Source organism: Dryobates pubescens, chromosome Z, assembly GCF_014839835.1.
Source record: "Dryobates pubescens isolate bDryPub1 chromosome Z, bDryPub1.pri, whole genome shotgun sequence".
In the NCBI taxonomy this organism is placed as follows: domain Eukaryota; kingdom Metazoa; phylum Chordata; class Aves; order Piciformes; family Picidae; genus Dryobates; species Dryobates pubescens.
In genome coordinates, this window is record NC_071657.1 from 90,956,793 (window position 1) to 91,028,881 (window position 72,089).

Consider the following 72,089-nt stretch of genomic DNA (forward strand, 5'->3'; position numbering starts at 1 on the left):
AGGGCCTTGCAGGTCCTAGTGGATGGAAGAATGACTATGAGCCAGCAATGTGCTCTTGTGGCCAAGGCTAATGCCATTCTGGGGTGTATTAGAGGGGGTGTGGTTAGCAGGTCAAGAGAGTTTCTCCCTCCCTCTACTCCATCCTGGTGAGGCTGCATCTGGAATAGTGTGTCCAGTTCTGGGCCCCTCACCTCAGGAAGGACAGGGAACTGCTTGAAAGAGGCCAGCACAGAGCCACAAAAAGGATTAAGGGAGTGAAACATCTTCCTTATGAGGACAGACTGAGGGAGCTGGGGCTCTTTATCTTGGAGAAGAGGAGAATAAGGGGTGACTCATTAATGTTTATAAATATGTAAAGGGTGAGTGCCAAGAGGATGGAGCCAGGCTCTTCTCAGTCATGCCCAATGACAGGACAAGGGGCAATGGGTGGAAGTTGAGGCATAGGAAGTTCCATGGAACCATGAGGAAAAGGCTTTTCACTGTGAGGTAGAACACTGGAACAGCCTGTGGTTGTGGACTCCCCCTCTGGAGATACTCAAGACCTGTCTGGATGTGTTCCTGTGTGATCTGGTATAGGTGATCCCGCTCTGGCAGAAGGGTTGGACTAGATGATTTCTCAAGGTCCCTTCTAGCCCCCAACATTCTGTGATTCTGTGATGTAGTTTAATCCTCCCTGCAGTAAAGGGGGGCACCCTAATTAGATCAAGTTACTCAGAGCACCATGAATGTCAGAGCACCATCTTGAATGTCTCCAGGGATGGGGCCTCCACCACCAACCTGGGCAGTCTCTTCCAGTGTTCCACCACCCTCATAGTGAAGAACTTCTTCCTGATGTCCAGTCTAAATCTACATTGCTCTAGTTTCAAACCACTGCCCCTCGTCCTAGTGCTACAGACCTTTGTAAATAGTCCCTCCCCAGCTTTCTTGTAGGCCCTGTTCATGTTTTGAGTCCAAACTCTCTCATCACAATAAATTGTGGCCAGAGCGTTCCAATGTCTAGAAACAGGACAAGGAGAGGACAGCAGAAAGCTGAGTCACAGAGGGCTTTTGGATAAAGACTAGGCCTTTGGACAATCATTCTTGCCACCCTAGTATCTTGGACAACCACAGCTAGGAGAGAGGAACAGCAGTACATCTGCACATTGTGGAAGTCTTACTGGGAGGTGATGGTACACAACAAACATGCTGTTGAGGCTGGCACAGCTCCATGCTTTGAGTGGTGTTCATCTTAGGCAAATGTGACCCTGAAGTCAAGGAAAGTAACTGCTCCAGGCTGTTCAGGGCAGGAGTATCATACTGCAGGCTTTTCTCAGGAAATTCAGTAGACACTTGATCGTGTTCCATGGTGCTGTGCAGTTCTGCTCATGGTAAATACTTTCTCTGAGGGCTCATCCTAGAAGAAGCTAGCTCTTCAGATAATGTGGACTTAATCTACACCCCAAGGCTGAGCTTTGTCTACCTGATAGTTCATGTTTCTGGTGCTTTTGATGGCTGGCCCAGTCTGTCTTTCATTTTCAGCATGTAGGAGGGCTATCAAAGATGCCTTCAGCAGCACCTGCTTTTCAGCTGATACATTTAAGAGAAAGCAAACCCTTTTTCTCCCATGACTGCTTGAGGATAAAAGCAAAATGCCCAGCCCTACGACAAGTTATTCCATTTTAGATATGATGCACATATTTCTGGATGCTTCTTTTTGTGAAACTCTTCCATTTGGCATTAGAATGACATAGGCCTGGGGGAGCCAAATTTCCTCTTAATATGAGTAGGAACTTTGACTTGTAGGTAAAGGGAGTTGTGAAGAAAAAATATTAAAAGATAAAATTAAGATGAAACTTTTCTGATGTAAGTTGTAGGAAAAGTTTACCAACCGTCTGAGCTGAATTGCCTTCAGCCTCCACAGCACAAAGCAAGAAAAAGGACATGATCCACAAGGAAAGGACATAATCATGCATTTCTCACATTCCTGCTTACAAAAGTTTTATTATACAACAGATACATGTTGAAGTACAAGGCATTACAGTGCATGCTGAACTGAGAGTATGAAGGTCACTTATGTGAAAAATTCATGGTAAATGTTTATTGATAAGCTGCAGATGGCCACAGAAAAGAGTGAAATGCTTTATGTGCTACGAGCATAAACCAGAGTTTCCAATCCAGTGACAGCATTAACTCTTTTGAAGCCCCTCAGGGTCAATCTTGTAAGTGTGTCCTCATATGCCCAGGAGTCAGGTGTCTCCATCTGGCTCTTCTCCCGAAACAGTTTTATATTGTTCTACTGACTGCAATGCATATATCTCCCTGCTCAAATCTCCATGGAAGAAGAACTGAGTCAAGAGACTTCAAGATAAATCTGGTAAAATTTTGAGTGAGACCAAGTGAAAGGAAAGCATTTGAAAATGAGGATTTTACAGGATGTTAGGGAAGAAGTTTGGGCAAAGTATAAAAATTTGGCAAGGCAGAGAAAAATGAATACTTGTTTGAGGATTAAGTCAGTACAAATAAAGGTAAAATTACATTCTTAAAAATGTAATATGTAAACTACAAGCAAAGACTTGTGGGTTACAAGTACTAGGCAGGGGAAAAGAAGGGAAGTCATCTATGTAGGGTTCCTAGAGGGCCACACTGTTCCTGATACAGGCCAGGATTGCTATTGGCCTTTTTGGCCACTGGGGCACACTGCTGGCTCATGTTCAGCCTACTATCAAGCAGTACTCCCAGGTCTCTTTCTGCCTGGCTGCTCTCCAACCACTCTGACCCCAGCCTGTAGCTCTGGATGGGGTTGTTGTGGCAAATGTGTAGAACCCAGCACTTAGATGTGTTAAATCTCATGCCACTGGACTCTGCCCATCTGTCCAGCCTGTCAAGGTCCCTCTGCAGACCTCTTCCACCCTCTAACAGATCAACACCTGCCCCCAGCTTGGTATCATCTGCAAACTTACTGATAATGGACTCAATCCCCTCACCCACATCATCAATAAAGGTATTGAACAGGATGGGGCCCAGCACTGATCCCTGGTGGTAACATCACTAGAGACTGGCCACCAGCTGGATGTGGCACCGTTCACCACCACTCTCTGGGCTCAGCCCTCCAGCCAGTTCCTAACCCAGAGCAGAGTGCTGCTGTCCAAGCCATGGGCTGACAGCTTGGCCAGGAGTTTGCTGTGGGGGACAGTGTCAAAGGCCTTGCTGAAGTCCAGGTAGACCACATCCACAGCCTGCCCCACATCCACCAGGCAGTCACCTGATCATAGAAGGAGATCAGGTTGGTCAGGCAGGACCTGCCCTTCCTAAATCCATGCTGGCTGGGCCTGATCCCTTGGCTATCCTGTAAGTGCTGTGTGATTGCACTCAGGATGACCTGTTCCATAATCTTGCCTGGCATTGAGGTCAGGCTGACAGGCCTGGAATTCCCTGGTTCTTTCTGGGTGTTCTTGTGGATGGGCATCACATTGGCCAGTTTCCAGTCATCTGGGACCTCTCCAGAGAGCCAGGACTGGTGAAAAATGATGGAGAGTGGCTTGGCCAGCTCATCTGCCAGCTCTCTCAGCACCCTAGGATGGATCCCATCCGGTCCCATGGACTCGTGGGGATCCAAGTGGCTAAGGAGGTCTCTAACTACTTCCTCCTGGATTACAGGGGAACTCTACTGCTCCCTGCCTCCATCTGCCTGCTCAGGAGGCCAGTTGTCTGGAAGACAACCTGTCCTGCTATTAAAATTTGAGTCAAAGAAGGTGTTGAGAACCTCTGCCTTTTCCTCATCTTTTGTTACCATATTTCCATCTGTGTCCACCAAGGAGTGGAGGTTGTCCTTGCCCCTCCTCTTGCCATTAATATATTATTGAAGGATTTTTCCGTTGTCCTTCACAGCAGAGGCCAGTCTAAGCTCTAAATGGGCTTTTGCCTCTCTAATTTTTTCCTACATGACCTAGCAACATCCTTACACATTTCATGGATTACCTCTCCTTCCTTCCAAAGATGATACACCCTCTTCTTTTCCCTTAATTCACTCAGAAGTTCATTGCCCATCCAGGCTGGCCGTCTGCCCCGGCGGCTCATCTTCCGGCACATTGGCACAGCCTGTTCCTGCACCTTCAAGAGTTCTTCCTGGAAGTATGTCCAGCCCTCCTGGACCCCTTTGTTTTTAAGGGCTGTTTCCCAAGGTACCTTCTGAGTTAGTTCCTTGAGTACCCTGAAGTCTGTCCTCTGGATGTCCAGAGTGGAGGTTTTGTTGCTGCCCCTCTTAGCTTGACTGCATATTGAAAACTCAATTATTTCATGGTCACTGGACCCCACACAGCCTCCAACGACCACATCTCCCAACAGCCCTTCCCTATTGGTAAAAAGGAGCTCAAGCAAAGCCTTACCCCTGCTAGGCTCACGCAGTAGCTCAGATAAGAATTCATCCTCCATACACTCTAGGAACCTTCTCAACTGCCTCCTGTCTGCTGTATTAAGCTGCCAGCAGATATTAGGCAGGTTAAAATTGCCCATAAGAACAAGGTCTGGTGATCTTGAGACAGCCTTTAGCTTCCTATAGAATAATTCATCAACCTCTTCATCCTGGTTGGGTGGTCTATAAGACACTCCAACCAGGATGTCTGCCTTGTTGGTCTTCCCTCTAATTCTAACCCACAGGCACTCAACCTGATTATTCTTGATCTCTAGTTCCATGGCATCTAGTTTCTTCCTGATGCTGAACTCCAGTGTTGAAAAGGCTTTTTATTCTATCCCAATGAGGATCTACTCAAATTCTGCCCAAGAGACAGAAGCTCTTGTTCTCTTCTGGCTGAAACTCAATTTTGGGATTTTAACATCACCATCCATGATATTGTGGTTTTGTCTGTGGATGACCAGATTTGGCACTGCTAGACAGAGATGATCAAACCCTGAGGATCAGAAGATGTGGGCTTTAACACATTAGAGGAGGGTAGCAGAGCTGTCCCTTCTTGTGAATCAGGGCACCACAAATCTGAACAAGTGTTGCTTTTCAACCAGATTGGTTATTAATGCCTGGTGATAGATAATTGAGTGTGCAGTTTGCATTTCTCCTCCCTTTCTTTAGTTATTTGGTTTTAATAAATGGAGGCTTACTCACCATCAGCCCTTTGGTGCTTGTCTGTTCATTCCTGTCTTCCAGATGGTAAGAAACCCTTCACAACGGTTGTATTTCACTCACTTTGGGGAGTTCTCTTTTTCCTACAATGAAATGGAATATATAGGAGATATGCACAGGGCTTTTACGGTGCCTCAGAAGTGGATCCTCAAGTTTGTTCACCCTTTCTGTAATAAAACAAATTTTATTTTACTTTAGTAGCAGTGGTGCTTGTGCTGTCATTGCCTCCCACTTAAACATAGCAATTCTTGGTCGGGCACAGCATCAGATTGCAGTGGGGTTAGCATGTGGTAGGAAGAATGATGCTGGGAGGCCTGAAGGAGGGAAGGCATTGCTCTAATTTGAAATCACTGAATTGGCAGCTTTGTCTTAGATCAGCTTACCCAGACTCAAAGCATATCTCTATAATCTATATAACTGAAATTAACCACTATTGATATGAGGCAATTACATTCCACAATCAGCAGTGACCTTCTGCTAATCAGTCCCTATTTGACACTGTCCCTAAGTTTAAGAGCATTACTTTCAAGCTTTGAGAACAGGTTTTTAAACCCATCTTTGGGACTTCCTGAGTCCCAGCTAACTTGTGGGCAGCTAAGTGTGTTGGGCAACTTTTACTTGAATATATTTTGTCATGACGTGGTTTTGCAGAGCAGGCTGAGCCTGGCATGAACTCACCTGGCTCCTGGGCACGCTCAGGAGAGAAGAGTAAGGTAAGAAGCCTCATTGTGTGTCCTGTTCCTGTGTTCAATGAGATGACTCATCTCCCACAATCTCTAACATGGCCTCCACAGTCCTGATGTAAAAGTAGGCAGAAAGAGACTAGAAGAGGCAAGTAGTAGGGACACCTATTTCTGGAAAAGTGCATAATCAGCCATCAGACCAATTCTTGTTCATAGGTCATGAAGGATGACAGAAATAAGAAACCACCTTGTTCATGTCTTCATTTAACAATGACTTGCGGAAACAGCACAGGAAACAGCTATTGAATGGCAACAGCAGATGCCAAGTCAGGTTACTGTGCTGTATGAACAGGTGAAACCCAATAGCTATCTTCAGAAGGTGATAAAAGTGTCCTAAAGAAAGGACGTGTAGAAGACAAATGAGTGGCTCTCCTTCTCACCCCACATCCTTTCCCAAATGCCTTTATAAACAGACCTTCCTGAAGAGTGACATTTGGAAATTAAGATGCCTGGTAACTTAGAACCTTTTGGGTTTGACAAATTGCTAAACTTATCTAAAGCACAGAATGATAGAATTGTTCAGGTTGGAAGGGACCTCAAGGATCATCTAGTCCCAATCCCCCTGCCATGGGCAGGGACACCTCACGCTAGATCAGGCTGCTCAGAGACACATCCAGCTTGGCCTTAAAAGCCTCCAGGGATAGGGCTTTCACAACCTCCCTGGGCAACCTGTTCCAGTATCTCACCACCCCCGTGGTGAATGCCCAAAAACTCCACATTTAGGCAGTCATACAGGGACAAAGTTGATTCAGGCCCCATCTGTTCCTGTCCACGTTGCCCCACATTTTCTTTTAATGGATTTTGAGACTGGTAACTCTTCTCAAGACACTTTTGGATTGAACTTAACTTCACATTTGCTAATACTCACATTTCTTTTCTTTTAAAATCCTGTGACAATCTGTGATTTTTGAGTCTTCTTTATGTGGCCTTAGAGTCTGTGTGAAAGATTTTTTGTTGCATCTTGCTTTCCGATTCTCATCAATGGTGTTCCTTAACATTAGTTGTATTTGTTGAGGGCTTAGCTCAGCAACATCTGCTGTACATTCCACTAAAGACCCTGAGCAACCCTTTCACCACCAGACCTTTTGTCTGCTAGTGATCAGTGATCTCTGGGCTGCTTCAGAATACTTGCTCTTTTCTTTGAGCAAATCTGCTTCTGCCTGTGTCGTCTTGAGTTGAGGTTCAAACTGTGTTCAGAAGCACCTCAGCCTTTTCTGTGCCTCACCCTGTAAAGAAAGGGAAGCAGCTTGTGAGGTCAAGACCAATAACCAGACCTCTGTACTTATACTGAAATAGAAATTATGTGGGAAAAGATCAGGTTTTGTTTATTCAGGGCAGAGAAAATGTCCTGTTATGGCTGAGACATAAGGCAGCAGGATATATGCATTTAAACATAATGCTACTAAGGTACTTGTAGAAGCTCAGAGCTGCCAAGTATCCTGATTGCATTTTAGTGTCTAAACCAGAGTGAAAAAGTGCCTCTGTGCTTTAATGACCTTTCCTTGGGGTCACATTCTAGTCCCATTCATTTGAGGACTGAATCCTACTTTTTCTTTTTCCCTTCAGCAAATGTTTAAATGTTAAAGTTCATTGTGACTCTTGGATGAATTTCTGTACCCTTCCCAAAGCTCTGTGAAGCATTCCCACTTCTCTGCTCCCTGTCTGCTGATGCTGACCTGCTACATACCTTATTTTGTTTGATTTCTCAATTAATGAGTGTTTTGGGCTGCCTGCAAATGTTCCCATAAAAAAAAAAAGCTTTAAGAACCACAAGAGCCTGGGTAAATAGAGTAGTACTACTGCTCTTGTAGGATGTGACTCCTGCTTTCTCAGCCCATTGTGTTCACTGACTTGTTGGATGACCCTGCAGAAAGTATACTAGAAGAGGGAATGAGTTCATCAGGGTGGTGACTAATTTACCTCAGGTTTGTACTGGTAAAAGAAGATCATCTGTGTCAAAGTAATACCCCCATCCAAAGCCTAGTTAGATCTTTTCAGTGATTGTTGGACTTTAGTCTGAGATTTCTTCGAAGAAAACACCACCATCTTTTACAATGAGAGATGCAGAATTTGTCAGAACAGTGTGATGTAACACTGCCAAAGATTCAATCCAACACTGATGGGAAAATCCAAAGGAAGGTCCTCCAAATGTTACTGATTCATGTTGTGATGTTGTTTGAAACCAGAAATATCTGCATGTTCATCTCTATGCTTATTCATAAAGGATTACCCCTAAAGCTCACATCCCTTACCCTTGACTATGAAAGAAATATCTAGTAGTTTTATCCTATGCCATATTTTGATAGTGCGCTTGGAGAGCGAGTGCATTGGAAAATTGCCCAGAGAGCATTTTATTGGTCACATTCAATTTGAAAATGGTTTATATCTTCCTAAATCCCAGGTTTACAGTATTTAATATTACTAATGGGATGGTAAGTTTGCCAAGCATTTATCAGCACAGAGATATCAGAATGGAAATAGTAAAATGACACATTAATCTTTGAGCTTTCAGTATGTCACCACATAAATGCCCACTGCCCATTATCCAGATGTTATGAAAATAGCAGTTTAATAAATAAAAAGTTCTTAATAACAGACACATTGGAAGAGAGGTCAAAGAGCTGGGGAATAAATATTGCAGTTGGCTCAAACCTCCCTTTCCGTGTTCATCACACAACCAGCCTGGTCTTTCAGGCAGCATTGCCTGGCTACCCTGGAGACAGGGCATTGCCAGGCTGTGTTTTTAAAGGAAGATAAGAGACAGTTTGAAATTTTTTTTTATTTTTTTTTTCTTTTAATAAAGCCACACTAAGTACTCTTCTGCTGGACACTTGGCCTGTAATGACAACAGAGCTCCCACTGGCTTCACTGGTGGGAGGAACCTGACATTTCCAGAAGGGTTATGGATGCCTCCTCCCTGGGGGTGTTCAAGGCCAGGTTGGATGAGTCTAGTTGAGAGGAGTTGGAGTTGGAGTAGATGATCTCTGAGGTCCCTTCCACCCTTAGCCATTCTGTGATTTATTGCAAATACTGGTTACAGTTTTAAGGGTCAGGGGATGGATTGGTGGGCTGCCTGTGACTTGCAGGCTTGTGATTTTGCAGCTATCACCACTTCCAGGCTTGGCCCTCTGCCTGTTACTCCAGGTCCAGACAATACCCACAGCCTATTTTCCAAGGTATGAACTCAAACATTGAGAAGCTGCATATGAAATTATTGGCTGACACCTTTAACTGATGAGAGGAGAGTTAGCATCATTTGTAGCTGAGCTTGTATGAGCCTCAAGCCTTCTGCCCCTTGAACTGCTTCCCACAGGGTTCTTTTTGGGTAAATAATGCTTAGTTAACTGTCACCTCATTAACAGCCTCCATCTCTCTGGATGGCAAAGCAACTGGAACTGAATATTACATGTGTGAAAGTGCTTCTATCTTTTACTGCAAGCAAAGGTAATTGGTGTCTTTGTAATAAGCAAATCCAAAGGAATTTTTTTTCCTTATGACTATTGAGGTAGGAAATTTGCTTGGAACCAAATCTTTATGGATGTATTGGTGTGATAATCTTTCCTTAGAAAGGAAGCCACTCTGATATGCTCTCTGGCATACTCAGGAACAGGCAATCCAACCTGAGTAGCTCAGCTGCTTTTGGCTCTGTTTACTGTTCCCCAGCTAGTGTCAACTTACTGCCCTTTCTTGGACCAGGAACTGTGTTGGAAAGAGTAGTGCACTGTGCAGGCCGATGGCTCTCCGCAGAAGCAGCATCTTATCCACAGCTTACGGCACTGGTATTTTCCAGAGGCTCTTAATGAGCAATGAAACTGCTGCTTTATAACTTGTCTTCATGCAAGTGGTGATGATTTTATTTGTGGAATAGGCAATGGGCTAAAGCGGAGATTCTTTTTAAATGCAAATGTTCTCAGAAACAGAGAGCGAAGGAAGCTACATATGGGTTTTGTCTGCTTTAATATGTAGGCTGCTTTTCTGTGAGGAGTGCACATATGCACTTCCTCCAATGAACAAGGAATTTGATATTAACTGGTAGATATTAAAGCTTACCGTTCTTTGGCATGTCTCTCTAATAGCACAGTTGACCCACCTCTTCCAAAATCAGATCCCACATGCAAAAATGTGTTTGAGTCAAACTTTCCCTGTGAGACACTTACACTCCACTCCACAGAGGCTTTGCAGGTGTGTCAGAAATAACCAGAACTCACATAGCTGCAGGTAAAATAAAAAGTTCTGTTTATTCATTTAGTGATCTGGCTGCTTGTGTCATCCACCATGTCAGATCAAAAATCAACACCTCTGTTCAACGTATGTTTCCACTTTTCACAGACATGATATCCTTAAGTACAACTGATACTTGCTGTATATCTTATGAAGAGTCAGGAGGCATGTCTGAAAAATCACAGCAGCAGTTCTGTGAGAGATCTAAGCATTCACACACAGCCTGTGCGCTAACTTTACCAGTCAGGGACTATCTCATACAAGCATGTGTACAGATAGTAATGAACCTCTGGGTGCATTTTAGAATGGAAAAAAGACCCAACTACCAACCTTGCAGATTCTTTAATGGTACTTGCTCAGAGCACTTCTTTCAACCAGAATAAACACTGTGCTGGGATGATGACCTAGTAAAGCACACTGCAGGGGAAATAGTTACAGGATCAAAGAATGTTAGAGGTTGGAAGTGATCTCCAGAGATCATTGACTACAACCACCCTGTCAGAGCAGGATCACCCAGGGCAGGCTGCACAGGAATGCATCCAGGCAGGTTTTGAAAGTCTCCAAAGAAGGAGAGTCCACAACCTCTCTGGGAAGCCTGTCTTTATATACCTATATATTAATGACTACGTATTTGTTCTGTTGGGCACCACAGCCCAAGAATAAAATTTCATCCACAATGATGAATGGGAACTTTTCAGGGATTAGCCCATTTGTCTCTTTCCAGTTTTTAGCAAAGTGCCATTTACATGAGTGTTTCAGCACTTGTGATGATTACTGTGTTGTGCTTCTGCTAAAACCAATGATGCAAGGAATTCCAAAAGTTCAAATACTTTCTTAATATCCTAAATCTCAAAGCTAGAACACTTGTGGGAACTGAATGCAAATTTCTGAAGTGAATTAGGAGCAAAATTTGATTAGGAGGTGTTTGTTTGTTTGTTTGTTTTCCCCCCACATTCTAAGAAACCAGAATTAAATGTCCTAAGACTACATACAGTAGACCACACATAGAAATAATTCAGAACCAGATAAACAAAAGGCTTGATTTATATTTAATTTTGGAGACATAGAATGAGTCAGAACTTCTTCTTCTCACTGAAATTAATGGAGTTTTGTTTGGGTTTTTTTATACAGTCAATATGACACCTGTTTTTCTGTTAAATAATCTCATGCATTGTTGCATATAATTACTTAATAAGGATTAAACTTGCATTCTAAGTATACACCCCTGTCAAGGCCTGTCTCTAGATGGTGACTAGGGTGCTTTTACTGGCTCTGTAGCCAGCTGGTTTGTTTTTCTCACCTGATCACTTTATCTAACATAAGCTAACTGCTGAGGCTGACTGCAGCAAGGCATCTATTTCAGCAGAAAGCTGGTCTAGTTAGAGAAGATGACTGTATATTGAGGTAGTAATTTACATTGGATTCCTGCTCTGCTTTATCTGTACTTGGGTACGTACTCAGTAAGCAGATGGTATGAAGAATAACTCCACTCTGAACATGCCAGACATCATCTGGCATTGAAAGTGAAAGAATTGCCTTATGTTGGCAACCACAAGGCTGCACTAGAGCTGATTTCTGTCTTGGTAAGAAAAAAGTAATTGCTTTGCCACAGCAGCCTAAAGAAACTTCCATTCACTGACCATTCCTCTGTAGTTTCTAATAAAAGCTAATATGTCCCAAGGATGCCAGGATCTATAGCTGCTTTCAGAATCGAATTCCTAGTCCAGAAAATTCTAGTCCTAACTCATTCTTAAGAAAGGTTAAAGTTTGGGATTGCTTCAGCTCTAAAGAGAAAGCAGTATCCCAGAGAGCTGAGGCTTGCACCAAACTGGGTTGAGCTCATTCAAAGGAGCACCTTGCACACCTGCACAGACAAAGTAATGTCAGGCACAGTAATTGCAGTAATGTGATCCTCCCTGGTCAATACTGTCTTACAGAGCTCCAGGATAAGCTGGATAAAAAGGTATTTTGGCTAGGCATACCATTTGAAACTTTAGGAGGAGCTGCCGAATAAAAGACATCTCAAAATACTTTGATTCCCTCAAGTGATTAACAGTACAGTTTCAGTAATAATCAGAGGTAACTTTCTGCTGTCCTCAACTCCTCCTCTCTGCCATGTCATTGACCTTTATAGGAAGATTTCTCCTTCCTATGCACACACATGGCCAGCACTACAAAACCTGCATGCTTGTCTCTAGGAATGGTGTTACCATGGTCTGAATATGGAAAAGCAAAACATGCTCATTTTGGATACTCACATAGTTTCTGGATGCTCATACAGTTTCATATTCCTTTCCCTTCTAACAGACTGGTGTAAAGTATATTTTAGTGTGAATAAACCTGGACACACACACAAGAATATCTTACAGTATTCACTTTTCTGAAAAATAGATCCTAATTAAAGACAATTATGGAAACTTCTTCTATAGCAATGTATTCTTAACATTGTGAATTTCCACTCAGGCTCAGCAGCTCATCCAATGACAGCAGGCATAAAAGCGAGTAATAACACATTTCTAGGTCATGCCCTGATAGTGAGAACAAGCTCGCCCTGCAGTAGGGAACATCTGGAATAACGCTGTAAGACTGTCACAGTGCTCCCATGTCTCTAAGGAAATAGCTTTTCCAGTTCTTTTGGCAAAAGGAATAGCTGAAGGATCTTGAGGCAGGGAGTGCTTGTGGTGCAGCATCACCTTGCTCAGTGGTGTCCCCCCACTAGAGCTCTATTCTGCCCTGTCAGGCAAAAGTGTAGCAATTCGCCAAAGTTCTGAGACAGCCTGAGAAGAAAAACAGGATTTAAAATACCTAAGTAGGATCCTGAGTGGAAATTAGCCATGGATCTTTCAGCTTTTCAGGCATTACTGAATAGAATTGTTTCACCTGAATTTCCAAATTTGTGGTACACATATTTACAATGGTCTGGGTTGCATTATAGGCTGGACATCTGAAGTGACACATGGACTGGCATGTCTGACTGCATAATAACAGATAGACATGACCCAGTTCCAGAGGGCACATTGTCCTGCGTTTGAAGGTGGCTGACATGTCTCTACAGATTACCTCAGTAGCAGGCTGCCATGTGGGCAGAACAGGTGGCTGTGGGTGGCAGTATCATTTACTCACTGCCATCGGGATGGAGTCACCACATTATACAGTGAATAGTGTCACTAGCAGTTGTCTGCCCAAGATTATGATCCACGCAGACATAAGATTAGACTAGATTGCTGGTCACAGCCACCTGAGTTTGTAAGCTGCTAAACCATTAGTGATACTGTGCTATGGTTGGCTGATGGTTTTAACTTCTCTCTAAAAATATTTGTATTCAGTATGCCTCACTTAGCTCAAAACATCAGAATACAAGCTGGTAGTGATGAAGAAACCTAAGGAAATGCTCTTAATGTGCCAATAAATACATACAACCTGAAGATGAAATAAAAGGAATTTCAGGGCCAGCACAGATTGTTCTGTAAAGATCTTTAATAAGACCAAGCAAGAAAATAGTTTCCATATAAAATTCTTTAAAGATGGAAGGGAATAAAGTAAACATGTCTTTCTCACATGAAGGAGCTCTGTTGCATGTATTTCAGCACAGTGCAATCTTCTATTGACTGCAGATGTAAAAGCAAACCTCATGGCTGGGATGTACCCAAGCATTGGAGCTGCTCTAGGCAGGTACAGAGATAACCCAAGAACAAGTGGCAGCAGGAAGAGGCAGTGCTGCCTGGCAGCTCGGCAGCTTCTCAGTGTGGGTAGCACTGCTGCAACTCCAGGACTCCATGGCCAAATCTTCTGTACACACAGCTTCACAGAAGATTTTGGTTTAGCTGAATTGCCAACTTGTAAACTTATTCTTCCAACTCTCAGAGTGCTGGGGACACCAGCACTTTCAAGTTGAATCCTGTAAATGTGTAAATGATCATTGGGAAAAGTTGGTATTTGGCAATCAGCTTACGTGTGTTTAGTATGAAAGTCAATTGAAATGTTACAAGTACAGGATATTGTAGTATCACTGTTTCCTCTGCAGGGAGAGTCTATGTTTCTCTCCATCTTGGGTCTGACTGTTTCATTTGGAAACACAAACAGGTAATTTTAAAGTTTAAAATTGGATTTAAAGGTGTCTGCACACAACCCTGCTTTCAATAGCCTTGAGTACAACACTGATTTCATTTCACAAGTTTGACTTAACTGATTAATTTTCCATGATGTTTTATGGATGAACCACTTTGGTGAATTCAACTTTTGCTTTACTTCATTTTTATGAAGACATCATCACCTAAAGTGCTTTTCACAGAAGCTGTTTTACAAGGGGCCAAGGATCTATGGCAGGTTACTGAATCCCATCAACTCTGGATTTTAAGTATAGGTTTCCAGTAAACAGGTAATACCTTGCAGAGCTGAGCTCAAAATGAATGTTATCAAGGAACACAGCTCTGAACCTGTAATTTATGTGACTTTTTTCTACTGAACAGAATAATGCTCAGCACCTTCCAGTACTGAATACTACAGCAAAGTCTGAACATTCTCATCCAAAGTGTTTCATTGTAAGAGTCTTTATCAGAGGTTAAGGATAACAAATAAATTGTAGAACTGACCCTGAATGTGGATTTATTTCCTAGTCTTAAAAGAGGTTGATGACACTTAGCAGCCTTGCTTATTGGCAAAAACTTCAAAACAAAAACTTATCTAAGTACATTTGTTCCTGAAGGTCAGCATAGGGAAAGGAGCAATATGTCCATTACTGACATCTCTCAGATATGGTTTATGTTTTTGATTTTTGCCTCATCTGGATACTGTGCTTGTAGTAGTGGTGAACCACATGAGAAAAACTTTTCAGAAGCAGTGAGTGGTTTAGCAGACTTCCTCACTGTTTTAGGGACTGCATGGTTGGTTGCTGGTGCCGAGACAGGCATCTGCAAAGATTGTCACAGCATTAAGTGCCACGCTTGGATAAACAGTTCAAAAAACATGACAGTGACAGAACCACTTGACATTAAGCAGAGTTGCTATGGTTAAGAGATTTTAGCTTGTTTATTTATGATAGATAGTAGAGCTTGAGGATAACTACAATATCAGCCCCAGCTGTCAGTAGAATGAATGCTGCCATTTAATTGCTCTGTCTAGAGCTTCCTTTAAATTCTGGTCCAGGTGAAAAGCAGGCATACTCAGTATTCATGGCTTAACCGCAGCAGAAATGCAAGTAATGCCCTGTATTGCAAGAGTTGTGTCAATTTTGAAGGCTTTGAGGATTCCTGAAAACTACCAAAAGTGAAGCGTTTCAGACTCTAAACTGCAGCTCTTCCTCTCCATTTATTATACATACAGAGGACCAAACTTGGGACTGATGGAAGTCTCACCTTTTTTTGGGATATGGCTGAGATAAACTTACCCTTTTTAATTCTCACTTTTATTTTCATGCAGTGTTGAAATACTTTGGTTCTTTGTAGTTTTAATGCTGCACCTTGTAGACATAACAAACCCTTTATTTCTCTCCAGGCAGTCTCTAAAGAGCTTGGAAGAGTGTAACAGTTCATTGACTTGCAATGTGATTAATCCTTGGATCAGTCAAAATATGATGCACACAGATCCTGACCCAGTGCTGAATGCAGTTCTTGCCTTTGCATGCAGTGTTAGGTACCTTACAACTGTCGCGAATTGATCAGGACATCCGGATATTGTAACCTCATTTTATAACTGTTCCTCTCTCTCTAATTTCATCCTGTGAAGTTCTGAGGATATGTAACAAGAAGCCGCCCAGTTACTATTCCTTGCAGCTATCTGCCAGTGTCACCTGCTCCTCTGGCATCATCATGCAAGCATGCACTGTCACACTCCCCACTGGAATCTCAGCTTGCGGGTTGAGACTCACACCATCACTCAGCCTGACGAGAGTGTTGACTCCTGGAGCCAAAGCTGTGGTTGGGAGCACATAAAAGCACCAGAGTCCCCTATGTCTTGGCAGGACTTCAAGGACTACCCCAACGAAGAGATCTTGACAGCATAGCTGTAAACTCCACAGGCTCCAAGGGCTCAAACACCATGATATTTATGCTGCACACTGGATTGCCAAGATAGTATCAGTGTTATGCAGGCATTGATCTCTGGGTAAGAAGTAGCATTTCTCACACCTGTTAATTGGCATTTGAAAAAACTGAGACTCACTGGAGTGGGCAGTGTGACTGAGAAAGACAATGCATGCAAAGGCTGTATCCGGTGTTGCTTCTGTTCAGAGACTGCAGTTGCATGGGTACCACAAATATTTGTGAAAGCCAGTATTACTGAAGGAATTACACACTGCATTATTGACGTTCCTGGTATTTTTAGGACTGTGCTTTTACACTCCTTTCAGTGTTATTACAGTCTCAATCTCTGCAAAGAAGGTAAGAAGCACAGAGCTCTTACATTGGAAACAAGTCTAGGAAGTGCCTAATTGTACAATAAAATGCTGTGAGATTATATGCAGGCTTTCAAATTAAGCATAGTATTTCAACTTTACTCAGCTATATCTCTGACAGAAATACTGTATCTAAGGTAGGTTCTCTACAACATTTCACCAGATTGGTCTGATTGTAGTAGTAAGGTCTGGTATTTTTGCATTAGAAGGCAGTAACTAGAGCATTAGAGAGGTGAAGCTGGAGGTATTTGGGCAGTGCTTCTGAGAAGTACACCAGGAAGTGTGAGGTAAGTGCAGCAGCACTGAAATTAGTTCATGAAGTCAACTGTTGACAGCAGATTTCAGACTCAACCTGTTTAATGAACAGGGCAATTAACAGCTTTGATAATTAACTTCTAATTTCACTTGGGGGGGAAAAGCCCTTAAGAACTTTTGGAGATGTCATTGCATTACTCAGCTCTGATCTTCACTATCTTTTCCTGATAATTGCTAGGGTTATGTATATTAACATAATGTTTAAAAAATGTTGGACCATATAAGGCATAACTGTATGACCCAGACTGCTCCATAAGCAGAAACCCAGCAGAATATACCAAAATTCTGTTAGTAACTTTTAACCCTATTTGTCTGGTCTAAAGACATGATTTTCTTTCTGAACAAATTACTTTCAATCTGGAACGATCCCATTCATTTAAAACAAGTTATAATGAAAATAAAGCCGGTGTTGGTAATATTAGTATCTCAACCGTGGGAAGTCAAACCCAGACCATCTTGAAGTTATTCAGTTTCATGTAAAGTATCTGGAGATTGCTCCCACCTAATAGCCAGCAGCAATTCATCAGGTTCTTAGGAACAAACTCTCCTAACGAACGTAAGAAAAATTAGAACTAAGAATAATACATTTACAAATACCTGAAAACAGGCATCCTAAAACGTAACATCTGCAAGAATTCTGCAGTAATAGTCTGCTCAGGCTTTCTCCTAGTTTTGTATCTGCTTCTAATAGGAGCGGAGAAAACAGCAGTCTATGCTGGTCTGCTGTTGTGCTTGGTCACCCCTCCAACCCCATTCTAGACATGCCCTTGGACTTGTGGCTTTTTGGGACTAATTCTACTTTCCCGATACTGCTTTTGTATAGGGTTTCTCCCCCCGCATCTGCCTTCGTCGTCTGTCTGAAGGAAGGTCTCCAGCATTTGAAAACAGCACATAGCCACTCTGTTAACGAAAAGTCTTCAGGAAAGCGAGCTTGGTAAAGTGTAGGGAGGTGGGGAGGGGGAGAGGGGTGGGTGGAGAAAAGAGCGGGAGCACAGTATTACGACCGCACCCGGGAGGGGTCGCGCAAGGCCGTGAGCGGAGGACGGGCCAGCAGCACCCCCTGGTGGCTGCCGCGCAGACCTGCCCGCGGGCCTCCGTTCCCCGCTAGCGCTGGAAGCCCACAGCTGCTCTAGAGCGGCTTCTGCTCGTTAAGGTGGGTGCTGCGCCCACCACGGTGGTTTGGTCACTCAGTATCATAAAGCTGCGTTGGGCGCAAAGCTGCTTAGAAGCTTCTTTTGCCATCTTTGACGTCGTATTCTTTGTGGAAACTAATTTTCCATTTCTTTTGTTAAGTCCAGTACTTACCTTCTATTATCTAACAGCCAAATGCAGACTTGAAAGTGTAAAAACGTTTACCTGATGCTAGTCCACTGTTTCAGCTGGTGCTACTTTAAACTCACTAATCCCCGTTTATCGACTGAATATCCTTGCCATAGCACACGTGTAGAATTTCGTGGGGAGAGGAAGCACAGGGACTGCCTCTTGTCAAAGCTGTACTTTGTGCAACCCAAATTCCGAATAATGATTTCAATTTCTTAGGTACCGTGAACTTTCAAATTCTTAAAAATTGCTGCATGTTTATGTTGAGCCAAAACCTGGGATACTGAGCGCAGAAAGTGCTGCCACCATCTGAATTTTTGCTCTTTGCTGGTAACAAGTTAACAGGAGGGATTTAAGCCTTTTCTGGTAGGTGGAACCTCTCACTTGAAGCTTAAACCCACTGGCAACAGGCAAGCTTTCCACAGCAGTCTTTCAATAAATTGCAAGCTTGAGGTCCTGCACTTGTGACTGAAGTGATCATATTCTACAGATGGGCTTTGGTTGCTTCTTCAAATCGTGTACTTTGTGAGTTTACAAGTTCTAATACTGTAGTAGTGTGTTTCTGTTTTGTCCACAGCATTATAAGAGCGCTCTTATTTTCCCTTCTTGCTGAAGTTTTCTTAGTGACAAGTGTCATCTGCTCAGGAATCTACGCAAGGACCTTGCCATGTTTACTTGAATTCATCCCAAGGTTGAGCATAAAATATTAGAAAGATTCCTTTAATGGTGCTGAAATAGTGTAAATGAGCTTATCTGATGCTGACCATGCATATGATATTCTCAGCAACTCACTGACATGCCTTCAAAAGATCAAATTCAGCCTTCCCTGCATGATGTAAGATAAAAATCTGGCCTAGGATTTAACTGTACCGGGTAATGAGATTTAAAGAACAATAATGCCTCACAAACATCTCCAGGCCTACAGTAAGCATGCTGGAATCTCGGTTGCCATTTCTGCAAACTGTTTACAATTCACATACCTCTGCAAATCCAATCCTGATCTCAAATTGCTGCTCATAAACAACATAGCAGTGATTTGATGTATGACGGCATGGTCTGAATTCCCCTTTGCTTGTGGTAGCATGGTTATTTTCTAGCACTAAAAAAACACAGGTTTATGTCTCTTCTTATTACAAGCTACTTGAATACACCTCTCAGCTAGATTATTTGGGGTTTTTTTTGGTGACAAGTGGCAAGAAGGCAGATACAGCATGCTTTAGCCTCTTCTTTTGCTAACTGCCTGTAAAGTAATATTTTGAACCGGAGGCAGGGCAGCCTATTAACCATCCCAGAATTTCTCTGACAGTCCATCAAAAACAGATGTTAACCTTTAAAGCATCACACAAATGAGATCTTTCAGGCTGTGCTCTTACTTAATCTTAACCAAGTCAGTGTTTATTAGTGAACCTTGGTAGTACAGTGATAATTAAAAATTAGCTAAACTCTCCTCTTCCAAGAACTATCTTTTTAAAGGGAGGAGGAAAAGTATTTTCAGAACATACCGTTCAAATAAGAAAGAAGTAAATTGCTTGCATTTACTTGACTTGATAATATACACAAAATTGAGGGTTCTGTTCTCAGTTATTGTTTCATGAAGACAGGCAAGCAACCCAACACATACATTACTCTGAAGAACTTGAGAAACTTCTCAGAAGTGAAGTCTGAGACAGATATAAAAGAATAGTGTTTGAAGATGGATTTAGGGACAGGATAAGTAGGAAAGGAGAACTGGATTATGCAAGACTGAAATGACAATTGTGCAAGGTTAGGGGCACAAATGGGTCTCTCATTTTACCTCGCTCTCCTTTATTTGTTTAACCTGATGTATATTTTATGATCTCTCTGACACCAAGGGAAAGGCTCCTGTTCTGAGCAGGGTTTGTTTCCAGTGGTCATTGGTTTAATGGTAAGGGGGCTTAAAAGGAAATAATAAGTAGGCATGCAGGCAGGAAACCCCATCTTTAATGTAGCCTAGTCTCAGGGCTGTAGAAGCTGGTTGTTGTTGGCCCTCTATTCTTGGATTGCTATGTTCCTTAACGATAGGTTTGCTCTTGCCTAGGGCAGCCAATGGAGATAGAGGTATAAGGGATAATAAGAAAGAGTGTGACAGAACAAAGAGTGTAGGTGAGTGCAGTTGAGCTTAGACCAGGGTCCAGGGCACCACTGTAGAATGGCCTTCATGTTATTTCTTCTTCACAAGAATGAGGCAGGGCTTTTTTATCTTTGTTATGTTATCATACTCTATGAAACTCATTTTAATGTAAAAGATATGAAGCTTATACTTGGATGTGCTTGGGATGTGGGTGGGATATGTGCATCTGGGGTTTGGGAAACATGTCAGTACAGGAGCTAAAGCAACAAGAGACTAGGCAGTCTTAATAAGTCTTATTGGAAAAGTTGGTGTAATCTGTCTTAAAACACTAGACTTTCCAAGAAGAAAAGAACATCTCAGGTATGTGTTGGAACTCTTTGAAGAAGCTATTCATTTTGTGAGCATATGTTCATCTCCATAAGAATTTTTACAAGATACCTGTACCAAACCCCCCTAATATATGACAGAGTGAGATTAAAGATCCACCATGGATTAATAACTCGTTACAGGTAGATGTAAAGAGTAGGAATAAAAGCTATTTTTTCCAGTCTTCTGAACATCTGTCCTAGGACCTGTACTGTATGACATAGTTATAAATTATGTAGAAAAAGGAAATAAGGATGGGATGAAAAATTTTGCATGCCTAAGAACCAGCTATGAAGGATTACTTGCCTTGGAAGAAGATCTCATGCTGTTGGTAGGCTGGAGGATGCAACACCTAGTGAAATCTGGAGCTGTCAAGCGTGAAATGATGAGGAAAAAACAGGCAGAGTTATAGACCAGTACTAATTACTATCTTCCAAGAATGAGATTTATAATATATTTCTGAGAAAAATGCCAGTTCATTTTATAAAGGCAGTTAAGAACAGAATATTAAGAATTACTAGAAAAGAACAGTAAGCAAAAAGGAATAACCACTATGCTACTGCAGGAGTTAGCTGTATGAATGTATCCTGATCACTGCTTCCAGTTTGGAATGGTTTTAAACTGGAGCAGGCTAGATTTAGGTTAGACATAAGGAGGAAGTTCTTTACAGTGAGAGTGGTAAAACACTGGAACAGGTTGACCAGGAATGTGTTGGAGGCCCAGCCATGGAAACATTCAAGACCAGACTTGATACGGCCCTGGGCAGCCTAATCTAGTTGGAGGTGTCCTGCTCACTGCAGGGGGATTGGATAAGAGGGCCCCTTCCATCCCAGTGAAGTCTGTTGAATCTATGTGGATCTGTGAACTCCTGCCATTAACAGGTCATAGCATAACATGACAAAAGTCATCCTGAATTTAAAAATACTACTTATTACTACAGTGGAAGAAAATTGTGCTTGGCACAGAGGTAACATTTCTGGCAGAGGAGTTTCTGAGCCAGAAACTACTGGAGGCTGCTAAGGTACTCTGGGAAGGCTTGTAACTCTTCCGAGGCTGTTTCTGCAGAGGAATGATGAACTGGGTAAATCTGTAGTGTGACCCACTGTAGTTTATTTACACACTTATGGCTAGGAGAAGTAGTAATGGCAACAAAAAAGAGAATACAAGTGCAAAGTGTGGGCTGTTCAAGACAGTGCTAACATGTTAAAGTTGTCAGCCCATGCTGATATCTGGGCTGCTCTACCTTCACCACATTTTTTTACTATATAACAATGTACAAGATCACAGATGGCCAGAGGAATACCTCTTGCATGGCGTTTGTGCTGCCAGACTGCAATGGAAGAGCAGAAGGAATTTGTGGTCTGGGAAACACACTCAAAGTAGCAGGTCACTTTTCTCCCAGGCATTCAGGCGCAAGTACCGTTGTGTTTCTCACAACGACACAACATAATTTCCAACCTGATCTATTCTATTCTATTCTATTCTATTCTATTCTATTCTATTCTATTCTATTCTATTCTACTCTACTCTACTCTACTCTACTCTACTCTACTCTATTCTAATATTTATAGGATGAACTATGTCATGTCATTAGTGTGTCTGAGTAACACAATATCCATGACAACAGCCTTTTTTCCCACTAGATGTCTCACAGAGCCAGTGATTGCAGTCATTTTGCTCATCTGACATCTCCAGCTACAAAAGTTTATCGTCTTTACAATAATGTTTTGCTAAATATAAATACTTTGTATGTTGACACTTAAGATAGGACTGCCTAATAACCTTAGTATTCAAAAATGCATTTATTAATCTAGATTTCAGTGGGAATTTATTGTTACATGCTGAACATGTAACAATAAGGGAACAAGGGAACTTGAATGAACAAAACAGCTTAGGAGCTGGTGATTCTTGGGTTGTAAAGTGATAATGCACATCTTACAACACCAGGGTCCTTTTCATGCTGGTCACATGTTTTTATTAATAGCATTTGGGACTTCTGTTTCTTTGGGAAAGCTGCCTTTGTAAGGAAGACTTTTCCTTTAAAATTCCCAACTCTTCCCTCTCTAAACATATGTCGGATCTAGTACAGAGATCCTCCCATGCATCCAAGTTACTCTGCCCAGAATGAAAAGATCTGCTTATTAACTCTTTCAGTGATAATATGGAGATTTAATTGCCTGAGTATCAGTAGCTTTTTGTTACTCTGTCCGTAGCTGTTAGCTGTTGCTTCTGCTTCAAAAGACATCTGGAAGCATGAGCTAAAAATTGCTGCAATTACTGACTCTACAACTAGCTCAGTGTCCTGGAATTCCCTTTGTGTGGCATCTAGCCAGCTAAGTTTGGGAGTCCCTGCTCTAAATGCTGATAAAATAAATTTACTGTTAAAGATATTTTTGTTATTTTTGACAAGGAGTAATGGGCACAAACATAGGAAGTTCCATCTAAACATCAGGAGGAACATCTTTAATTTAAAGGTCACTGGAACAAGCTGCCCAGAGAGGTGATGGAGCCTCCATCTCTGGAGACATTCAAAACTTGTCTGAACGTGTTTCTGTGTGACCTTCTTTAGGTGATCCTGGCTTATCTGGGGGATTGGACTCAATGATTTCCAGAAGTCTCCTCCAACTCCCACCATTCTGTGATCCTTTACAGCACAGACCAGGGATACAGGCCATACAGTTGCTAATACATGTATTCAGAAAGGTCTCTAGAGTTGTTGAGTGGCTGTTGGTTTACTCAGAGTGGCTTCTTTTTTGCTCATACTTCAGTGAATGGCTGCAAATCCACTGTAGTCATAGGTTGTTCTGATAACTAAATACTCTGTTAAAAATGCATGGATTTCTGCACACTGAATTTTTCCAGCTTAGGCACTGGACCTGATCATGCATTTCCATGTTAGGCTAAAGACTGCCAGAACCAATATCAAGCCCTAGAAACAAGATTACTGGATTTACATTACATGGTGATACACACTGGGACCTGTCATGGTATCTCCATGGTAGAATTTTATAAAAAGATATGGAAAATGACTGCAGAAACAAGATTTAGATTACTGTGAAGAATCAGAATGGTTCAGGCTGGAAGACACCTCCAAAGGTCATCTACTCTGAGGTCCCCACAGTCACCAGCGACATCCCCAACTAGACCAGGCTGCCCAGGGCCTCTTCAAACCTCTCCATGAATATCTCCAGGGAATGGGCCTCAACTGCCTGCCTGGGCAACCTGTTCCAGTGTTCCACAACCCTCATAGTAAAGAACTTGTTCTTAGCATCCAATCTAAATCTGCTCTTCTCCAGCTTAAAGCCATTGCCCCTCATCCTGTCACTGCAGGCCTTTGTAAATAGACTCTCCCTTTCCTTCCTGTAGGCCCCCTTCAGGTACTTGAAGGTTGCTATTAGGTCTCCCTGGAGCCTCCTCTGCTCTAGACCCTCAGCCTGTTGTCATAGCAAAAGAAGCTTATCTTCAAGAGTCTTGACTATTACATGCTTTGTTTTCCCTCCAACTCTCTGCTCAGCTATAACTTGAGAAAATTCTACCAAAATTATTTAGTGTGTTTTAGTGGGAGGCTATTACAGTGTTAAAATAAAACAGACTAACACAGCTTATCTTTCCCTTCCTTGTTGGTAACAAGTTTTTTAGCGCTCCCTTTTTTCTCCAAGCTTACTACAGACTGGTCTTCCCTCTGGAGAATTAAAATACTTTCATATTTTCAGCATGTTCTCAGCAGCAACTGCCAAAATCTGGAGTTCTTTCGCTTCATACTTCTACTTAAGCCATGTCTCAGGGGAGACTCTCTAGCAGGCCTGAGGTGAAAGAGGCACTGAAGACTGGCTGCACAATGAGTACTGAGGGGAAATTTCCGTAGCAGTGATAAGAAAGCAGTTAAGGAAATAGTTTAGATACTGACCTTCAAGTTAAAAAGGAGTAAAATCTGGGACTTCATAAGGGAAATTGGGAAATTGATGAAAGAAAAGAGCTTGTGAAAGATGATTGAGACAGTAATGGAGAGAACATTTTCTAGAAGCTGGGAAGTTTTGTATAGACTCAAATCAGCTGGTTAGTTCTGCAGTATTTTAGGAAGGTAAGACAATGATGGAAAGGGGCATTTCTGGATGCTAGGTCTCACCTTCTGTGAGAGCTGTGTCTGTTAACCACTCTTGCTCCATTTTGGAGGACTTAGCACCTTTACTCCTTTGCTGATTACTAATGATGCAATTTTCTGATTACATTTGCTCTGATGCTATTTGCAGCTCTTTTTTGGTGTTTTGGTTGTTGTTGTTGTTTTTTTTTCTTCTTTTTTTTTTTTTTTTTTCTTTTTTTGGCCAGCACTGCCCTTTATAAATAACTTCCTTCTTTCCCACACTTTTATCATCAGAATATAATCAGAGGCAGAAATAATTTACTCAGACATTATTTTCTTACAGTGTTTAGTCCTGTAAAACAGTATCTTATTTTATTAAAAAAGCCTCTTCCTTAAATGTTTTCTGTTTAAACCTGGCACATTCATTGCTATCTGAAAACCATTATTAGTTTTCTGTGAAAGCATCATGACACTTAAAAAACCCCAATTAGGTTATATTATTGTAATTTTCTTTTAAGACTCTGTGAGCATACATGTTCTGTGAAATAGGAAACAGTCTATCCCAAAGCCCTTTTAAAGTAGAATTTGGAACTTAACTATATTATCTTAAGAACAGTATTTTTACCACTTGCTATCTTTCTGAGTTCTGCTCTGGCCCTTCTCTGTGCAAGTATTTTCTTTGTTGTTTTCCACATTACAGATTGTTCATTTCTCATGGTATGTGGAAGACTAGAACATCTATATCAGGGGAAAAAAAGAACATTTAAAAAGCTTAGTGTTATATATCAATTAGTCAACCACCTCAGTTACCACATTTTGTATTTCAGAATAACCTGAAAGTTTCCTTTTTCTGTTTGTTTTTTTTTTCCACTGAGCATATTTTACAGTTTGAGAACACATTTTCTTTCAATGATCTCATGAAATGACACCTAAGTAAAAAGTGCTAGAAAGGCATCCATTTTTCAGAGTTACAAGAATTTTTCTCTTCCTTTAAAGCTAAAGATTTGTTGCCACTGGTGAAAAAGCCTTTTGTTTCTTTGTTTTTCTTATTTATTTATATTTTTTTAAAGTAGAGATCTAGATTAAAAAAAAGAAATAGATGTGAATTACTGGTTTAATAAGTATACTCAAGCCTGGTTCAATACACAGTGAAAACAAAAGACTTCCATTAGTTTTAAAGGTGTGGTGGTTTAGGCTGGGTGCTGGCCCAGATGCCACTGCACAGGCCACACCTGGGAGGTCCCAAGGGGTGGGCCCAGCCCAGGGGGTGGTCACAGGAACCAGGTATTCCATTCCTATAATGCCCTGCTCCCCTATAAAATGTCCATGCGGGGTCTTCACTTCCTCTTTCATCCCCTGCTGCTGCCTAGGTAAAATGGCGTGAGCTGCCTCCCTTGGGCCTGACCAGGCCCAAGGCTGGGTTGGGGGGGGGGGTGGTGGTGAAGAAAGAGCCCTGGGGGGGTTTGGGTGTACCCCCAGGTGGGGATGGGACGTTCTTGGGTATGTTCTGGGATCTCTCCCTTTTGTCACGGTGCTTGTGGTTCTCTGTAAAACTTTCATTGTTGTTTTTTATTGTTTTCCTATTTAAACTTTCCATCACTTTTTTTTTGCAATCCGTTTGTCTGAGTCGTTATTTCTGCCTGTGGTGGGGAGGGGATCTGCCCCAACCCATTACAAAAGGTCTGATTTAATGTCCTTTATACATCAGCATATCCTTCAGTACAGCAGGTGATTTGAAAATGGAGCATGCTGAGATTTTTACCACTTCCAAAAGGATTCCACCAAATTTATCATGCAGTAATATTCTTTTTAAAAGCTAAGTAAGAAAAACTTTTGTCTGTAGTATATTGTTATGGTTTTTCCCCTTGCGTGTCTAATAACACCCTCATGTTTATTATTTTATACAAAACCTGTTGTCATATAGTTGGTATAAAGAATTGTTTCTAAATGTGGACATATTGGCCATTGATTTAATTTTTATTGCACTCCAAAATGAGAAGCCACTTCAACAGCAAACTCTTTTAGCCTTAACGGTAAATAAACAAGGAAGAAATGAATAATACAATTTATTTATGTGGCTTCCTGCAAGTTCCATCTAAGTCTATTGGGTGAAAATTTGTTTTTCTTAGCACTGTGTTGCTAACAGTCACACATCTGTAATCTGCTGCTGAGTAAATAAGACACATGTATTGCTGCGTTTAAAAGATTAAAGAGTGAACTGTGCTCCCACTGAATAACACCTTTTTGGTTTTTGAGCTCATTTTTTAACCAAAGATGGACTATGGACAGATATGATGCTTTTTATGTTCCAGTGGAGGTGGGTGAAATTAATTTGTATTTAGGAATCAAGGAAATGGCTTTGGATAGCCAGACCGTTAATTTAGTTATCCAACTTAACTAGCTTTGACAGTGAGTGTTGTGATTTCTTCACAGACGACACACAAGTGTTGGAACAGCCTCTTGCTTACTCCTTCTACATTCACTGGACATATGTGCTATACAAGCCCTAGGAATTCAGTTTGAATTTTTTACCAGCACGCAGATAGCTATCTGGGTATTAGTAAAATGAGGTATCATTCTTTGGCACACTTCCTTTCCAATTCATCCTTCTTTCCCATGGCTCATTTCCTCCATTCTTGCTAGCAAAATAACCTAGGGATAATTCAATATTTTTATTTTTTTTAAACAGAAATTGTCTTCCCTAGCCTTTACTCTTTCTGCTGAAAAACAGTTTTGAGGGGTTCTTATGAAAATAGTTACACAATGAGTTTTAAAGAAGTAACAAGACAGAAAAAGGAACAGAGAATTGGTATAACGAACTGAAGCACTCATGGCAGCTTTATTGCTTGTATTAACCCAGATGCCTATCTTCACACTTTCCAATGCCTGTTTTGCCATGAGTTCTTCTATGCTAAGGATGGGGAACCTACTTCCACATAAGAAGGATTCAGAGGTGGTCTCTGTGATGCCTAGAATCACTCCAGTGGCACAGATGGGACAAAACCACAACCTAGGTCTAGAAGCCCCCTGAGATGTGCACTCTACTGAGTAGTTCTGACCCTGCAAGGCAGAGTGTCCTTCAGAAAGTCACTTCTTTGCAACTTTTTCCTCATCAGCTATGCAGGTGTAACCCCTCCCTATTAAAACACTTTTAGTTACACTGATAGCCCTCTAAAAAGTGGGGATTGACAGCACAGTAAGAGAGTATGTCCGCTGCATCCTAGTGACATTGCAGGTAGACACTACACATATAGAAGAGTTCTGTGTAACCACTCAAACCACCAGCTTAATGCTGAACATTCCACTAACAGCTTAATGTTGAAGTTAATCTGAGGGAGTTTTCTTCTAAAGCCAGGTGAGATCAAATAGGCTTTTCTAAATGCAATATAATGTGTATAGCAATTTCCTTTCTTTCACAGGGTTGACTTTTTTCTATCATCTCTGATGGAGATAAAGCAAAGCTTGACAGTCCCCTGTGATACCCAAGGTTTTCTTCCGTGTCTGCCTGCAATAGGAAGAACAAGACCTTTCACAATCCCATGAGCCTCTGTCCTAAGGGCCCTTCTGAACTCTTTTTGTCCTAAACCAGCCTGATAGGATTTTTTTCCTGCTGCACCTAGTGGGCTGTCACTGAAATACAGAGGTAACTCACATACTTCATTACTAGTTTCCAGTTATTTGTATCAGTTACTGCCGCAAGAAAGGGTCGACACAGATCAATATGATCCACGAAATCCAACTTTATTGAGCATCAGACACTTCTTATACACAGTAGCCTAGCTGCCGACCCCCACCTTCTGCAGTTAAACATCCTGCTTTCCCATCCTGATGAGATAATCACAAGAATTCTGTTTTACATTCTTCTTTACTTGTTATCGCCTGTAAGGGCGTAGTGACCTTGCTTTGGTATCCTATTATCCTTTGCAGGCAGCTGCAAGCACAGCTACAAGGCCATGGTGGCCTGGCTGCATCAACACACTAGCTTACTGTGAGCAGTAAATAACAAGATGGAGTCTGGCCTACATACTCTTTTCAAACCATTGTTCCATAGAACCATGTCTTTGCAAGCCATTCCGCAACAATTCCCCCGTTTTTATTTTTTACAAATAAGGCCTTAAGGGTTATTCTTTGAACACTTTACATAATACAATCAGGCTTAGCAATAATCAAAATTAATACAATAATACCTAAAAACCTTAAAACTTCTTTTATCAATTGTATAACCCACTGTCTACAAGCTCAAACAAAATTTGTTACTGCCTGTCATGTTGGCCCATGTCACCCATACAAGGCACGGTGCTTAAGTTGAACTAGTTAGAATGTTCTAACAGCGTTGGCATAATACATGGTCAAAGATAACAGACATTGTAAAGAAGAACTGAGATCTTAATGGTTCCAATCTTTACATTTCACTTATTGACAGAGAAGACTTGATTATGCCTGAACACATTGCACACAGAGATTAAGACACAAATGCAATCCTTAGCACTATCTTTTACAATCTGCTTTAGGGGTATGTTGCATTTTTATTTTCTCTAGGATGGTCAAAAATCATCAATTGTTTAATGGCAGCAAGATTTCTTTAATCTGTACAGGTAGATCTGGCCAGGCTCTAGCTTCACAGGCAGAAAACTTGCAGACAAACAGCAAGAGCAAAAAGAGCTTCATTGCTTTGCCCAATATAAAATTACACAAAATAACGTGGTTTTGCTCATCCTAGTAATTCTGATCTCTTAACATTCACACAACAGTTAAGCAGTCACGACACTCAGTTAGAAGTTAGATGCTCTCTGTTGACATCTTGGATCATTGTGACGGTTATTGAGGTCAGTGCTAAGCAGGTTTGCTGGTTGTCATTTTCATGACAGTTGTGCTGTGTATGTTGTGGTGAGAGGGTTACAGCACTTCTAGGGTTGATGTTTCTAGGGTTACAGCTTCTCTAGGGTTACCACGAGCTAATTTTTTCTGCTAGGGTTACCATGAGCTATTTTTTTCTGCTATGGGGGTATTCTCTCTTTTCCCCCTTTTTTTTTTGTTTTGGTTCAGTTTTTGTTTGGCGAAATGTAAAGATGAAACTTTATCCCTAGTTAACAAGAGAGAAGACAAAGTTATCAAACAACCATAATATTCAGTCCTAATTCACATGGTGCCATGGTACATTCTTCTGAATGGTGTTTGTGATCCCAGATGATCGATGTTCAGCTTCATGGGAAATGCAGTGTCCGCATGGTCTTGATTCCTCTGCTGTTGTTTATTGCGATGATCACAGGTAGCAGGAAAGAAGACTTGAGGAGACCTGCTTGTCATTTGTTTTTAAAATTTATTTCTTGTTTTCTTTCCTAATTATTATTTGTATTTTGTCATTGTAATTTTTAATCTGTATTTTAATTTGTTATACTAATCACCTTCTTATTTTTAACTTTAATGTATTTTTTCTTTTTTTTTAAATCTAGTATTGAATCTTTTATTTTGATCTTATATTTTTCAATTTTTATTTTTTTTTGCATGTTTAGTTCATTTAATCTATTTTCTATTTTAATTTTGTATTTTTGCCCTTTTATTATATTTGTAACCTGCTTTTCTATGAATTCCTTTTATTATTGTGCATTTTAACTTTCTTGATGTCTTCTTTTTATACAGTTTTTGTTTTAATCTAGTAGTCTTGATAATCCTTATTTTTTATTTATTACTAGCAATTCTTACGTTTTTGTTAAAAGCTATTTTGTCAGCAATCCTTATGATTTTTTTAGTTTGTCATATTTTGTTTTTAATATTCTTATTTTAGTGTTGCTCATCTTGTTTATTATTCTGGTATTCAGTACTTTATTCTGTTATTTAGTACTCTATTTTTTGTATCCAGAGTTTTTGTACCTGTTATTTTTTGTGTGTTTAAACTTTTTCTTTGCACTTGTCACCTTTTTGTTTACCATTTTAAAATTTTTTGTTCTTTGCACTTGTTACCTTTTTTGTTCACACCTTTTTTTTTTTTTAATTTTTGTAGTCTGTCTAAGAAAGAAATCTAAAAACGTTACGTTAGCTAAAGAATACCGTTGAAAATTAATACCTATTCACTACAAACCTTAACATTATTACAACATTACATGGAGCTCCTTTGAAATGCCTAGGCAGACACAAAAACAAAGACAAGAAGGTTCGGACCAAAAGAAAATCTCACAAGGTGAACTCATCACTAAGTACTCACACCTCAGTACAATCACCATGCATTAATTACCCACAAGTACTAAATGCATACCAATCATCATTCTTATTACAAAAACTTAACAAAACTCTAAATAGCAAATCTCTGAAAGACATTACAACCAGAAATGAGAAAACTAGCACTGTTGCTTTAAATCAGAGCAGAGTTGCGGCTAAAGCCACTGGGAAGGGGGGTCGCTGGTGCGAGCCTCTGTGGGGGAAAGAGTGGGGGCCGGGCAAGCGGACGCTGCTGGGCTGCTGCTGCTGCTGTCAGTGCTGCTGGTATCAATGGTGCGTCAGCCGGTACTGCCTCTGTCGGAGCCGTCGGTATCTGTGAGGGCCGGCAGGGCTGGTGGGCAGGGTGCGGTGGTAAGAACGCCGTCACTACGAGCCCCCAAGCGCTCCGTTGTTTCTCAGAGGGGCCGTTAAGCAAAGTCGGCCCTGTTTGAATTCCTCGCTGTCGGTGTTGTGGTCCTCCGAGAGCTGCCTTTTCTCGGCTTTTTCCCCGCTGGGTGCAGACGGCAGTGGTGGCTAGCAAAACACGATGTGGCTGCCGCAATATGTATCGGGGGTGGCCCCGGTCGATCGGTCGATACTTTGAAACACATCGTCCGGCTGCAACTCGTCCTGACAACTTTGCTGTAACTGCAGCAGCCATTCGCTGTTCTAGTTTATATTTTTTAATACAGTTTATGCATTCTCGCCACGGCTTTTGCAGCTTGATAGTGACCCAGTCCCACAGTCTGTTTCCATAGTCTCTCCACTCTTCTCTTTCAAAAACCTCATTAGGATCCTTAAAAAACCCCCATTGATACGCTATACACAATAACCCTTCTAATACCTTTTTCAGATCAATGCCTGATACTTTGCGTTTTTCTAAAAAACACTTAAATAAATCATACGCTGCCTGCCTTCCCATTTTGCTTTGGTACCTGTGCACACAGGCAGTCTCCCAGACTGTATGGCAGTCTCCCAGACTTTGCAGCATCTTCAGCAATCGATCCCGCTCTGCGTTTGCCCGAGCTTCTTTGGTGATCGATCGGCCTCGCTCCCCCCTGTTAGTCCGAGCGCACTCCCCCCTATTGGTCCGAGCTCGCCGCCAGTGCTGCCTGATCTGGGCTGGAAACCTTACGACTTGGGCTTCGGTGAACGCCGTTCTCTGTCTTTGGAAGTGTTGTTCCAAAGGAAGGTCCCTGTTCGGGCGCCACTTGCCGCAAGAAAGGGTCGACACAGATCAATATGATCCACGAAATCCAACTTTATTGTGCATCAGACACTTCTTATATACAGTAGCCTAGCTGCCAGCCCCACCTTCTGCGGTTAAACATCCTGCTTTCCCATCCTGATGAGATAATCACAAGAATTCTGTTTTACATTCTTCTTTACTTGTTATCACCTGTAAGGGCGTAGTGACCTTGCTTTGGTATCCTGTTATCCTTTGCAGGCAGCTGCAAGCACAGCTACAAGGCCATGGTGGCCTGGCTGCATCAACACACTAGCTTACTGTGAGCAGTAAATAACAAGATGGAGTCTGGCCTACATACTCTGTTCAAACCATTGTTCCATAGAACCATGTCTTTGCAAGCCATTCCGCAACAAGTTACCATCAGTCATGTTTATAAGCTTTCCTTCTTATGCAAAGGCTAAGAACTAAAGTTATTTTCATTGGAATCTGAACTTCTGGCTCATCTCATAACTCTGTGATCCTACTTTGAGTATGGTATTGTAATGTTTCTAACATACGTTGAAGCTGATACTCTTAAAGGACAAATGAAGGTCACATGAATTAGTAGTTAGCTTAGGGGAAAGAAATTTCAGTGAATTCGGTTTTGCTGGTCTGGATCCTCCACCTGTGATCATTTCTTGCTAAACATAGCCATGCTTTTGAAGATTCCATCTTGTTTACCACAATTAGTAATTTTAAATTCCTCACCCTCACATTGAAATAAATTCAAAGCTTAGACCTTGCCTCACAGCTTCTCTCCCATTATGCTCTGCTGCTCCTCTGACCTCCAAATGCCTACCCCAGCCCATTACTGTGGTCAGCTGCTGTCTTTTCCTCATCTCTTGCAGAAGACTGACTTCTACATGCTCTATCAGTATTGAACTCTACTAAGTGAGTTCACAGAAAAGCAATTTCAAACTCTGAATTATTCTAAATCTTCCTGTGCATCTTGTCCTTGGAAGGGAGTGAACTTTATATTTTGTGCAGGACTGTGCCACTCACCAGTTCATAAGCCACTGAGGTTCTGTTCTCAGGTTTCCTCACTGATGTGCATGTTTCCCTTGAATGTTGCAGCAGAATTTAGGGTACAGCCTTGCCAATCCAGCAGTGAGATTGAACAATAGCGCGATACATACCAGAAGTATTTTTCCAACCAGCAGCTCTTGGCAACACAATGTCCCCTCTCATCCGGCAATGCCTATGGATGTGCAGAACACAAAGTCAGACTGTGTGCAGGAGCTGTGTAACTGAACAGCACTATGCACTTCACCAGCTATAGGCAACAGTGGAAAAGGGAGGGGGAATGGAAAGTCAGACTGAGGACAGAACTTAGTTCTCAGAGAGTCCAAATCTTGTAACAGTTAAGCCTGCCACGCAAAGACTGTGCTTATCAGGCAACCAGCACCAGAACAAGAGGACACAGTCTCAAGATGCACTAGGGGAAGTTTAGGCTTGAGGTGAGGGGAAAGTTCTTCACCGAGAGAGTAAATGGCCATTGTAATGTGCTGCCCAGGGAGGTGGTGGAGTCACCATCCCTGCAGGTCTTCAAAAAAAGGATTGGACGTGGCACTTGAAGCCAGTGTTTAGTTAGTCATGATTTGTTGGGTGATAGGTTGGACTTGATGATCTCTGAGGCCTTTTCCAACTTCATTGATTCTATGAAAGACCCATTCAGTAAGAGCAGCCCACCCGCCCAGTGTTTAAACACAGAAAGAATATGTATCTATCCTACTTACCACTTGGTAAATGAGATACAGCATGCTTTTCAGTTCTTCTACATTAGAGATGCACTGTGCAAAGGATCAAGTAATACTTCGGCAGAGATTTCTGAGAAATCGGCTCTGGAGTGATGGAAGGTTATGGAGCTGTCAGAAATGCCTTTCTCAGCAAAAGTGATCCATCTGTGAGATGTGCAGAGGTGTAATATAATGCCCATATTTTACAAATTTCCACATGTACTCCACAGAAATCTCCTTTGCCTCTACTTCTCTGCTACATAAACTGTTTGAGAAAGGAGATTTATTTGTGAGTTTCCCTGGTTTATCTCTAAGTCTGGGCAGAAGTCTGAGACTGAAGACCTCAGAGGCACCATCCTTCACAACAAATGCTCCTAAATTCCTGTTATTATTTGACGATTCACTTTCCACAGAAGAATCACACTGGTAGATTTCATGCTCCTGTCTCCCCTAAAGATGGGCTAGATATCCAAGCAGCCCAAGGTGGGAGGCAATGTACAAAATGCTTTTAAAATACCTGATGATCCAGCTGGGTTCCGTGGGGGTTTCTCTGCTCTGTGTAATGGTTTAGAATCTACCACCACATTAACAAAAGCTCAGCTAACTTAGTCAGGAAAGCAAATGGAAGCTATATTTACAAGCAATAACTACACTCTACAATGGAATGCAATGAATATGTAAAAATACACAATATTTACAATATTATACAGCTATTTACAGGCAGAAAACATCACGGAAACCCCTGAACCTTCGGGGACCCCAAAAGGAGCAGAGCTAACTGCTCCAGCTCTCCCCTAACCTCTCCCCTACTCCTTTTCCTCTAATTAGAAGAAAAAGAGAAAAAGACGTTAGAAATTACTATTAGCTCAGAAAAGCATCGTTAGTCGTGTTAGTGTTCTTATCTCAAGGTTAGCAGATAAGGTCCTTTTCCAGCAAAGCAGCCAGAAAGCTAGAGATGAAGGAAAGGAATGAATGTGGAAAATGAGACTGCTAAGGGTACATCTCACATCTGGCCAATGAAATTTGTTTAGAATAATCTTTTGTTTTCCCTTTTACAACCAACTGTGGATTTGTTTATATTTCTCCACACTTCTGCGCAAAAATCTGCATCTAACTTTTAAAAGTGTAGCCCGAAACTGCCACAATTCACCCCTTCTAAACAATTTCATTGGCTGTTAATGCTATCCATCTACTCTAAAACAATATCTATGAGTAAATAAAGTTTACAGTCCATTCTGGCTGTCCTCAGATGTAGATGATTCAGAAGTCCAAGAAAACCAGGTTACAAGAAAACAGAAAACAATTTGCCTCTTTGCAGATGAAGCAAAGAAAAGGAAATCAGGGACTCTTAGTTGACTCAGGGCTCTCAGGATTGTCAGGGTTTGTGCATCATAGATTCCTCATAGGTTCTTCTCTTGGGCATGATGTTGTATCTGTACAACACTCTGAAGTTAAACTCTCTCAGCTAAAGTTAGATTTCTTTGTAGAATACACTGAATTTCACCATTCTCTTGCATTACCCAGTAAGTGTGACCAGGACCTTCAGCAGATACCACCCCTCGGACAGGTTTGGCCTCTCCTGAAGGAGAAAATACCCAAACAATTTTGCCTAACAGATTCTTTTCTCTAACAACAGGAACTCTATCACCTTCTACCTCTCGTAGCAAGTCTGAGTGTGCAGGTCTAGCTCAATTCACTGAACCTCTCCTATTGACCAGCCAGGTTGCTTGTGCTAGATGCTTCTCCCAGTTTTTCAAAGGTCTATCCCCCATGGCTTTGAGAGTGGTCTTCAGCAAACCGTTGTAGCATTCAATCTTCCCTGCAGCTGGTGCATAGTAGAGAATGTGGAATATCCACTCAACGCTGTGCTCTTTGGCCCAGTTCTTTACAAGATTGTTTTTGAAATGAGTTCCATTGTCTGACTCAATCCTCTCTGGAGTTCCATGTCTCCACAGGATTTGCCTCTCCAAACCAAGAATGGTGTTGCATGCAGTTGCATGTGGAACTGGATAAGTTTCCAACCATTCAGTGTTTGCCTCTACCATAGTAAGCACATTTGGCTTACCAGAATGAAAACAAGGTAGAGTGATAAAGTCAAACTGTCAGGCCTCGCCATACTTGTACTTGGACCATCTCTCACCATACCACAAGGGCTTGTGGTATCAAAACACCTGCCAAGCCAAGTTAGAATTGGCTCATTCTATGCTCTGATGTAATCCTTTCTCACATGCCTTATCTCCTGTCTGGGGGCATTTGTCCTGTGGCTTGGACAGCAGCATTCTGCGCTGGGTTAGGAACTGCCTGGAGGGCCAAGCCCAGAGAGTGGTGGTGAACAGTGCCACATCCAGGTGGCAGCCAGTCACTAGTGGTGTCCCCCAGGGATCAGTTGTGATAGTTTCAGGCTGTGCCTTTAAGACAGATAGCTGCAAATGCATTAGCTGAAATAGTTGGGTGTAAAAAGGAAAACAAAAATTGTTCTAAATGAATTTAATTGGTCAGATGTGAGATGTACCATCGCAATATCTCTCACATTCTTTGCTCATTCTGGTCTCTTCTGTCTTTTGCTGGCATGCTGACTGCTTTGCTGAGGGACTCTTATCAGCAAAACTAGAGATAAGCATTACTAGCTTTCTAACAATGCTTTTGAACTAACTAAAAATCTCTCTAACGTTTCTCTTTTTCTATTTTACCAAATTAACCAGAGGGAAAAGAGAGGAAGAGACTGGGGAGAAGGCGAGGTGGAATCTTCCTGTCCAAGGAGGATTTCTGTGCTGTTTGCTTTTTGTAAATACTTGTATAATATTGTAAATACTGTATATTTTTGTAAATATTAATTGCATTCCATTGTTGCTTGTAAAATACAGTTTCATTTGCTTCTGCAACTGGCTTCAGCCGAGCTTTTGTTTGATGTGGGTGGGTTAAACCATCACATTACACAAAATAATTGGCACCCAATGTGGGGCAAGATTTGCTTGATTTATTTCTGCTCAGATTAGGGAAGCAACATGAAGGTGTTTTGTATTCTTCAGCATCTGATCTTTTCTACTTCAAGTGTTTGTGTACAAATATGCTGTCACATTTTTGTTGGATAAATTAGGGAGATATCTGATGTATAAATTGTACCTTTGGTTTAAGTATAAAATTCAGCTTCTCTATGATGGATTGTTGGGGTTCTTTTGGCTTAAGAGATATGGAAATGTGACTGCCAGAACATTGCCTATTGAAATCCATGAGTTCAAAATCCCAGTAGGTGAAAGGGTCATTCTGAGTAATGGCTGGGATCCAAAGGTAATTTATTTGGTGTGTGTGAATCTGCTGTTGGTGATAGTAGTTATGTACTTGTTAATTGTACTGTACTGGGAGAAACAAGTATCCAAGACATGTTTCATTTTTAAACGCAGACCTCAACATAGGAGAAGGAGTTCTAACTCGAGTCCAGAGATTTCTAGTGATGAGGAGATAGGGGAAACAGTTAGAGCTAAACAGGCTATCAGTAAGTCATTGCTAAACAGGGCTATCGGTGATTCTGGAAATCTGCCAGGAGCAGCAGCAGCTCCTAAGATGGCCACTGCAATGTCCTCGGTGGCAATTAGAGAGGCAAAATCATTTCCTTCTTCATTGGCAGGACCGGAAGTGTCCTTTGCAGCAGCTGTTTTTATCTCAAAACCTGTCAGTTTCTGTTAAGCCTGCTGTAAATTCAAACACAGCTCCAATTAAGCAAGTAGTGGCTTTAGATAGGAGAGACAGGCACAAGGTGGATGCAGCAGCTGCTGGGGGGGAGCAGCAAGATTCCTGTGCTGGTGAGGGTACTTCTGTTAAAAAAGATCCTGCTGAGGAGGAAGAGAAGGTTTGTCTTAAAGATATAGCTAAGTTATTGAGACCATCACTGGATACTGGAGATGCAGGACAGGATACAGGTTCTGGTAAGACAGCAGCTAGTGGAGGTGCTTCTGTGCTTGAAGAAATCCTTAAGAGAGTAGCAGCAGGAGCATGGGGACAGAAACATCAGTAAGATGACATTCAGACCACCAGGGCCTCCAGGCAGGAGATCAGGCATGGGAGGAAGGATTACAAAAGAGCAGAGAATGAGCCAGTTCTAACTTGGCTTGGCAGGTGTCTCGATACAGGTGCACCAGCTTTAATAGTGGGAGACAAATCAGCATCTCAGCTAGGAACTCTCTCAAAAGATAGTGGAATAGCTAGGCATCTAGGCAGGTGTCTTAGTAGGGTTTCTCTGTGGACACACCTTTTACTGGCAGCTCTTATGAGATACCCATCTCGAGATGAACTTCCATGGAATACTAAACTGTGGAACACCATGGATCACGGAATTAAGCATTTGAGAGAATTTGCTGTGAGAGAGGCAATGTATGGAGACCATGATACTCTGAATCCTGATGAAATTCCTGTGGGAACAGGTCTTGCTAAAAAGCTCATCAAACTTGCTCCTCCTAATTATGCTATTATTATGGCAAGCAGAATTGTGGCAAGAAATTATGGTGGAGCGCCCCCTACGGCTGGTCATTTCACTGATCAAATGAGACAACCGGATGACAGTCTCACACGGGTTTCTTTGGTTTCAGCCATTGAAATTCTGTCTGGAAAAACTGAGAACTGCATGAAAGAACTGAAGGAGGAATTTTAAAACTCCATATCCAAATTGTCACAAGGAGATAATTCCAATTCTTCTTCCTCCAGATGGATACAAGTTTCAGCTGTTAGAAACAGATGTCCTCCACAGAGGCCATTCCAAAACAGGTCAAACCAAAACAGACAACAGATGCAATCACATGGGAGTGTTTGGATAACTCTGCGTGATCAGTTTGGTGAGAACATGAACAGATGGGATGGTCAACCAACTTCTGATCTTTTCAGGAGACTGAGGGAACTGCAGAGTGGCGGAACCCGAGGTAGCAATACCAGAAGGGTGGCTATTACTTCCACAGTTTCCCAGAACAACTCTAATAGCTCCAACAGTGATTCCAGTTCTAACACTGGACACTGTGCTGACTGCACATGTGGACATATTCCACATAATTAGGGGTGCCCTGCCTCCTGCTGGGGGAGGAGAGGGATAATGGAGACAACAGAATCTATTGGGATGTGTACATCCAGTGGCCTGGCACTTCAAAATTTCAGAAGTACAGGGCCTTGGTTGACACAGGAGCTCAGTGCACCATAATGCCATCAAATTATCAGGGATCAGAGCCTATAACTATTCTGGGAGTCACTGGTGGATCTCAAGAGTTAACTAAGATAGAAGTTGATATAAGTTTAACTGGTAAACAGTGGAAGAAGCATACTGTTCTGACAGCTATTGATGCACCTTGTACTTTGGGAATTGATTTTCTGAGAGAAGGGCGTTTCAAAGAACCTAAGGGTTACAAATGGGCTTTTGGAGTAGCTTCTGTAGAAACTGATGGACAAAAATGGAAGCTGTCTGTTAGACCTGAGCTTTCTGATGAATCTGCAGTTGTGGGACAACATGAGATAGAGGACATAAAGTTGCCCGTTGCTTCTCAGGCTGTGCATCACAGACAATACAGAACCAACCGTGACTCTTTGTTGCCCATTCAGAATCTGATTCGTCAGTTGGAGAGTCAGAAAGTCGTCAGCAAAACTCATTCACCTTTCAACAGTCCAGTGTGGCCTGTGCGAAAGCAGAATGGAGACCGGCGTCTGACAGTTGACTTCTGTGCTCTGAATGAAGTAACTCCACCTATGAGTGCAGCAGTACCAGACATGAAGGGGAAGGGGAAGGGGCTGAAACTAGCCCCCTCAGGCAAGAGTCTGGGGGCAATAAGCTAGAGTCAGAGGTCAAACCAGCAGCCCAGCTGCAGTGCATGTACACTAATGCATGAAGCATGGGTAACAAACAAGAGGAGCTGGAAGCCTTGTTGCAGCAGGAAAGTTATGATGTAGTTGCCATCACAGAGACGTGGTGGGACGACTCATGACTGGAGCACTGCAATTGACAGCTACAGGCTCTTCAGGAGAGACAGGCAAGGAAGAAGGGGTGGAGGGGTGGCCTTGTAAATCAGGGAGGCACTAGATGCCATTGAGATGGAGATTAGGGATGATGGGGTTGAGTACTTGTGGGTAAGAATTAGAGGGAAGACCAGCAGGGCAGACATCCTGGTTGGAGTCACAGTATCACAGTATCACGGTATAACTAAGGTTGGAAGAGACCTCAAAGATCATCGAGTCCAACCTGTCACCACAGACCTCATGACTAGACCATGGCACCAAGTGCCACGTCCAATCTCCTCTTGAACACCTCCAGGTTACTCCACCACCTCCCTGGGCAGCCCATTCCAATGACGAACGATTCACTCAGTGAAGAACTTTCTCCTCACTTTGAGTCTAAACGTCCCCTGGTGCAGCTTGAGACTGTGTCCCCTTGTTCTGGTGTTGGTTGCCTGGGTTGTAGCCCTTCCTGGCTACAACCAGCTTCCAGGTAGTTGTAGAGGGCAATGAGGTCACCCCTGAGCCTCCTCTTCTCCAGGCTAAACAATCCCAGCTCCCTCAGCCTCTCCTCATAGGGCTTGTGCTCAAGGCCTCTCACCAGCCTTATTGCCCTTCTCTGGACATGTTCAAGTGTCTCAATGTCCTTCTTAAACTGAGGGGCCCAGAACTGGACACAGTACTCAAGGTGTGGCCTAACCAATGCAGAGTCCAGGGGCACAATGACCTCCCTGCTCCTGCTGGCCACACTATTCCTAATGCAGGCCAGGATGCCATTGGCCTTCTTGGCCACCTGGGCACACTGCTGGCTGAAGGGCGCCATTGGTGACTGGCCGCCAGCTGGATGTGGCACCATTCACCACCACTCTCTGGGCTCGGCCTTCCAGCCAGTTCCTAACTCAGCACACAGTGTTGCTGTCCAAGCCATGAGCTGACAGCTTAGCCAGCAGTTTACTGTGGGGGATGGTGTCAAAGGGCTTGCTGAAGTCCAGGTAGATCACATCCACAGGCCTCCCCACGTCCACCAGACGGGTCACCTGATCATAGAAGGAGATCAGGTTGGAGAGGCAGGACCTGCCCTTCCTAAATCCATGTTGGCTGGACCTGATCCCTTGGCCATCCTTCAGGTGCGCAGTTATTGCCGCCAGGATAATCTGCTCCATCACTTTCCCTGGCACTGAGGTCAGGCTGACTGGTCTGTAGTTTCCAGGTTCCTCCATCCGTCCCTTCTTGTGGATGGGGACCACATTGGCCAGTTTCCAGTCATCTGGGACCTCTCCAGTGAGCCAGGACTGGAGGAAAATGATGGAGAGCGGCTTGGCCAGCTCATCTGCCAGCTCTCTCAGCACCCTAGGATGGATCCCACCCGGTCCCATGGACTTGTGAGTGTCCAAGTGGCTCAGCAGGTCCCGAACTAATTCCTCATGGATTTCCAGGGCATCACACTGCTCCCCGACCCTATTGCCCAGCTCAGGAGGCCACTCGTCCTGAACTCCTGCCTTGCTGCTAAACATTGAGGCAAAGAAGGTGTTCAGGACCTCAGCCTTTGCCTCGTCTTCAGTCACCGTGTTCCCCTCCAGGTCCAATAAGGAGTGCAGGTTCTTCTTGCCCTTCTTTTTAGTGTTAATATATTTGTAAAATTGCTTTTTATTGTCTTTGACAGAAGTGTTCAGCTTCCGTTCCAACTGGGCCTTTACCTCTCTAATTTTATTCCTACATAATCTAACCACTTCCTTGAACATACCTCGAGAAGCCTTCCCCTCCTTCCAAAGGTGATACAGCCTCTTTTTTCTCCTTAAATCCTCCAGGAGCTGCTTGCTCATCCAGGCCGGTCGCCTTCCCCACCGGCTCATCTTTTGGCGCATGGGAACCGCCAGTTCCTGTGCCTTCAAGAGCTCCTGTTTGAAGCAGGTCCAACCCTCCTGGACCCCTCTGTTCATGAGGGTTGGTACCCAGGGAACTTTACAAATAAGTTTCTTAAAGAGGCTGAAGTTTGCCCTCCAGAAGCCCAAGGTGAAGGTTCTGTTGATGCTCCTCCCTATCTCCCTGCATATTGAAAACTTCACTATCTCGTGGTCACTGCACCCTAGGCAGCCTCCCACGGTCACATCTCCCACTAGCCCTTCCCTATTGGAGAACAGCAGGTCAAGCAGAGCCTGTCCCCTGGTAGGCTCGCTTAACAGCTGCGTCAGGAAGCAGTCCTCCATTTGCTCCAGGAATCTTCTGGACTGCCTTCTCTCTGCTGAATTAAGTTCCCAGCAGATATCTGGCAGGTTGAAGTCACCCACAAGGACAAGATCTGATGATCTTGAGACAGCCTCCAGTTGTTTGTAGAATAATTCATCAGCCTCCTCATCCTGGTTGGGTGGTCTATAACAGACTCCCACCAGGATGTCAGATTTGTTGGGCTGCCCTCTGATTTTAACCCACAGGCTCTCAATTCCCTCATCTTCCACCTCAAGTTCTGTGGCAGAAAGTGACTCCCTAATATACAAAGCCACCCCTCCTCCTCTTCTCCCTCATCTATCCCTCCTAAAGAGCTTGTAACCCCCCCAGTGTAGCACTCCAATCATGCATGTTGTCCCACCAAGTTTCGGAGATGGCAACTATATCATAGTCACTCTGGTGGACCAGGACCTCCAGCTCCTCTTGCTGATTGCCCAGGATGCATGCATTGCTGTACATGCACTGCAGCTGGGCTCTCGATCTCTCACTTGACCCTACCTTGTGCCCTACTCTTTCCTCTGCAGAGGGACTGATATCCTCACCCACCCCCTTCAGACCTAGTTTAAATCCCTCCTAATGAGCCCTGCCAACTCTAGTGCTAGGACTCTCTTAGCCCTTCTAGATAAATGCACCCCATCAGGACCCAGCAGGTCGGGTGCAGTAAAAGTTGTCCCATGATCGAAGAAGCCAAAGTTCTGCTGCTGGCACCATCCCCTGAGCCAATTGTTGATGGTATGGGTTCTCCTGTTCCTCTCAGTTGTTGCAGTTTGAGCTGGGTGCCCCCTGGTGTGTTCACTTCCTGTGTCCAGAAGTCCAGCCCAGAGGGATGGACACAGGACATTGTGTGTATTTCCTACCATGATTCTTTGCACCACTATAAGATCCAGTGTGGGGTCTGGCACTGTTTCTTTTCTTCCTCCTCCGCCAGCCGGTAACTGGGGGAGATGTCTGCTGGCTTTGGGCCTGCTAGGCCCAAGGCCACGGGGGGATGGGCAGTCTCAGACCTGGCCAGCTGAGACTAGCCCAGCAGAGGGAGGGGGAAGAAGGAGCCCTGGGGGTCTTGGGTGTACCCTCAGGTGGGAATGGGATGGCTCTGGGTTTGTTCTGGGATCTTTCTTTGTCACTGTGCTTTGGGTTTTCTGTAACATTTACTGCTTTCTATTTAAACTTTCATCACTTTTGCAATCCGTTTGTCTGAGTGTTTTATTCCTGCCCATGGTGGGGAGAGGGGGCTGCCTCAACCCAGCACATCAGTGTACTCTCCTGCCACTGAGGGAACCGAGCAGAACACCACTTGAGCTCCTGCCCCATCAATAATTGTCCAAGGGCCCTGAACTCCTCCTTAATCACCCTGGTGCCCTTCTTGTCAATCTCATCACTCCCAGCCTGTATCACCAGCAGAGGGTAATAGTCAGAGGGCTGGATCAGCTTTGGGATTCTCCTTGCAATGTCCCTTACCTGCGCCCCGGGTAGGGAGTAGACCTCCCTGTGGGATGAGTCGGGACGACATATGGGTCCCTCAGTACCCCCCAGGAGAGAGTCCCCAACAACTGTAACCCTTCTCCTTTTCTTTGTGGAGCTGGTCGTTATAGCTGGTGGGGACCGCTTGGCCTTAGGCTCCCCTCTGGATGGCTGCTCCTCAGCCCTCTCATCCCCACTACCCTAGGCCTGCAGGGCCTCATACTTGTTATGCAAGGGCAGCGGAGGAGGAGGAGAGGGCCAGGGTGGATTTCTCTTGCCACTCTTGGCAGGGACCTGTATCCATCCCTCTCCGTTTCCAGGGACCCTTCCCTCAGCAGGGGAGATCTGCAGAGCCTTCTCCCACAAATCTAACTCCCTTTTGCTTTCCCTTATTGTCCTTAGCCTAGACACCTCCTCTGTTATAGACTGTCTGTTATAGACCATCCAACCAGGAAGAAGAAGATGAAGCATTCTATAGGCAGCTTAAGGCTGTCTCAAGATCTCCTGACCTTGTCCTCATGGGCGACTTCAACCTGCCTGACATCTGCTGCGATCTCAACACAGCAGAGAGGAGGCAGTCTAGGAGGTTCTTAGACTGCATGGAGGACAGCTTCTTATCCCAGGTGCTGAGTGAGCCTACCAGGGGTAAGGCTATGCTTGACCTCTTCTTCACCAGTAGGGAAGGGCTGGTGGGTGTTGTGGTGGTCAGAGGCTGTTTAGGGGCCAGCGACCACGAGATAATTGAATTTTCAGTATTTGGTCAAACTAAGAGGGGCAGCAAGAAGACCTCCACTCTGGACTTCCGGAGGGCGGACTTCAGGTTACTCAAGGAACTGATTCAGAGGGTTCCTTGGGATAAAGCCCTTAAAAATAAAGGGGTCCAGGAGGGATGGACCTGCTTCAAGGAAGAACTGATGAAGGCGCAGGAACAGGCTGTGCCAATGTGCCAGAAGATGAGCCGCCAGGGCAGACAGCCAGCCTGGATGGGTAGTGAACTTTTAATAGAACTAAGGGAAAAAAGAGGGTGTATCATCTTTGGAAGAAAGGGGAGGCAACCCATAGAATGTATAAGGATGTTGCTAGGTCTTGTAGGAAGAAAATTAGGGAGGCAAAAGCACATTTGGAGCTTAGACTGGCAGAGGAATGCAGGCCTCAGTTTGCTTTCACCTGGAGAGGAATCCAATACACCTTTAACAGATTACCAGTGGGCAGGGTTCACAGTTCAAGCATCTGTCATGCAGTGATCCATGATGCTCTGGAGAAACGTGGTGCTCCAGAACATACCCAGTTCATCAACAATATCATTGTAAGGGGTAAAACTGCTGAAGGAGTCAAAAAAGGTAAAAAAATCATTGACATTCTCTTGAAAGCAGGTTTTGTCATTAAGTGAGACAAGGTGAGAGAACCTTCCACAGAGATCCAGTTTCTGGGAATGTGGTAGCAGCATGGACACCAACATGGATGGCTTATTGCCATCTACAACTACCTGAAAGGATGTTGTAGCCATGGGGGGGTTGGTCTCTTCTCCCAGGTAACCAGTGGCAGAACAAGAGGACACAGTCTCAAGTTCTGCCAGGGGAAGTTTAGGCTTGAGGTGAGGAGAAAGTTCTTCACAGAAAGAGCAATTGGCTCCCCAGGGATGTGGTGGAGTCACAATCCCTGGAGGTGTTCAAAATAAAGGACTGGATGTGGCACTTGGAGCCATGGTTTAGTTGTCAAGAGGTGTTAGGTATTAGGCAATAGGCTTGATGATCTCTGAGGTCTTTTCCAACCTGGCTGATTCTGTGATTTTCTGATTCTCTACAGGATGACATATTCCTGTAAGAATATACAGAATTGACAGTTGCTGTAGATAGCCTGAGTTAGCTTCTAATTTTCTCAGGAAATGGGAGAAGGTTCATTTATTAGGATTTTGCTGTCATATTGTTTTGGGATCAAAAGCAGAGTGAGCAACAGGTGCCTGACAGAGCACTGCAGCTCACAGGGCTCCCTTGCATAAGCTCAGTAGAGTACCTGGACATCTGCTTTCTTCATTGCTCATTCTCTTTCGGTGATTTTGCAATAATGGAAACACCTCCTTGTGAAGCCATAAGGACTTCTTACTTGCTGGTAAGCACTAAGATGTACTGGATAAGGGAGATGCCAACACTTGTATACCACTCACTTCTCCCACAGGATTCAAAACTCTCCTCACACTTAAAAAGTGAGGTAACCTCACGTGGAGACCATATTCAAAGGTCGAGTTATTTTTAGCAGAGCCTGTAGCAATAGGACAGAGGGAGGAACAATACAGACACTCCTGGTATAAAAGCCTTTCTCCTCAGCACTTCCCTCAATTCAAAGGGAAAAGTTTAGCTGCATTGTCCCATCTCTGTTCATCCTCCCTCTGCCCAGCTGCATAGAAAGCACAGCCATCATTATGGGGAACAGTTTTGTATGTCAGACTGGGCTGCAATACCCCTGGGTGGAGGTCAGGAAGGACAGCATAGCTATACCTAGGACTTAATACCAGAATCCCTCTCCCAATGGGGAGAACTATAACCTCCCCTTTAGTTTATTTGCATAGATAGGAGTGAGTGGAAGATTTCAGTCCCTTTATTTATGAGAACAACTCCTGAAAAGGCAAATGTCCCAGCTGTCTGCAGCTGTCCTACAGTTTTGCTGGTTATATATGTGCATTTTCATTTTCTGTGCTATTAATTTTCTGGGGGATATTTCCTCAGAGTTTTCAGGCTTTTTGATTCTCTCCAGCATCTTCTCAGTTCAACCCTAACTGTTCCATCAAATTTAAGTGAGTGGTCCCTTAGGAATGGATTGTGAATCTCCCATCTAAACTGAGCTGGACAGGAGGAATAGCAGCATCTCAGATGGAGATGATCTCAGCACCCAGGAATCCCATTCCCTGAAGATACAAGAGAAAGGCTGGAGGAAACAAGACTTTCCTTGCTAGAAAAGGAATGGGTTAGAGATCATCTAGGCAAGCTGGAGACCCACAAGTCCATGGGCCCTCATAGAATGCATCCAGGTGCAGAAGGAGCTGGCTGATGTTATTGTGGGGCCATTCCATCATTTCTGAAATGTCTTGGAGAACAGGCCTTAAAATTGGAGGAAATCCAGTGTCATTCCAGTCTTCAGAAAGGGCAACTACAGGCCAGTCCTCTTCACCTCCATCCCTGGCAAGGTGATGGAATAGCTCATTCTGGAGGTCATCTCTAGGTGTGTGGAAGAAAAGATTATCAGGAGTAGTCAGAATGGATCCACAAAGGGAAAATAATCTCAACATAATTTGATAACTTTCTATGACAGGTAGCTGAGGGGAGAGCAGTAGATGTTGTCTGCCTCAACTTCAGCAAGGATTTTGACACTGTATCCCTTAACATCCTCATTGGTAAGCTTCTAAAGTGTGGGTTAAATATGTGAACAGTGAGGTGGATTGAGGACTGGGTCAGTGACAAAACTCAGCAGGTTGAATTCAGCTGTGCAACATCTAATTGGAGGCCTGTGACTAGTGGTGTTCCTCAGAGGTTAGTACTGGGTCCAATCTTGTTCAGCATCTTCCTTAATGACCTGGATGAAGCAATGTAGTATCCTCAAGCAAAGGTTGTCCCAGGTTAAGGCAGATCCTCCCTTGCCTTCCACTGGGGCAGTGAAAAATGAAGCTCAGACGTGATGCGGAAGTGATGGAAAATTTAAATGGAAAAGCAGTGAGTGTTTTACAGAAAGCTACAAGCATAGTGACAAAAGAGATCCCAAAGCATATCCAGAAGCCTCCCAGCACTCCCCTTCTCCCTACCTGAGGGTACACCCAAAACCCCCTGGGCTCTTTCTTCTCCCCCACCACTGTTAGGCTAATCTCAGCTAGCCAGATCTAAGATTGCCCTTCTCCTCCTGGCATTAGGCCTGGCCAGGCCCAAGAGACCTTGAGATAACTCCCCTTCCATTACCAGATAGGGAGCATCTCCCATGGGAGCAGCGAGGGAAGAAAGAAGTGAGACCTTGCTGATAGATTTATAGGGAGCAGGACATGATGGGTGTGAAATACACAGCTTCCTGTGTCCACCTGAAGGATTGAATTTAGGGAGTAGAACCTCAAGCAATGCTCAGCTGATAGAAGGAAATGTTTTAGCTCTTGTGGGCCATAAACCAGGAACAAACTGCAGCTGTGTAGAGAAAAAAAGCATTTAGCTAATTACCAACAGCCATTGTGACTCAGGGAAGCTACACAAGGACCTGAAAATAGGAGCTGGTAAACATTGCAGCAGTCTTTTGTCTTCTGTCTGAACTTAGATAAGAGATGTGTGTTCGTTTGTCTTTTGTCTAACACCTCTCTGAGCCTTGCTCAGTGTTGTAGTTTGAGCTGGGTGCCCCCCTGGTGCATTCACTTCCTGTGTCCAGAAGTCCAGCCCAGAGGGATGGACACAGGAAATTGTGTATTTCCTACCATAATTCTTTGCACCACTATAAGATCCAGTGTGGAGTCTGGCACTTCCTCTTTCCTTCCCTCTCCGAGACTTGGTAACTGGGGGAGAGATCTCCCGGCCATGGGCCTGATTGGGCCCAAGGCCACAGGGGGATGGGCAGTCTCAGGCCTGGCCAGCTGAGACTAGCCCAGCAGAGGGAGGGGGAAGAAGGAGCCCTGGGGGTTTTGGATGCACCCTCAGGTGGGGATGGGATCTTTCTTTGTCACTGTGCTTTGGGTTTTCTGTAACATTCACCGCTTTCTATTTAAACTTTCATCACTTTTGCAATCCGTTTGCCTGAGTCGTTATTTCTGCCTGTGGTGGGGAGGGGACCTGCCCCAACCCATTACACTCAGGGATGTGTGTTCCCTGGCATTTTCTCGGCAGCCAATCGTGAGTCTGTAACTGTCACACAGACATATCTCATAACCAATCACAAGTTGCTTCTGATTATGTTAGCCTATATAAAGAAAAGACTTTGTACAATAAAGGAGACACTTTTGCTTGTATCAAGCTTTGTCCCATCTCTCAATCACAGTATCTACCCACTGGGCTGGACACCCAGGGCACCAGAGGTGCACCCCATGTGGCAGCAGTAGGAGGCACCCAGCCTAAACTGCCACATGCCACCTCTTATTTCATACCATACCTATATTACATAGAGCTCGTTCAAAATGCCATGGCACACAGAAAAAGAAAAAAGGTTCGAACCAAAGATAAAAACCCCTTAACCTATGAACTCCTAGAATAACTTATTCTACTTAAATTTACCCATTATCACTTGTATCTTATTATAATCACTAAATACCTAACATAAATGCCCATTATTCATTACGCTTACTATTAAAACTTAACTACTAAAACCATCAAAATAACAATCAGAAACAACAAAACTTAGCACTGTTACTTTAAACCAGGACACAGCTTTTGTAGACAAGGGAGAGTTATCAGAAAGAGAAGATGGGGGAAGGGGGGGAACTGACAGGCTCAGCAAAGCCGCTCTACCTGCAGAAGGGGGGAGAAGAGGGTGGGGTAAGAACGCCGTAGAGGGCTGTAGTGTTCATCAGAGGCATTGAAAAGTCACATAAGTTCACCAGAAGTTGCAAAATTCTTATCTGAAGATAACAAGCAAGTCCCAGAGGAAGGTAATAGCAGCAATTCAGAACTTAACTGATGTTTTTGAACCTCCTGCTGAGGCACCATTTGTCTTCCTGCTGTGGCTGGCTCTGAAACTCAAGATGGTTAGAGCAAACGCCATTGCTTCTTTCTTGTTCCATACAGCTGGATGCATGCAAGCTGCCAGAACATCACCCACAGCAGGATTTTTTAAGGCTTCTAGGACAGGTGTATTCTCCCAACTCATACTTTTTGCTTTAAATGTCCCTTCTGTCTGCAATTAAAATATTTTGAAGAGAGTTTAAGTTCTTTTTTTTCAAGATCTGATTAAAGATCTCTCTTCTTTTATGTGCTCATCAAAAAAGGAGGCTCCAACCCCCTAGGATTACCCCAACTGCTCACTTCTGCTTTGCAGTTCTGTTCATTCTCTTTCTCTTCAATTGCTTCTTTTGGTTTGGAACACAAGCCCTACGAGGAGAGGCTGAGGGCGCTGGGGTTGCTTAGCCTGGAGAAGAGGAGACTGAGGGGTGACCTTATCGCTCTCTGCAACTACCTGAAGGGAGGTTGTAGACAGACAGATGTTGGTCTCTTCTCCCAGGCAGCCAGTACCAGAACCAGAGGACACAGTCTCAGGCTGTGCCAGGGGAGGTTCAGGCTGGATGTTAGGAAAAAGTTCTATACAGAGAGAGTGATTGCCCATTGGAATGGGCTGCCTGGGGAGGTGGTGGAGTCGCCGTCACTGGAGGTTTTCAGGAGGAGACTTGATGGGGTGCTTGGTGCCATGGGTTAGTTGTTTAGGTGGTGTTGGATTGGTTGATGTGTTGGACGCGATGATCTTGAAGGTCTCTTCCAACCTGGTTTATTCTATGTATTCTATGTATATGTATTCTTTTTCCCAGAGGTGCCTATAATTTTTCGTTCTTTTTTTATTGTTTATTTTTAACACCCGGACATTCACGCTTTTTGTGCCTCTTCTTAAGCTAAGCTGGGGACTGTTACTGGCACTGGGCTACCCTTCCAGCAGCAGCAGTCTTTAGCGAGTCTCATAGAGACCAACAAGCTAAAGGCTTCCATTCCGTCATGCAGCAAGCACGATCTCCGCAGGTCCGATGAAGCCAAATTTTTTGTTGCTGGTGCAAGTCAGAGTCGTTGCTCAAGGTGCATGTTCAGGGTCACCATTTGTTGCAGTACAGGTGTTCGATCACCCTGTGCACAGCTTCCAGGACAAGATGTAAGCAGGCAAAGACATTTATTATGTTGCACAGCAAGGTTACATACTCTATCAGAAGGCACATGTGTCACATCTTAATTGGTTATTTTCTACTGGCATGCGTGTAATTAAGGCACACAATAGGCTAAAATAACAAAACAGTATTTTAACACATCCAACCAAATTCTGCCCAGTTTCTCTCATTCAGTTACAAGATGTTTACATCCTTTTCTAAGTCAGAGGCTAAACACAGCCTTCCAAAGCTATCTGAAAACACCCTTCTCCTACACTGGACATCTTTTGGTTCTTTCTCTTTCCCCCTGCACATCACCTGCTCAACCGACCTCTCTGCTGCCCTCCTGTTTCCTGCATTGACTACATGGCTGAGGCCTACTTCCATGCTGCATGCACATTTCTAAAGGTCTGCATCCACTTACATCAAAGCAATCCAATGCCAGCTGGACCTGGTTTTGTATATTTTTATATTTACTCTTTACCTTATATGTTTGTAACCTTCCCTGTTACTGCCTAATTTGCTTTACCTTACTGGGAAAAGGGAAAGAGGGGAGGAATCTTAATCTATTTCCATTTGGGCCTTTGGACTCCAGGTAAAACTCAAACCATCACACTGACACACTTGAAGTCTGTGCTGCATTTCAGCAGGACCTGGACAGGCTGGAGAGTTGGGTAGACAGTTCAGCAAGGGCAAGTATCGTGTCCTATACCTAAGCAGGAATAATCCCCATGTACCAGTGAGGGTGACCTGCTGGAAAGCAGATTTGCAGAGAAGGACCTGGGAGCACTGCTGGACACTAAGTTAACAACAAATGAACACTGTTCTTTTGTGGTCAAAAAGACCAGCTGTCTTCTGGAGTGTAGTAAGAAGAGCATGGCCAGCAGGTTGAGGGAAGTTTTCCTCCTCCTCTACTTTGCCCTGGAGAGGCCAGATCTGCGGTACTGTGCCAAGTTCTGAGCTCCCCAGCTCAAGAGAGACAAGGAATTACTGAAGAGAGTCCAGCAGACGGCTACAAAGTTGACAAGGGGACTGAAGAAGACTGAGAGTGCATCTAATCAAAACCACTCCCCCCTCCCTGCCCAACTAGGGTATAAAAAGCCACACAGGACCACATGGCTCAGTTGGTAGAGCAACAGACTCTGAATGTCAAGATTGTGGGTTCAAGCCAGAAGTAGTGGGCAGCAGTGTCCTCCCTTTTATACCCTAGCTGGGCAGGGAGGGGGAGTGGAACAGAGTCAGTTTCCCAGGGGGAAAATGCCCTGCAGGGAGGGCAAAGCACTCACAAGCCCTCCAAGCCCCTGTTTGCAGGATGGGCGTTAACCCATCACACTTACAAATATGTAAAGGGCAGTTGTTAAGAGGTTAGGGCCAGAGTCTATTCAGTGGTGCTTAGTGATAGGACAAGAGACAATAGACACACAGTAGAACACAAGAAGTTCCATGGAAGCAAAACAATTTATTTTTTCTTTTTCTGTGAGGATGCTGGAGCACAGGAACAGGCTGCCCAGGGAGTCTCCTGTGGAGTTTCCTTCTCTGGAGACTTTCAAAACCCATCTGTACAATTTCCTGTGCAAGTTGGTCTAGGTGAACCTGTGTTAGCAGGGTTGTTGGACTAGATGACATCCAGAGGTTCCTTCCAACCTCTTCCATTCTGTGATTCTGTGATTTGATTTCAGGGGCTCCACTGTAGTTAACTGAAAAGATCTGATTACATTTTGTTTCTGAGTGCACTGCATGACAAAGAAACTATGTTTTGTGTGTACAACACAGGCAGGGAATTTAAATGCTTATAACATGGCTAAGTATTCTGAAGTGTTTAAACAGAAGAAGCAGACATTATTTAGATGCAGACATTATTAACCAGGTTGGAAAAGACCTTCGCAATCATCAAGTCCAATCTACCACCCAACACCATCTAATCAAATAAACCATGGCACCAAGTGCCTCATCCAGTCTCTTCTTAAACACCTCCAGTGATGGTGACTCCACCACCTCCCTGGGCAGCCCATTCCAATAGGCAATCACTCTTTCTATGAAGAACTACTTCCTAACATCCAGCCTAAACATCCCCTGGCACAGCTTGAGACTGTATCCTCTCATTCTGTCACTGGTTGCCTGGGAGAAGAGACCAACCCCCAGCTGGCTACAACCACCCTTCAGGTGTAGACAGCAATAAGGTCTCCCCTGAGCCTCCTCTTCTCTGGCCTAAGCAGCCGCAGCTCCCTCAGACTCAGCCTTATAGGGCTTGTGTTCCAAGCCCCCTCACTAGCTTTGTTGCCATTCTTTGGAAATGTTCCAGCAATTCAACATCTTTCCTAAAGTGAGGGGCCCAGAACTGGACACAGGACTCAAGGTGTGGCCTAACCAGTGCTGAGGACAGGGGCAGAACGACCTCCCTGCTCCTGCTGGCCACACTATTCCTGATTCAGGCCAGGATGCCATTGGCCTTCTTGGCCACCTGGGAACACTGCTGCCTTGTATTCAGCCTACTGTCAGACAGTACCCCCAGGTCCCTCTCTGCCTAGCCACTCTTCAGCCACTCTGACCCCAGCCTGTAGCACTGCATGGGGTTGTTGTGGCCAATGTGTAGAACTTGGCACTTAGATGTGTTAAATCTCATACTGTGGGACTCTGCCCATCTGTCCAGCCTGTCAAGGTCCCTCTGCAGAATCCCTGAGCTCAAACTCCCAGTATAACTTTACATTTCTGAGTCCTATTTTTGGTTTGAAATCCTTCTTGTTAATAAGAAGACAACAAGACAGCCTAAAACACTTTTGTTTTTTATTTTTCTGAAGTTCATGAGCAATGTGTTTGCAAATAGCAGAAGTAGTTGCAACATGTGGTTATAACCAGCAGCTGAGCACTTCTGGAAGAATTGTCATAGACATAAGTGACATAAGACTTCTTCATTTGAATCATAGAATCAATAAGGCTGGAAAAGACCTCAAAGATCATCAAGTCCAACCTGTCACCCAAGACCTCATGACTACTAGACCATGGCACCAAATGCCATGTCCAATCCCCTCTTGAACACCTTTCTTGAAGGTGAGGAATCTGCCAGTGTAACTCATATGTCCATGCTATAAGAACTGCTTCAAAATGAGAGGCTTGATTGCAGAATGATTTGCTGTTGTGTGGAAGCATTTACATGCAAGCTGTGGATTTTGGGCTCTGGCAGCGAGTGGTGCTGCAGTGCTGCTTTAAGTCACAGCTGGAAAATCAGAGCTTCCTGTGGAGATCGGAAGAGGCAGGGCACTGCATACAGCCTTTTTCTGTTGTGGCTTTTTGGCTGTGTTGGACAGAGAGAATAGTCGTTAATCTAAAACTTGATGTCTGGATCAAGCCATTATCAGTCTAATAGTGAAAGGAAAGATTACAGTATTGGTTTTCTGCAGCACATATTGATGTAATACTTCTGAAAACAAGGACAAAAACATTTTAGTCTCTTAATTATATGCCACGTGGTCATCATGCAATAGATTTGATTAGTCAAGTTCTTGATGAAGGCTATGGAAGGAGGAAACACAAACAGGTAATTAGGCAGGGAAAGTGAAAGACTGAACCTGGAATAACTGAAATTTTGTTGCATGTAAAGATGACAGCATTAGACAGATCCAAATGGCTCTTATTGGATAGTAGCATGGCTTACTTTTGACGCTGGTATAATAACAGAAAAAAAAACAACAAAACAAAACAAAGAAAAATTATTCTCAGAAAGCTTTCTTGAAGAAAGAGAGCTAAATATGACATGGGCAAAACAGGGTTCAATACATTTTAAATTGCCTTAATCCAAGGAGCAGCATGATTTCTAACAGACACAATACAATGGATACAAGCTTCTGTTATTTCTGTTAACAAAGTGCATCTGAAAGCCTGTAAAGACCTGACAAGTTTTATGGGCTTAATGTTTGCTTAAGAAGTACAGATACTTCTTTCTTTTCTTCTGAAAAGCCAAAGGGAGAACAAACACATAAGTATCTTCTCTGTCTAAAATAAAGAATCAAAATAATTTTTAATTTTAAATACCATGTTAGAATACTTTCAATGAATAGCAAGAGCCAGTCATCATTGTTTTTCACCTGGATGAGGTAAGAAAAACACTTTCAGGATTTTGAGGAAGGGTTTGAAAAACAGATGCAGCATTAATACTGGAATTTTCCTAAGTAGGCTGTTTGTGTCTACTCCCCATGCTGCTCTGGGTAATGTGCTGGGACTAGACCTTTGGTCTCTGCAGAAGACTGTTTTTCTGAAGCTAATGCAGTCTCCAGGGAGCTGCCCTGACTTAAACCTACAGAGGATCTGACCAAATATATTACAAAAGATAATATGGTTGATGCAAAGGGGTCACACATTTATATCCTTATTAACCATCTGTTCATCAGCAGTGATGTTGACATCAGAAACTGTGGCTGCAGAACAAAGACATTGGTTGCATTTATTGCTATGGCTGGTGGGTCCAGATGAAACCACACATTTAGATTTACATACCAAAAAAATTACTCAGAATCTCCTCTTACTAACATTCTCGAACTTCTTGCACCCAGTGGCTATGAGATTTAACTCTTTTTTGTGGAGGGTCCTTTTGTGATAAGGGAATGTGGTGGGTTAATGCCCATTCTGAAAACAAAAACAAAACAGGGTGGAGGGCTTGCGGGTGCTTTGCCCTCCCTGCAGGGCGTTTTCCCCCTGGGAAACTGAGTCTGTTCCACTTCCCCCTCCCTGCCCAGCTAGGGTATAAAAAGCAGGGCATTGCAGCTATTAGGGGTCCTTTTGGCTCCTGCCTCTCCTGGATGAGTGCTACTGTGGCTGCTTTCCTGCTCCTCTGCCACGTGATTGGGCCTGATACTTCTCCCTGCTGCCTCTGCACCTCTTCAGAGAGAGACTGGTTTTGTATTCTTCTTCTTTGTCCCCCTCCCATCCATCCTTGTTCCTTGCCCTTGTGAACCTTACCTGTTATTGTTATATATTATATATTGTTTAAAGAAAACTCTTTACCTCTCTACTTCCAAGCTGACTCCAAATTATTGTTTGGTGGATTTGCTCCTTCTTTTTTTCCCCTCTCTGTTGGCAGGGAGGAGGGGGGAGTGAGGAAGAGATTCTCAACCTTGCCCCCATCTGAGCTCTTAACTCCCAGTTAAGGCTTAAACCACCACAGGAAATAATAAAAAATAATAACAATTTAAAATACACTTGGTAACTAGAATATTGAAAAATAACTCAGTTCATTCTACTTAACCTGTTGTTATTTAGTTCCTCATCATCTCTGTCTTAAGCCTGACACTGAATTGAAAAATGGTAGTGTAAATCCAGAATAGCTCCACTGATATAGGTAGAGATGGATAGATTACTCTGAGTGTAAGCTATTGTAGCTCCATTTTTCAGACTGTGTAAAGGTTGTTATTTACTTCCTTCTCCAAAGAGGTAATTTGTCTAATTTTTAACAGAACTCATCACTTACTAGAACATAAATGTGAAGTAGGCTGCTATTTGATACAGCTGCGGTAACCATTTGTCTGGGCTTTCTTGTTCTGCCTGCAAATGTTCTCTGGGTAGAATTTTTAAACTTCTGTGCATTTTGTAGGATTTCTGGGTATCAGACCTAATGCAGCATCAGGTCTGATAATGCTGATCTACCTTTCATCTAGTACACATGCTCTGTATACACGCAGAGCAGACACTACACAAGGTGCACACAAATAAGTTTCTGACATGAAAACCTGGATAAAATCTCAGCAGTACCAATGAAATAATAATACTGCAGACTACTGTAATCATGAACAATTTTTAAAAGATGTGACATATTTGTAAGGAAATCCCTCAAAAATGTTACTAAAATATAGAGTATTTTAGATTTCTCTTTATTTTCTGTATTACAGCTGATACAGTTCAGCCTTAACTTCGCTATGCTTGTTGCATCCTGTCTGGTGCAGATATTAGCGCTATGTAGGAAATCCTATTACTTTGCACTATGTGCACTTGAAGAACTGAAGAGAGCCCTCTCTAAGGGGCTTGGTCAATAGCTCCTTCTCTCTTGTCCTGGTAAACCAAAGCATAATTTATTCCTTAAGTTTTTATTAGAAAGTAAATTTGGTGAGTTCTTCTTCGAGTTTGACTTACTAAGACTACACATAATTTTTTTTCTAGTTGCTGTGTTGAGAGCAGTGTAGCTCAGAGACCTTCATGCTACTGTTCAGTAGCTGAACCTAATTACAAATCATCTGAATACAATTTGAACCCAAATCACAGAATGTTTTGAAAGGGACCTTTTAAAGATCATTAATTCCAACCCTACTACCATAGGCAGGGGCACCTTTCCCTAGATCCCATTGTTCAGAGCCCCATCAAATCTGGCCCTGAAATCTTTCATGGAGGGGGTGCCCACAACTTCTCTGAGCAAATCATTCCAGTGTGTCAAAACTCTCACAGTAAATAATTTATTCCTATTTGTTTATTCTAAATCTACCTGCTTTCAGTTTAAAACAGTTACCTCTCATTCTATCACTGTACTCTTTGATAAACAGTCACAGAATCACCAAACATTATGGATTGGAAAGCACCTCAAAAGATCATCTAGTACAGCCCCTCTGCCAGGGGAGGATCGCCTAGAGCAGGTCACACAGGAATGTGTCCAAGCAAGTTTTGAATGTCTCCGGAGAAGGAGACCCCACAGCCTCGCTGGGCAGCCCTTCCACTGTTTTGTCACACTCTCAGTGAAAAGGTTTTTCCTTATGTTCACATGGAAACTTCTGTGATCCAACTTGCACTGACTGCCCCTTGTCTTATCATTGGACATCACTGAGAAGAGCCTGGCTCTGTCCTTCCTTGCATATTTATAAACATGAATGAGGTCACCCCTCAGTCTCCTCTTCTCCAAGAAAGAGAGACCCAGCTCCCTCAGCCTTTTCTCCTAAGGGAGATGTTCCACTCCCTTAATCATTTTTGTGTCTCTGTGCTGGACACTTTCAAGCAGTTCCCTGTCCTTTTGAACTGCGGGACTCAGAACTGGACACAATATTCCAGATGTGGTCTCACCAGGGCAGAGTAGAGGGGGAGGAGAACCCCTCTCTACCTACTAACCACTCCCTTTCTAATACACTCCAGGATTCCATTGGCCTTCTTGGCCACTAGGGCATATTGCTGGCTCATGGTCATGCTTCTACCTGCCAGGACCCCCAGGTCCCTCGTCTCTGCACTGCTCTCCATCAGGTCAGTCCTCAGTCTATACTGGTACTTGGGGCTGTTCATCTCCATCTTTCCTGTAGGTCCTCTTTAGTACTGGAAGGCCACTGTAAAGTGTGCCTGGAGCCTTTTTTCTCCATGATGAAGATCTCCAAGTCTCTCAGCCTGTCCTCACAGGAGAGATGCTTCAGCCTCTGATCATCTTCATGGCCCTCCTCTGGACACACTTGAGACAGATCCATGTGTTTCTTACACTAGAGGCTCTAGAGCTGGATACAGTACTCCATATGGGGGTCTCATAAGAGGAGAGTAGAGGAGAAGAACCACTTTTCTCAACATGCTGGCCATACTTCTTTTGATGCAGCCCAGGATATAATTTGCTTTCTTGGCCATGAGCACACTTTTTTGACTCATGGACAGATTTTCATCCCCCAGTCCTTCCTCACAGGGTTTCTCTCTGTCCACTCATTATTGAGCCTGTATTTGTTCTTGGTATTGCCTGGACCTTGTACTTGGCCTTGATCTTCATGAGGTCGACAAAGACTCTCTTCTTAAGCCTGTTAAGGCCCTTATAGATGACATCCTTTCCCTCCAGCATGACAGCCACACCACTCAGCTTGGTGTTGTCAGTGATCTTCCTGAGGGTGCACTCACTTCCGCTGTCCCTGTTGCTGACAAAGATAATAAACAGCACCAATCCCAGGACCAATCCTTGAGGAATGCCTCTTGTCATCAGTCTCGGACAGCAAGTCATTGAATGCAACTCTTCAAGTGTGACCATCCAGGCAATTCTTTATCCACCAAGTGATCCATCTGTCAAATCCATATCTCTCCACTATAGACAGGATGTGATGTGGGACAGTCTCAAATGCTTTGCCTTCTGCAGGGGTTTTGTGTTTGCATTTGTCCACTAGCTTCTTCATTCATGAAGGCCTTCTTGAATTTTTGCCTGACTTTCTCTTTTTGGAATGCTTTGGTCCTGAGCCTGAAGAAGGTGATCCTTGAATATTAACCAGCTTTCTTGGGTACCTGTTTCCTCTGGGATTTTATCAATGGTACTCTACTAAGCAGGTCCCTGAAGAGACCAAAGTTGCTCTCCTGAAATCTGGCATATTGAGCTTACTATGCACCTTTCTCACTGTCCTAGGGATTCTTAAACTCCACCATTTCATGGTCACTGCAGCCCACTAACACGTCCTGGTTGATGAGAACAAAATTCAGCATAGTACTTCTCCTTGTTTGTTTCCCTGTCACTTGGAAAATGAAGTTATCACCAACATAGTCCAGGAACAGAGTTACAGTTATCAATATTTCCCTCAGTTTAGGAAAGATGTTGAATTGATGGAATGTGTCCAGAGAAAGGAAGCAAATCTGGTGAGGGATTTGGAGCACAAGGAGGAGGGGCTGAGGGAGCTGGGGTTGCTTAGCCTGGAGAATTGGAGGCTCAGGGGAGACTTTATTGCTGTCTACAACTACCTTAAGGGAGGCTGTAGCTAGGTGGGGATTGATCTCTTCTCCCAGGCAACCAGCACCAGAACAAGAGGACATAGTCTCAAGCTGCACCAGGGGAGGTTTAAGCTGGATGTAAGGAAGAAGTTCTTCATAGGAGTGATTTGCCATTGGAATGGGGTGCCCAGGGAGGTGGTGGAGTCACCATTACTGGAAGTGTTTAGGAAGACACTGGATGGGGCACTTAGTACCATGGTTTAGTTGATTAGATGGTGTTGGGTGATAGGTTGGACTTGATGATGTCAAATGTCTTTTCCAACCTGGTTAGGTCTAATTGAGTTTTCAACATACTCCTGGATTGTTTATGCCCTGCTGTGTTGTTCCTCAAACAGATACTGGAGTAGCTGAAATCCCCCATGAGGACCAGGGCTTGTGAATGTGAGGCTCCTGCTGTCTGTCTATAAAGGGCCTTATCCCTTTGCTTTTCCTGTTTGGGTGACCTGTAGCAGACCCTCACTGTAATGTTACTTATCCCTGCCCTCCATTTAATCCGAACCTGCAAGCTCACGGTTGACTCCTCATCCATCCCCAGATGGAACTCCATGCATTACAGCTGGTCACTGACATAAAGAGCAACACCTTCTCATCTCCCTGGCCTTCCTAAAGAACCTGTATCCTTCCATTCTAACACTCTAGACATGGGAGCCATCCATCCACATCTCTGTGATACCAGTAGGCCTGTAGTCCTACAGATGTGCACATGCCTGCTTATGTGCATAGATCAGAATGTACTCAGAAATGTTTCCCAGCTTTAATAGCCACCCTTTCTGCCTTGAATTCAGTTGCAATAGGATCTGAGTGGTTGCATCTGCATGTAGCCCCAAGCAGAGAGGTACTATAAATTATGCCTAACCCCTCAACATTCACCTGACAAATGCAAAGATTACTGAAATCACTAGAATTCTTTCTGTTGACTTTAGTGGCTTTGGATTAATCCCAATAAGGCAATTCCATTAATAAAGTTTGCAGGAATATGTGCTCCAATGAGTCTTATTCATATTGCATCAATAGTAGCATCAGTACTAGATTTGAAGGGGGAAGGGGCTGAAACCCCCAGGCAGGAGTCTGGGGGTGATAAGCTGGAGCCAGAGGTGAAACCAGCAGCCCAGCTGCAGTGCATGTACACTAATGCACAAAGTATGGGCTACAAACAAGGGGAGCTGGAAGCCTTGCTGCAGCAGGAAAGTTATGTTATGATGTAGTTGCCACCACAGAGACGTGGTGGGACGACTCACATGACTGGAGCGCTGCAATTGACGGCTACAGGCTCTTCAGGAGAGACAGGTAAGGAAGAAGGGGTGGAGGGGTGGCCCTGTACCTCAGGAAGGCACTAGATGCCATTGAGCTGGAGATGAGGGATGATGGGGTTGAGTACTTGTGGGTGAGAATTAGAGGGAAGACTGGCAGGGCAGATTATGGAACAGGTCATCCTGAGTGCAATCACACAGCACTTAGAGGATGGCCAAGGGATCAGACCCAGCCAGCATGGGTTTAGGAAGGGCAAGTCCTGCGTGACCAACCTGATCTCTTTCTAGGATCAGGTGACCCACCTGGTGGATGTGGGGAGGCCTGTGGATGTAGTCTACCTGGACCTCAGCAAGGTCTTTGACACTGTCCCCCATAGCAAACTCCTGGCCAAGCTGTCAGCCCATGGCTTGGATGGGAGCACACTGCATTGGGTTAGGAACTGGCTGGAGGGCTGAGCCCAGAGAGTGGTGGTGAATGGTGCCACATCCAGCTGGCAGCCAGTCACTAGTGGTGTGCCCCAGGGATCAGTGCTGGGCCCCATGCTCTTTAACATCTTTATTGATGCTCTGGACGAGGGCATTGAGGGACCTCGACAGGCTGGGCAGATGGGCAGAGTCCAACGGCATGAGATTGAACACATCCAAGTGCTGAGTTCTGTGCATTGGCCACAACAACCCCATGCAGAGCTACAGGCTGGGGTCAGAGTGGTTGGAGAGCGGCCAGGCAGAGAGGGACCTGGGGGTACTGGTCAATGGTAGGCTGAACATGAGCCTGAAATGTGCCCAGGCAGCCAGGAGGGCCAATGGCATCCTGGCCTGCATCAGGAACAGTGTGGCCAGCAGGAGCAGGGAGGTCATTCTCCCCCTGTCCTCAGCACTGGTTAGGCCACACCTCGAGTCCTGTGTCCAGTTCTGGGCCCCTCAGTTTAGGAAGGATGTTGACTTGCTGGAACGAGTCCAGAGAAGAGCAACAAAGTTGGTGAGGGGTTTGGAACATAAGCCCTCTGAGGAGAGGCTGAGCGAGCTGGGGTTGCTTAGCCTGGAGAAGAGGATACTCAGGGGTGACCTTATTACTCTCTACAACTACCTGAAGGGAGGTTGCAGACAGGCAGAGGTTGGTCTCTTCTCCCAGGCAACCAGCACCAGAACAAGCGGACACAGTCTCAAGCTTCGCCAGGGGAGATTTAGGCTGGATGTTAGGAAGAAGTTCTATACAGAGAGAGTGATTGCCAATTGGAATGGGCTGCCCGTGGAGTTGGTAGAGTCACCATCATTGGAGGTGTTCAGGAGGAGACTTGATGGGGTGCTTGGTGCCGTGGTTTAGTTGATTAGGTGGGTTGGATTGGTTGATGGGTTGGATGCGATGATTTTGAAGGTCTCTTCCAACCTGGTCTAGTCTATTCTATTCTATTCTATTCTATTCTAAATGCTAAGTCAGATACGGGAAGAACTCCCATTCAAATTGCAAGTTGAATTCACCTTTCTTTTCATTTTATCTGACAGAAAATAAATCAGCAGATCCATGGCAAGGAGACAGCTGGTTCATCTTGTCTCTTTTTGTATTGTTACTAGGCAAGGATGTCTTCAGCTGAGCTTGGTCAAGGATGTCTTCAGATGTGCTTGGTGGAATCTTCCTCTGCTGTGCAGGACTAGGCTGAACAGTAGGTTGGTCCTGGGAGGAGACTGCATGGTGTTCTCCAGGAATTTCACACATAACTTCTCCAGATCTTCTTACTTACAGTGACTTCACCCCTGCACTTTGGGTGCTGTATTTCATAGCAGTGGGTAGCAGAGATGACCAAGGTGGTCAGCATTGAAACTGGGGTGTTTATTTTTGGAAAATAAACTCAAGATGGATAGTAAGAGAGCTGCCTAACTCTACTGCTGTCCACTCTACAGCATGACAGGAACACTGAGAGGAAATTCCTATGCCAAAACTGCTCCTAAGCATTAGGCAGCTGTGCTGGAAAACACCTGGCCTTGAATTTCAAAATCAAAGGAAACTGAAATGCACAAACAGGGCAGATATCAGCACAGGCAACCAATACTTTGTGTAGCTTTAAATACTCTAATATGGAGATCACATGTCATTGTGTGTGTACAGCTTCCCTGTACAGAAACCATCAATCACCTTCAGATTTATCATTGCATTAACATAAAGGTACCCTCCTAGATTGAATAGAATAAACCAGGTTGGAAGAGACTTCGAGATCATCACGTCCAACCTATCATCCAACACCACCTAATCAACTAAACCATGCAACCAAGCACCCTATCAAGTCTCCTCCTAAACACCTCCAATGACGGTGACTCTACCACCTCCCTGGGCAGCCCTCTTCTAAAACATTACAGAACAGCATCATTCTCCTTCTAGAGTTTTTCAATCTGCTAGAACATAGTAATTATAAATAAAAGTGAGCCTGGATAGGGACTTTCCCTAATCCACAAAATCTACTTCTCTGTGACTTCTCAAAAATTTCATTTGGTCTTGTGATCTTTGTGATATAAGGAGTCTCCCAGCTTCCCATATATTAACAGTCTGGGAACTTCATATGTCAGTGGTTGCCTTCAGACAATCATTCTTAATAACCACAGATTAATTTGTTCCTCAGGAATTTGGTAGAACCATGGAGCTACCCTATGCAAGTCAAGCAAAAGAAAATAGCTATATTATGTAAACTAGCTTTCAATCCAAAGAATAGGAATCATGATTTTATGATAAAGTAAGTACCATAGTAACCTAAAGTTTTCATATTTATGCAAGCAGCAGACTTTGCTTATGACAAGAAAGAATTAAGTTTACTTCAGGATAGGCTTGTGAAATAAATAACACAACTTTCTTGATTTTTTTTCTTGTCTGAAAATGTAAAAGTTAAAGGTTTCACAATTTCTTTACTGTTTAAACTTATCCTGATGCTATCAGTACCTGAATGGTCTATTGATTGGATCTTGCTGCCTGCAGTTTTTAAAGAATTATTATTACTTGGTTAGGGCAAACATGAAAAACAGCTTTTAAAGATATTTGAAAAGTTTTATGATTTTTCAAAGGTTTCCTAGCCACTTATCAACCATGCAAGACAGCTGGAATGAGCTCTACAGCATTCCGTCTGTTTTTCTGAGAATGAGGTCATCTGCGATGAGTGAAATTTTCAGTGATCTTCAGAAAGAGGCAGAGGAGTGTCACGGTCCAGAGAGGGAAAGAGACTCAGTTATTTTGAATATTCCTGTGTTACGAAATTAGAGGCACAAACGAGGCCAAAATATCAACAGCGAGGCTATTTATTAACAGAATAATGTGGATGGAACAGAAGGGAGAGAGAGAGAGAGGGAAAAAAAATAGAGAGAGGGAGAAGAGGGAGAAAGAAGTGGAAAGGAATTATATTACCACACCTCTTGCCCCCCAAGACTGTTTGGGTCTGTGGAGGAAGGGTGCTGCCACTTTGGCATGGAGGCGATGTCATCCTTGTTGGCTGTGCTGTCCTCCACTGGAGGAGGGGAGGGAGGGATCCCAAAGTTCAAGTACAAGTCCTTCTCTGAGCAGCCTCTTCAGCTCCATGAGTTGCATCAGGTGGAACTTAGGACATGGAGAGAGGATTCCTCCTGGTCTGCTTCTTCCAGGCTACATGGTTATGTCTCCATCCTTTTCTCTTGTATTTTCTTTGTTTTTCTTCAGGTGTTTTCCTTCTACTGAGTCAGTAGTTGCTCAGGTCTTTTGTACAGTTTTTTAGGTATGTGTCCAGGTGGTGAATCCATTGTTCTTTGCACCATCCTCCCCTTCTGGAGTGCTGATGGGTACAGATGATGTTGTCTATGCACATTCCAGAGTGTCGTTATCCAGTGGCATCTGCCCAATACACATCAGCTACTGTCTGGGCAAGCAGCAAAGGTAATTTTATCTTTGTTGAGTCACATCAAGAGAGACAAGATTTAGTCTCTCACAAGGAGGAACATCTTAAATAAATCACTGCACAAAATGAGTTGGAGACCTCTTGTCTTTTACATTTATCCAAACTGTGAGACCATGTGATGCCTACAAGTAGATTTTTTTAATGCTCAAGTCTCGGATGTGAACTGGCATGTGATGGAGTGTGTTGCATCCAGTTTGAGCTGTTCAAAAACTGAGAATTAAAGAATATGGCTGGGCTTCTACAAGTGTCATGGATTGAGTTGAACCTGCTGCTGCTATTCATAACATGCTGCAGTCATGCCAGCTTCAAAAAGTGAAAGTGCTAACTGGAGCAAAGTGTTATGGGGGCTGAAGTTCAGTTTGCAACATGAGAGGCTTCCTGTTCCAGTTGCTGCTTCTGGATTACAGTTTCTTGGCTGTTGGCTTTTTCTGCAAGGCACAGCAGCGGAACAGGTGGGAGTTGGGTAGCTGCTGGTTTTGGCTTTGTGGTTTATGTTGTGGGGTTTTGTGTGGTTTTGTTTGTTTGTTGTGTTTGGTTGGTTGGTTGGTTTTCCCCCCCTGTGTATTTCACTGTGCTGCTTCTGCAAATATGTTAAACTAAGGTAACCACGTACTGTATTATTAGATTAATTAGGTTATCAGCTAAGGTAATTATGCATTGTGCTTATGATATCTTCTGTTACATTAGAATTGAATGGAATAGAATTAACAAAGTTGGAAAAGACCTTTGAGATCATCAAGTCCAACCTATCACTTAACACCATCTAATCAACTAAACCATGGCACCAAGTGCCTCATCCAGTCACCTCACTCACCTCACTTCCAGTGATGGTGATTCCACCACCTCCCTGGGCAGCCCATTCCAATGGCCAATCACTCTTTCTATGAAGAACTTCTTCCTAACACCCAGCCTAAACATCCCCTGGCACAGCTTGAGACTGTGTCCTGTTGTTCTGTTGGTGATTGCCTGGGAGAAGAGACCAACCCCACCTGGCTACAACCAGGATGTCAGCCTTGTTGTCCTTCCCTCTAATTCTCACCCATAGGCACTCAACTTGATCATCCTTAATCTCTAGTTTCATGGTGTCTAGAGCCTCCCTGATATACAGGGCCACCCCTCCACCCCTTCTCCCTTGCCTGCCTCTCCTAAAGAGGCTGTAGCCATCAATTACAGTGCTCCAGTCATGTGAGTCATCCTACCAGGTTTCTGTGATGGCAACTACATCATAATTTTCCTGCTGTACCAAACAGCAGGAAAGGAGCTTCCAGCTCCTTTTGTTTGTTTCCCATACTGCATGCATTAGTGTACATGCACTTCAGCTGGGTTGCTGGTTTCACCCCTGACTCCAGCTTACCACCCCCAGACTCCAGTCTGGGGGGACTGGTTTCAGTCTCTTCCCCCTTCAAATCTAGTTTAAAGCTCTGTCAATGAGACCTGCCAACTCCCTTCCTAGAACCCGTTTCCCTCTGTGGGACAGGCTGTTATCATGCGCTAGGATTTTTCTCCCCCTCTGGGACGGATGCACTCCATCTGTTGGCGGTCCTGAGCAGCTCTCTTGCCAAATGGCGGTCCTCTTAAACTCTTATCTCTTTATCCCAGCCCTGAGGCAGTCCTCTTAAACTCTTATCTCTTTATCCCAGCCCTGAGTTATGTGTTTTACTGTTCCCCTCACTTTTGTATTGGGGGAGCAGGCAGATTAGCCTTTGTGCTAAACTCTTACAACAAGGTAGGTTGTGCTTTTTTGCAATTTTGTCTCAGATTCTCTGACTTAGAAAGAAAAACTCAGCTTCTTAAAACTTCTGCTATTTCCTTCAGTGTTTTTATTTCCCTGTGAAAGCAGTAGAAGCATCTGACTGAGTGAACTAGCAGATTTTGTGCTCTCCCACTTCTTAAGTGGCCTTCCCAGAAATGTCATTCCCTTTGCAAATCCACGCTTTACCTCTCTTTCCTCCTAGTAAGGCAGGATTCCTGGAAAATCAAGTAATTCACTGGGGCATAATGAACAGGTATTAGTGAGTAAAGGAAATGAAGCTGCATATGCTTCTCCTTCTCCATGTCACTTGCCTTACAGGAATGTCATCAACATAAGCAGGAAATGGTAAAATGTGAGCAGCATTCGCCCCTTCAGATTAATGAGAATCACATTCCTTAGGCAGACAGAGCAGAAGCAGACAATAGTGCACTTATCTCTAGTGTATTGGTACTTCTTTGAATGGTGGTACTGTGCATGTGTTATTTCTGCAGAACTCACCTCCTTTCCCCTTTATTATTAGGAAATAAACTGTGCAAATCCAAGCATGCATGGAGTTCACTGTAAAGTCTGGATGATTCTCTGTGATCCATTTCTTCTTTCCTCATTTTGAAATCCCAGTCAGGAAAGTGGAAAAAATACCCCAGGAGACTGTACTAAGCAGGAGCTATGAGGCAGTCAGTGAGTTTAACAATTGAGAAGATGGGAAGAATGTACGTGTTATATTAAACAGAAAAACAATGAAAATCAGTCTTGAAGTTGTTTGGGTATTTTGGGTGGTGGAATTTTTTTGTTTGTGGTTTTTTTCTTTTTTTCTCTTTTAAAACAGCAAAAAGACTGAAATGGCAAAACAATTATGAGGTGGTGCCCTAACTCCTCAACATCCTATGGATCATCAATTTGTCTTTAAATCATATCACAAACTGAAAAGACAAAAAGGAAAGAAGCCTATATTGGGCAGTACATAATTTTCTCAACACCTCCCACACTTGCAAATCCTGGCTGTGTAACATTTGGTGCAAGAAAGTTTTATGAGTGTCTAAAGCAACCTTTAGGTTTGCAAAAGAGCTCGTTTCTTCCTTCTGCTGCTTTTCATTACTTTTACCATAGGTCTGAAATCTGTTGAGAATCGACTTGCTAACAAGATGAGAAGAATGTGCTCCATTAAATCCACAGGAATACATTAGAAAATATTGACTTATCTGAGATGAGATGGTGATAGGTGAGAGAAGTGCATAACAATATACTTAGATTCTTAGATAATAATTTTTTCAAATTAAGGTTTTCATACTTCTGTTATTTCTTTGAATGCTGAATAAAGGACAATATAAAGAAATTTCTGACTTCAGAAGAATGCTTTCTCTGTCTTACCAAAACCTAACCAAAGAAAATGAAATTAAAACCTGATAGAAAGAATAGCTCACCAACTTTCTCATAAACCATGAGTGCAAGTTTTGACTTTTACAAGCTACCATTCATGTTGCTAGCTCTGTTTCCAAGTTGCTCCTTGTGCTTATGAATCTGCCCATCTTGATTTTAAATTTACTCAGATTTAGTGGCCTTTGATGTTTACCTTGGGCATTTGTCACATACTGGCATGCTAATCCATGACCAAAGTGCTTCAAAATTGCTATGCAAGTAAGAAACTGTACTATTTACAAAGAGAAGCTTGCAGCATACAACTTTAGGGGTTGACCACACAGACTGCTTGGGTTGGTTGATGGGTTGGATGCAATGATCTTGAAGGTCTCTTCCAACCTGGTCTATTCTATTCTATTCTATTCTATTCTATTCTATTCTATTCTATTCTATTCTATTCTATTCTATTCTATTCTATTCTATACATGTTGGAGTGCTAGCACAAATGAATGACTGTACTCACTGATAATCACATTTATTTTACATTTTAAGTAAAGGATTAAAATTGTTCCACTAGTAGAAAAAAGGAACATTAAATGTTTATTCATGATAATGCTGTTGTTTCAAGAGTGTAATGCATATTAAATCTTAATTATAAACATACTGCTGATGCTTGGCAAAATATATTCCTGTGAGTAGTAAGGATGTATAGTGTGTAAGGAAAGAGCACTTTGTAACATGATTAATACTTATGTAGCATTAAAACGTGAAAAAGAGAAAGGGCAAAAGAGTGAGACAACAATAGGGAATGTAATGGCTCATACTAGCCAGGACAGCAGGGCTATGACTGTTATTTACCTGAATTATAGAGTCACGGAACTGTTGAGGCTGGAAGAGACCTTTGAGATCATGAAGTCCAGCTGCTTGCCTAGAGCTCACAGACCCCCAGCTACAGCTAGACCACTACTGCTAAACCACTACCACCAAACCATGTCCCTAGACACCACATCCACACATCTTTTAAATACTTTCAGGGATGGTGACTCTACCACCTCCCTGGGCAGCCTGTTCCAATGCCTGATAACCCTTTTTAGTAAAGAAATTTTTCCCAATATCCAACCTGAATCTTCCCTGCATAACTTGAGGCCATTTGCTTTTGCCCTGCAACCTGTTGCACATGAGAAAAAACTGATCCCCACTCCCCTCCAACCTCCTTTGAGGTAGTTGTAGAGGTCGATGAGGTGTCGCCTCAGCCTCCTGTTTTGAAGTCTAAACATCCCCAATTCCCTTAGCCATTCCTTGTAATACTTGTGCTCAAAGCCCTTCACCAGCTTAGTTACTCTTACCTGAACATGCTGCAGCACCTTAATGTCTGTGGAATGAGTGGCTCAAAACTGATCAGAGTATCTGAGGTGCCTCACCAGTGTTGAGTAAAGGGGAACAGTCACATCCCTAGACCTGCTGACCACACAATTCCTGATTCAGGCTAGTATGCCACTGGCCTTCTTGACCACCTGGGCACATTGCTAGCTCATATTCAGCTGGTGATCAATCTATACCCCCAAGTCCTTTTCCAATGAGCAGATTTTCAGCCACTCTTCCCCAAGCCTGTAACTTTGCATGGGGTTGTTGTGGCCCAAGTACAGTACTCTGTTTAATCTCATGCTGTTAGCCTCAGCTCATATACTCAGCCTATCAAGATCTCTGCAGAGCCTCCCTGCTCTCCAGCAGATAGACACACTCACCCAGCTTAATTTTCTCTGCAGACTTACTGAGGGTGCACTTGATCTCCTCATCCAAATAGTTGATGAAGATGTTGACCAGAAATTACTCCAGTACTGAGCCCTGGGGAACACCACTTCTGACTGGCCACTAACTGCATTTAACTCCCTCTCATTGGTCATCTTCCTCCCATTCCTCCCTTTGGTCTCAGCATGTACTTGTTGAATGATCAAAAGTTTTGGGCAGAGCGAGTGTTTTGATGTTATGTATTTGTCCCTGTATGTAGAACTACTACTTATGACTGATACAGTGAAGTGACCAATAAAATGTAATAAATAAAAACAGCCTGAAATGCAATAGGAAGCTAGAAGATTTAGGGACAGATTTGACAGCAGAAAGAAAGAAAATTGTAAGGACACCTTGAGTATTGCATTAGGTTCTGGGATCCCCATAATAAGAAGTACACAGAGCTGTTGAAGTGAGTCCAGAAGAGGGCCAAAAAGATGATCTAAGGGGTGGAACACCTCTGCTGTGAGGATAGACTGAGGGAACTGGGGTTGTGCAGCCTAGAGAAAAGAAGACTTGGGGAAGGCCTTATAGCTGCCTTCCAATACCTGAAGGGATCCGACAGGAAGGCTGGAGAGGGACTTTTCATAAGGGTGTCTAGTAATAGGACAAGAGGGAATGGTTTTAAGATGAGATAGAGTAGGTTTGGACTGGATCTTAGGAAAAAGTTCTTGAGTAGGGGAATGGTGGGGCTCTAGAATTGATTGCCCAGGGAGGTTGTGGTTGCTTCCTCCCTGGGGCTGATCCGTTGATCAGGCTGGCTGAGGCCTTGAGCACCTGAGTCTGGTTGAGGAGCTGGAGTAGATACCTTTGAGGTCACTTCCAATCGAAGCCATTCTATGATTCTATGATCTCATGCAGATGTGACCAGCAGAAACTTTTGTTTGTAGCACAGTTATTGTTTAGAATGGAATGGAATGGAATGGAATGGAATGGAATGGAATGGAATGGAATGGAATGGAATGGAATGGAATGGAATAGAATAGAATAGAATAGAATAGATCTTTGAGATCTCTTCCAACCTTGGTGATTCTGTGATTCTGTGAATAGAATAGAATAGAATAGAATAGAATAGAATGGAATAGAATAGAATTAACAAGGTTGGAAAAGACCTTTGAGATCATCAAGTCCAACTTATCACCCAACACCAACACCATCTAATCAACTAAACCATGGCACCAAGCACCCCATCAAGTCTCTTCCTAAACAGTTCCAGTGATGGTGACTCCACCATCTCCTTGGGCAGCCCATTCCAATGGCCAATCACTCATTCTATGAAGAACCATTTCCTAACATCCAGCCTAAGCCTTCCCTGGCACAGCTTGAGATTGTGTCCTCTTGTTGTGGTGCTAGTTGCCTGGAAGAAGAGACCAACCCCCACCTGGCTACAGCCTCCCTTCAGGTAGTTGCAGACACCAATAATGTCTCTTCTGAGCCTCCTCTTCTCCAGGCTAAGCAATCCCTGCTCCCTCAGCCTCAGCCTTATAGGGCTTGTGCTCCAAACCCCTCACCAGCTTTGTTGCCCTTCTCTGAACATGTTCCAGCAAGTCAACATCTTTCCTAACTGTGATGGGTTGAGGCCAACCCCCCTCCCCACCACAGGCAAAAATGAAACTCAGACAAACGGATTGCAAAAGTGGTGGAAAGTTTAAATGGAAAGCAGTGAATGTTTTACAGAGAACCAGAAGCAGAGTGACAAAAGAGATCAGAAAGCATACCCAGAAATATCCCATCCCCACCTGAGGGTACACCCAAAATCCCCAGGGCTCTTTCTTCCCCCCCTCCTCCACTGTTAGGCTGATCTCAGCTGGCCAGATCTGAGATTGCCCTCCCCCCTGGCCCTGGCCCTGGCCAGGCCCGAAAAAAGGCTTCGAGACAGCTCCCCCCATTACCAGGTGGGGGGGGGGGGAAGAAAGAGGAAGTGCCAGACCCTACATGTGGCTTTTGTAGGGAGCAGGATATTATGGGAAGAAATACGTAGCTTCCTGTGTCCACCCACTGGGCTGGACCCCTTCAGGACACAGGAGGTTTTTCTCATATAGGCACAGCAGGGGGCACCTGGCCCAAACTGCTAAACTAACTGAGGGGCCCAGAACTGGACACAGGTGTGTCCTAACCTGTGCTGAGGAGAGGGGCAGAATGACTTCCCTGCTCCTGCTAGCCAAACTATTCCTGAGCAGGCCAGGATGCCATTGGCCTTCTTGGCCACCTGGGAACACTGCTGCCTTGTGTTCAGCCTACTGTCCCTCTGCAGAGCCTCTCTACCCTCAAACAGATCAACTCCTGCCCCCAGCTTGGTGTCATCTGCAAATTTGCTGCTGGTGGACTCAATACTTTCATCCAGATCATTGATAAAGATGTTACAGAGCATGGGACCCAGCACTGATCCCTGGGGGATACCACTAGTGACTGGCTGCCACCAGGATGTGGCACCATTCACCACCATTCTTGGAGTTCAGCCCTCCACCTGGTGCAGAGTGCTGCTGTCCAAGCCACAGGCTGACAGCTTTGCCAGGAGTTTGCTATGGGGGACAGTGTCAAAGGTCCTGCTGAGGTCCAGGTAGACTACATCCACAGCCTTCCCCCATCCACCAGGTGGGTCACCTGATCATAGAAGATCAGGTTGGTCAGGCAGGACCTGCCCTTCCTAGATCCATGCTGGCTTGGCCTGATCCCTTGGCCATCCTGTAAGTGCTGTGTGATTGCACTCAAGATGACCTGTTCCATAATCTTGCCTGGCACTGAGGTCAGGCTGACAGGTCTGGAATTCCCTGGCTCATCCAACTGGCCCTTCTTGTGGATGGGCACCACACTGGCCAGCTTCCAGTCATCTGGGACCTCTCCAGTGAGCCAGGACTGGTGGTAAATGATGGAGAGTGGCTTGGCCACCTCATCTGCCAGCTCTCTCAGCCCCCTAGGATGGATCCCATTTGCTCCCATGGACTTGTGAGGATTCAAGTGGCTAAGGAGGTGTGTAACTGCTTCCTCCTGGATTACAGAGGATCTATACTGCTGTCTTCAACTGCAAGCTCAACAGGCCAGTTGTCTGGAAGACAACCTATCTTGTTATTAAAAATTGAGGAAAGAGGTGTTAA